This window comes from Desmodus rotundus, chromosome 3, assembly GCF_022682495.2.
Source record: "Desmodus rotundus isolate HL8 chromosome 3, HLdesRot8A.1, whole genome shotgun sequence".
In the NCBI taxonomy this organism is placed as follows: Eukaryota; Metazoa; Chordata; class Mammalia; order Chiroptera; family Phyllostomidae; genus Desmodus; species Desmodus rotundus.
Genome location: NC_071389.1, coordinates 81,106,721 through 81,178,809, shown reverse-complemented (window position 1 = coordinate 81,178,809; position 72,089 = coordinate 81,106,721). Strand labels below are relative to the sequence as shown.

At 37.4% G+C, this 72,089-nt stretch overlaps 1 protein-coding gene and 1 pseudogene across 1 annotated transcript; both read left to right on the top strand.

Annotated features, from left to right (window-relative positions):
* Nucleotides 1–17,375: 17,375 nt before the first annotated feature.
* On the top strand, nt 17,376–19,127 carry LOC112309238 (UBX domain-containing protein 6 pseudogene; annotated as a pseudogene).
* A 10,034-nt stretch (nt 19,128–29,161) lies between these two features.
* On the top strand, nt 29,162–66,066 carry TMEM170B (transmembrane protein 170B). The gene is made up of 3 exons (XM_024565424.4): nt 29,162–30,001; nt 50,216–50,386; nt 61,158–66,066. The coding sequence occupies exons 1-3, from the start codon at nt 29,683–29,685 to the stop codon at nt 61,286–61,288; spliced, it is 621 nt and encodes a 206-aa protein (XP_024421192.2). The 5' UTR covers nt 29,162–29,682; the 3' UTR covers nt 61,289–66,066.
* Nucleotides 66,067–72,089: the final 6,023 nt, after the last annotated feature.

Genomic DNA, 72,089 nt, shown 5'->3' with positions numbered 1-72,089 from the left:
CATAAAATACTTGGAAATAAGTTAAACAAAAAATACGTGCAAGTTCTCTACATTAAAAAAATTACAAAACATTATTGAGAGAAATTAAGGAACATCAAAATAAATAGACATATATACCACGTTAGTGGAATAGAAGACACAAGTAGATTTTAAGAAGAAGAACAAAGTTGGACGGTTTATACTACCTGAATTCAAAATTTAATAAATCAACATTAATCAAGACAGTGTGATACTGGCAAAAGGACTGACAAAGATCAACGGAATGGAATGGAGAGCCCACAATTTCACTTACATGTACACAATCAACTTTCAACAAAGGCACCTTGAGAGCAAGGAAAATCTTTTTAATGAAAGGTGGTGAAACAATTAGATATTCAACTTACAAAACGTTATCTAATTGGAACCTGAATATTCTTCAGCATTGCTCTTGTCCAATACAGCAATCTGAGTTATTTTATTTATTTATTTTTAAATATATTTTATTGATTATGCTATTACAGTTGTCCCATTTTCCCCCCTTTATTCCCCTCTGCACTGCACAACCCCTCCCACCTGCATTCCCCTCCTTTAGTTCATGTCCATGGGTCATATGTATAAGTTCTTTGGCTTCTACATTTCCTATACTATTCTTAAGCTCCCCCTGTCTATTTTCTATCTACCATTTATGCTACTTATTTTTAAGTTTATATATTAGTAATATAGTATCAGCTAATCAAAGCATTGTTTCCACTATTATGGTAATATTTGTATTGTAGGGGTATTCTTTTTCTTTTTATAAAAATATCTTTTTTAAATTACAAAACCAATAATCTTCATGAGTGATACTTTCAATATTAAAGTATAAAGTAAACAAAAATTACCCATGATCATAAACCCCAACTCACCAAAATTGACATTTTGGGGTGGTCTTTTTATTATCTGTATTTGATGGCATAAAATTTGCATAATTTGTTTTTTAAACTAGTATTATTTTGCATGTGACTTTTTTTGTTCAAGATTCCTTGAGACTTTTTTTGTTTGCATGTAATATGACAATATTACCTTTCATTTAAAGAAAAAACCCACAGTCTCCAGAAAGCCAAAGTTACATAGATAATCTGTTCCATAGCCACAGTTGATTGTTAAAGTCCTGGCAATCTGAACGAAATAGGCCAAGTAGGCTCTCACCCAAGAATTTCAAAATGAAGTTTAAGAGTTAAGTGCGCCTCTTCACGTGACTTGTAATTTTAGCCCAGTTTGTGGACTGAAGATCAAAGAAAGATAGTCTTCAGAGAGAAAAAAGACAGATGGAAATGAGGAAAGGAGAAGCAGTTATGGCCTAAGAGTGTTTCCTGGATTCTGCCAGCTGTTATTGTTGGTTTCACTTCCTTGGGAATACCATTTGGATTCCTGCCTTTGAATTCTGTGAAACCTCTCAGTCACTCTAATGCCCAATTCTTAATTTACTTCGTCAGATCAAGTTTCTGTTAAAGAGGCCCAAATAATACAAAAATACATATGGCTTGTGGGAGGTTTTCTTCCAGAAACAACCAACGCTATTCATGATCAGTATATCCTTTGGCTTTGCCTATGAAAAGGACCCCTTCTCTGGTCTCGCTCTGCAATCTAAGGATCCATGTTAGCTGTAAACAAGACAGTGTTCCATGGTCACTCACTCAGGTGTTGAATATAGAGTTACTCAGATCATCTCTGCTCTTTTGAGGCTTTAAAGTCAAACTTTTACTGTATATTTTTTTTGACTTGAGAGAGTATGAATAAGATTTGCATACTTGTCAAAAAATGCATAAGATTTGATATTTGGTGACCTCTTCAAATTAGTTTTTAATTTTAACCCCTTAGTGTTGCATTTGGAAAGGAAATTAAGTTTTATTTGCCTTACTATTATTTGCAATGAAGTCAATAATTTTAATACTGTGAGAATAAAGCACATGAGAAATTTTTTGGCTTTTGAATGTCAATGACTTCTGTTTTCAGAAATTTGCCTTAGGTTAAACATAAATTTACATGACATATTTTTAGTGACTAAGGCAAAAAGAATAACATACATACACATTGCTACATAAAAACTGACCAGTATTAGCAATATAATTTTTATTGATTTGTGTAGTTCTAAGAATGTCTAGTAAAACAGAAGATAGATATTTAGCACAACCCTAAAATATCTTGATAATTAAGTTTCCACACATTACTGAGAAAATTCTCTTTACAATTTATATCAAAGAAGAGTCTTTTACCTGAGATAAAATATTTTTAGCTTAGAAAACCAGTTTGGCCCTAGCCAGTACTGCTCAGTTGTCTGGGCATCGTCCTAGAAACTGAAAGGTTGAGGGTTTGATGCCAGGTCAGGGCACATGCCTGGGTTGAGCATTTGGTCCCAAGTCAGGACACGCAAGAGGCAACCAATCAATGTTTCTCCCTCACATTGATGTTTCTCTCCCTCTGTTTCTCCCTCTCTTCCTCTCTGTCTAGAATCAGTAAAAACAAAGAAAGAAAGAAAGAAAGAAAGAAAACCAGTGTGTATAAAATATGAGGATTTGGAAACTCGGTTTCTCTACACTTCTGTAAGAAACACACTCAAATTATTGTGACTCTATTAAATTAAATCAATTGAGCAAATATTATTCAATAAATATTAGATATTCTAGGGGGAAAATGAGCTTGGAATTTTCTGCCCTTTGCCTTGTAAAATAGTTGGGAAGAGATATAAAGCAACAGTAATAAAACAGGACAGTGTGTAGAGTAATGTGTGAAAAGAAAGGGAAGAGACTAGAAGGAAAGGCAAGGGAAAGAACATGTATGAATGACCCACAGACATGGACAACAGTGTGGTGATTGACTGTGGGAGCAGGGGTGGGATGGGTGGAGGAGAAGAAAGGGAGAAAAAGTGGGGAAACTATAATAGAATAATAATAAAATGATTTTTAAAATAAATGAATACACACACAAAATAAAAGTTCTGAGACTGAGGAGAAAAGTGAAAAAAAGATAAACACAGAAGTTAAGAACAAAGGATACAGAGGCAGAGTACATCTTGCATTCCTGACAACTTCTCTGCCCTTCCCTTTTTGGGACTCCACTGGAAAGAACTGGAGTTGAAATGGTGAGAGAGCACTTTTTAGAGAGGTAGGATTTGATTTGGGGCCTGACAGAAGAGACAGGATTTGAAACATCATGTAGCTAAGTGAACAACGTAAGCCAAAGTATGGGGATGAGAATACACTGGTTTCTGCAGAGAAGCAATTAGTCTTACCAGGGTAGAAGTGCAGGTTGAAAGCCATGGTAACTAATAGTGGGTGAGCGTGGCGAATGAAATGAAATCAGAGGCTTTTAAACATGACAAATATAGGGAATCACTGATCAGAGGAATAATGGAATTAAAAATTGAGTTTAGGGAGATTAGTTGGGCAAGGTTATGAAAGAGACATTGGAAAGGTAAGAGACTGGGGCCTGGCAAACTCACTAGGGCATTGCTATAGTAATCTTTCCATGAGAAAATGAGGACTTGAACTGGGGCTGTGTCATTGCAAATAGGCAGGATGGAGAAGAGCTTTTCATGGAAGAAACATATCTGATCTTGAACAAGCTGATTTACAGATGATGGCAAAAGGAGTTGGGAGGTATGAGCCTGGAACTTAGGGAGGAGGACAGGATGGAGAAGTAGACTGACATAGATTTGATATCTAGTGGCACAGAAGCTACAATTGAATCCAGGAGAATGAGGGAGATTAAAAAAAACAAAGAAATGTGAGTTGGGAACCACTTACATTTAGGGCATAAGACAAGTAAGATGAACCAATGCAAAAGGGAGCATGTGGCCTTTGATATAAGTGAGACTCGGGTAGTGTTGCCAATGAATTAAGGGAGCAGAGTGGGTAAAAAAGAAGGATGTCATCACTAGTGATGGAAGAAGTTAAATGACCAAGAAGACGAGGACCTTTGTGCAACGAGTTTCAGTAGTGATCTGGGACTGGAAACAACATCACATTGATAAGGGAGTGAAGGTGTGGTGAGGTGATGGGGCAGTGGACATAGGCAGAATAATGAAGCTGTTAGGACAGGCTCTGATGGACCCTGTACCTTAATCCTGGCTCCACCCAGACTAGGCAACTTAACATGCAGAAGTTCACCAAAGTCTCCACGCACTTGGTTGAATAGTGTCCTTCCAAATTCATGTCCTTCCCCAAACCTCAGAATTTGACTGTTTTTAGAAATAAGGTCATTGCAAATGTAACTAGTAAAGATAAGGTGATACTGCAGTAGGGTGGACTCTTAAACCATTATGACTGATGTTCTTATAAGAAGAGGAAAGGACACGCAGAGAGACATACATAGAGAGGCAGAGACTGGAGTTCTGCAGCTGCAAGCCGGAAAACCAAGGATCACAGGCAACTCCAGAAGCTAAGAGAAAGCCGCAGAACAGATTCTTCCCCAGAACCTTGAGCGAAGATGACCCTTCTGACATCTTGATTTTGAACGTCTAGTCCCCAGGACTGTGAGGAAATACATTTCTGTTACACCACCCAGTTTAAAGTACTTCATTACTGGCAGCTCTAGCAAACTAATATACTCAGTTACCTCATCCTTAAAGCGAGGAAACTCAACACTTTCCTCATAGAGAGGGTTAGCAATATGTCCTGAAAAATACTTAGAATAATGTCTGCCCCATAGGAAAAGCTGAGTTATGTGATACCACATGTTGTTATTCTTCAGACTCTTTGGTGTGGAAAAAAAGAAAAAGTAATCCCAGATAAACCATGTATATGATGAAGTAAATGTTGTGTGTCTATGTGTGTGTGTTTCCCTTTCTAAATAGGAATTAATGTGTTCATATTTACTTATTTATTTATTTTTTGGTTTCTGAATTTAATTTTTTAATTGTACTTTTCCAGTACCATTTATCCCCCTATACTGTCTGCCACCTCCACCCTCCCCCACAATCACCACACTGTTGTCTGTGTTCATGATTTTTTTTCTTTTTTTGTTCAGTCCCTCCACTGCCCCCAAACCTTCCATGTGTACATATTTAAACACAGAAAAAAAATAAAATCTCCAGGAAGAAGGTTAACTAAACATTTTGGAAATGATATATATTTTCATCAAAGATCAAATCCTGTGCAAATGAAAGATTTCAAGAGATGTCACTATAAAGTAATAGACTACATATTTTTTTTTTAAATTTATTTATTGTTATTTAATTACAATTGTATGCCTTTTCCCCCATCCCTTCACCCCACCCCAGGTGAACCCACTTCCCTCCCCCCTCTCCACCCTCCCCCTTGGATTTGTTCATGTGTCCTTTATAGTAGTTCCTGTAATCCCCTCTACCCACTGTCCCCGCCCCCACCCCCCACCCCCGCCCTTGCTATTGTTACATTGTTCTTAACTTCAATGTCTCTGGTTATATTTTGTTTGCTTTTTCCTTCTATTGCTTATGTTCCAGTTAAAGGTGAGATCATATGGTATTTGTCCCTCACTTCCTGGCTTATTTCACTTAGCATAATGCTCTCCAGTTTCATCCATGCTGTTGCAAAGGGTATAAGCTCCTTCTTTCTCTCTGCTGCGTAGAATTCCATTGTGTAAATATACCATAGTTTTTGGATCCACTCGTTTGCTGATGGGCACTTCGGTTGCTTCCAGTATTTGGCTATTGTAAATTGTGCTGCTATGAACATTGGGGTGCACAGATTCTTTTGGATTGGTGTTTCAGTGTTCTTAGGGTATAATCCCAGCAGCGGAATTACTGGGTCAAAGGGCAGTTCCATTTTTAGTTTTCTGAGGAAATTCCATATTGTTTTCCACAGTGGCCGCACCAGTCTGCATTCCCACCAACAGTGCACGAGGGTTCCCTTTTCTCCACATCCTCTCCAACATTTGTTTGTGGATTTGTTTATGTTGGCCATTCTGACTGGTGTGAGATGATACCTCATTGTGGTTTTAATTTGCATCTCTCTGATGGCTAGTGATGCTGAGCATCTTTTCATATGACTCTGGGCCTTCTGTATGTCTTCCTTGGAGAAGTGTCTGTTCAAGTCCTTTGCCCATTTTTTAATTGGGTTGTTTGTCTTCCTGGAGTGGAGTCGTGTGAGTTCTTTATATATTTTGGAGATCAGGCCCTTGTCTGAGGTATCGTTGGCAAATATGCTTTCCCATATTGTTGGTTCTCTTTGGAATTTGGTGCTGTTTTCTTTAGCCATGCAGAAGCTTTTTATTTTGATGAGGTCCCATTTGTTTATTCTTTCCTTTATGTCCCTTGCTTTAGGGGATGTGTCTGTGAGGATGTTGCTGCGTGGAATGTCTGAGATTTTCCTGCCAATGTTTTCCTCAAGGACTTTTATGGTGTTACGGCTTATATTTAAGTCTTTTATCCATCTTGAGTTTATTTTCGTGTATGGCGTAAGTTGGTGATCGAGTTTCATTTTTTTGCACGTAGCTGTCCAGATCTCCCAACACCATCTGTTGAAGAGACTGTTTTTGCTCCATTTTATGCTCCTGCCTCCTTTGTCAAATATTAATTGATCGTATAGATTTGAGTTTATTTCTGGGCTCTCTATTCTGTTCCATTGGTCTATGAGCCTGTTTTTATGCCAGTACCAGGCTGTTTTGATTACCGTGGCCTTGTAATACAGTTTGATATCAGGTATTGTGATACCTCCTGCTTTGTCCTTCTTTCTCAAAATTGCTGCTGCTATTCGAGGTCGTTTATGGTTCCATATGAATTTCTGCAATGTTTGTTCTATATCTGTGAAATATGTCATGGGTACTCTAATAGGGATTGCATTGAATCTATAAATTGCTTTGGGTAGTATGGCCATTTTGATGATGTTAATTCTTCCAATCCATGAACATGGTACATGCTTCCATTTGTTTGTATCTTCCTTAATTTCTTTCTTCAGTGTTGTGTAGTTTTCTGAGTACAGGTCTTTTACCTCCTTGGTTAGGTTTATTCCTAGGTACTTTATTTTTCTTGTTGCTATATCGAATGGGATTTTTTTCCTGATTTGTGTTTCTGCAGTTTCGTTGTTGGTGTACAGGAATGCCTTTGATTTCTGGGTATTGACTCTGTATCCAGCTATTTTGCCAAATTCATTTATTAGGTCGAGTAGTTTTTGAGTGGAGTCTATAGGGTTTTCCATGTACACTATCATGTCGTCTGCAAACAGTGACAGTTTCATTTCCTCCTTTCCAATTTGGATGCCTTTTATTGCTTTTTCTTGTCTGATTGCTGTGGCTAGGACTTCCAATACTATGTTGAATAGGAGTGGTGAGAGAGGGCATCCTTGTCTTGTTCCTGATCTTAGTGGGAAAGCTCTAAGTTTTTGTCCATTGAATGTGATGTTGGCTGTAGGTCTCTCATATATGGCCTTAATTATGTTGAGGACTGCTCCCTTTATTCCCACTTTGCTGAGTGTTTTTATCAGAAATGGGTGCTGTATCTTATCAAATGCTTTTTCCGCATCTATTGATATGATCATGTGATTTTTGTCTTTGCTGTTGTTGATGTGATGTATTATGTTTATTGATTTGCGAATATTGTACCATCCTTGCATCCCTGGGATGAATCCCACTTGGTCATGGTGGATGATCTTTTTAATATATTGCTGGATGCGGTTTGCTAATATTTTGTTGAGAATTTTAGCGTCTATGTTCATCAGCGATATTGGCCTGAAGTTTTCTTTCTTCGTTGTGTCTTTATCTGGTTTTGGGATTAGGATGACGTTGGCTTCATAAAAAGAGTTTGGGAGTCTTCCATCAGTTTGGATTTTTTCGAATAGTCTGTGAAGGATAGGGGTTAGTTCTTCCTTAAATGCTTTGTAGAAATCTCCTGTGAAACCATCTGGTCCAGGGCTTTTGTGTGATGGGAGTTTCTTGATGACTGCTTCAATTTCCTTTGCTGATATTGGTCTGTTCAGGTTTTCTGCTTCTTCTTCAGTCAGTTTTGGAAGATTATATTTTTCTAGAAATGTGTCCATTTCATCTAGGTTTTCAAATTTCTTAGCATATAGGTCTTCATAGTAATTTCTTACGATCCTTTGTATTTCTGTGGTATCAGTTGTAATCTCTCCACTTTCATTTCTAATTCTGTTTATTTGGATCCTCTCTCTTTTCTTCTTGATAAGCCTACTTAAAGGCTTGTCGATTTTGTTTATCTTTTCAAAGAACCAGCTTCTGGATTCATTGATCCTTACAATTGTGCTTTTAGTCTCTATGTCATTTAGTTCTGCTCTGATCTTGGTTATTTCCTTCCTTCTGCTTGCTCTGGGCTGTCTTTGTTGTTGTTCCTCCAGTTCTTGTAGGCGTAGGGTTAGGTTGTTTGTGTGAACTGTTTCTAACTTCTTAAGGTAGGCCTGTATTGCTATGAACTTCCCTCTCAGGACTGCCTTTGCTGTGTCCCATAGGTTTTGGGTTGTTGTGAGTTCGTTTTCATTTGTTTCCAGGAAGTTTTTGATTTCTTCCCTAATCTCGTTCTTGACCCATTCATTGTTTAATAGCATGCTATTCAGTCTCCATGATTTTGAGTGTTTTGGGTTTTTACCCTTGGCATTGGTTTCTAGTTTCAGACCCTTGTGGTCAGAGAAGATGCTTGATATGATTTCAATTTTCTTGAATTTGTTGAGGGTTGCTTTGTGTCCTATCATGTGGTCTATCTTTGAAAAAGTTCCATGGACACTTGAAAAGAATGTGTATTTTGCTTCTTTGGGATGAAAAGCTCTGTATATATCAGTTAAGTCCATTTCCTCTAGGGTATTGTTAAGTGACACAATATCTTTGTTAATCTTTTGTTTGGAAGACCTGTCCATTTTTGATAGTGGGGTGTTAAAATCCCCTACTATAATTGTGTTGCTGTCAATATCTTTCTTGAACTCCTCCAAGATTTTCTTTATGTATTTGGGTGCTCCTATGTTGGGTGCATATATATTTATAATGTTTATGTCTTCTTGGTGGATTCTTCCTTTGAGTATTATGAAGTGACCTTCTGGGTCTCTCTTTATGGCCCTTCTTTGGAAGTCTATTTTGTCTGATATGAGTATTGCTACCCCTGCTTTTTTTTCCTGTCCGTTTGCTTGGAAAATTTGTTTCCAGCCCTTCACTTTCAGTCTGTGTAAGTCTTTTGTCCTGAGATGGGTTTCTTGTAGGCAGCATATGTGTGGGTCATGTTTTCTTATCCATTCAGCTGTTCTATGTCTTTTGATTGGAGCATTTAATCCATTTACATTTAAGGTTATTATCGATAGGTAGTTATTCATTGCCATTATTTCCTACCTATGTTCCTCTGTCTTTCTCTTTTCCTTCCTTTCCTTAAAGCAGTCCCTTTAGCATCTCTTGCAGAGCTGGTTTGGTGGAGCTGTATTCTTTTAGACTTCTTTTGTCTGGGAAGCTCTTTATTTGGTCTTCTATCTTGATTGAGAGCCTTGCTGGGTAAAGTAGTCTTGGTTGGAGGCCTCTGGTTCTCATTACTTGGAATATTTTTTGCCATTCTCTTCTGGCTTGGAGCGTTTTCATTGAGAAGTCAGTTGCTAACCTTATTGGGGCTCCCTTGTATGTTACTTCCTTTTTCTCCCTTGCTGCCTTTAAGATCCTCTCTTTGTGTTGGAAATTTGCCATTTTAATTATGATGTGTCTTGCAGTGGGTCTCTTTGGGTTCCTCTTGTTTGGGACTCTCTGTGATTCCTGGATTTGGGTGACTTTTTCTCTCCTCAGATTAGGGAAATTTTCCATCATTACTTTTTCAAACAGGTTTTCTATCCCTTGCTCTTCTTCTTCTCCTTCTGGTATTCCTATTATACGGATATTGTTACGTTTCATGTTGTCCTGCATTTCCCTTATTGCCTCTTCATTCTTTCTGAGCCTCTTTTCCTTTTCTTGCTCCTTCTGGGTGTTTTTTTCTACTTTATCCTCCAGCTCACTGATCCGATCCTCTGCTTCATCAAGTCTGCTTTTAATTCCTTCTACTGTGTTCTTCAATTCAGAAATTGTATTCTTCATTTCCTCTTGGCTCTTGTTGATATTTTCTATTTCCTTTTTCATGTTGATATAGTTTGCAGTGAGTTCATTGTAGTTTCCTTGTAGTTTCTGGTAGTTCTCTTTGAGCTCAGAGAGCTCAGTGAGCTTCCTGATGACCATTGCTTTGAACTCAGTATCTGATAGTTGACTTGCCTCTTTTTCGGTTAGTATTCTTTCTGAGACTTCCTCCTTTCCTTTCATTTGGGAATTGTTTCTTTGTCTTCCCATTGTTTGTGAGGCTCTTCTTGTTGGCCTCTGCTTCTTAAATTGCTTTGTTCTGAATCCCTGGGTTTATGATATGAACTTCTATGGTAGAATGCCAATGGGATTCGGTGGTGCTGTCTCCTTACTCTCCTGTGCTCACTGGTCTTGAGCTGACGTTTATGTGTTTAACACGGTCTAACTCTAGTCTTTTCAGCGCTCCAGGTTTTGTTGTCGCACCTGTGGGAAAAATAGAAAGGGGGGGGCGAAAGAAAAGGAAAAAACAAACAAACAAACAAAGAAAAAAAACCCCAAAGATGGGAAGGAGGGAAAAAGGAAATAGGAAAGGAGGAAAGGAAGGAAGGAGGGAAGAAGGATTAAAGAAAGATCGGAGGCAAGATAAGAAGGAATTTTAACAAAAATTAAAACATAGAAATAGATAAAAGAAGGCAGGAAGAAGACATAAAAATGGTAAAGGATGGGAGGAAGAAGGAATGAAAGAAAAAAAAGAGAGAGAGAGGAAGAAGGAGTTCAGGGGGAAAGGAAAAGGAAAAAAAAAGGGAAAAAAAAAATCTTCTGTTGGCTTTAAACCGTTCAGGTTATTTCTGCTGTTGTCCTGTCTGTGCAACGGGAGGGGGTGGTTGGAAGGATTGGTTTCACTTTTCTTCCTTCCTGGGTCACACTCTTCACTGTTTTGTAGGTGTGGTCCCTGGCAGGCAATCAGGCCTTTGATCAGCCAATCCAGCAGCTTTGTTCTTGGGACTCTCGAGTGGCCGCTCCAGCCACTTTGGCTCCGGAGGCGTGCGCGCGCAGCAGGGGAATCCAGCCGCTTCGGGTTTGTGACGTTATTTGGGCTCTGAGCGCGCAGCCGGCTGACCAATCGAGCCGCCCAGGCTAGGGAGGCTGGCGCGCTGCAAGCTGCTGGTTCAGCCGCCTTGGTGTTACGACTCTCGCCAGCCCCTTTGTGCTTGGGAAGTGCGCATCCAGCCGGCCCTAAGCTTGGTGAGCGCGCAGCCCGCCGCCGAGCCAGAGGCTCTACGCTTGGGGGCCTGATCCAGCCGCCCCGGGCTTGAGACTCTCGGGTGGGCGGGGCCGCCCTGGGACCGAATCACGCGGTACTCGGTTCCGAGGTTTTGGGTCTGTGGGTGGAGCAGCTAGTCTCTGCTCCAAAAGATCTCGGAGGTTTCAGGTGTGGGCACCCCTCCGGGGTTTCCTGTATGGGCCCCGTTCGCTAATCTGCGCGCGCGCGACCGCGCGCAACCGGACCTCAGGTGAGCGCCGGTGCTGCTTATCCCTGCTTATCCCGCGTTCCGCGTTCGCAGTCCAGGGGCGGAGGGGGGAGGGGCGCCAGGGGCCTGGGCCACCACCGAGAGTTCTCTAACTAGCCCCTGAGTTAGACTACATATTTTAATGATTTACTATCATTTATAATTTCAAATCAGTACTACCCTTTAGGGAAATATTCTGGAAGGTTGTATTCTTATTTTAATGGCAATGCCATTACTTCAAATACTTTTTAATTTTCTTCCAAGCCAGCTAGTTTCAAATTATGAAGACAAAGGCTTCACTGGCTGTAACACATCTCATTTTTGATCAAAAGAAATATTTTCCCGGCCTAGTCACTCAACGGACATAACATCAAGAAAATTCTATTTCTAAACAAGAAATCCACCCTCAATTTACAAACATTAGTACCAGTGAGGGAAATTTTTAAAGTGTAACCAAGCAGTTATCAAAGTTAGTTTAAATACTCAAATGTGAAAGAAAACATTCTGAATTTAAATAGAATATCATTAATGATGGATAACCAAAGTTCTTAACATAACTTTTCAAAAGTATGTATTATTTATCAGTCTTTTCTCAGACACCTAAATGGTTAACCCCAAGTGGTTACCCACTGAAATAAGTAATGAAATTTTCAGTAGTGCATTTACAATTGACACCCACTCAGCAGTTAAAAATTAAGTAAATTTAATTACATAGATTTATATTTTTCTTCTTATATCTTAGTCCTTAGTATGCATGAGGAGGAAATGGTTTTATTTGTCAGAGGCTTACAAAGAATATAACAGAATAAACAATGATTTCAAAAAGCTTAATAATCTATGCCATGTTCAGAATTTCAGAAAGGAAGGAGGACAAGCAAAAGGCAAAAGGATCTTCTCTTACTTTGTCACTACTTTAAGTAACTTTCCCAGAGACTCCAGACAGATAAAAAAGGATCATTAACAAAAAGTTGCTTTGTTTAAGATGAGACCTTTTTAAATGGGCCAAGACTTTTTCACTGCCTAATCTTTGCCCTGGAGTAAATTCAATTCTTTATTTATCCTCTTTCTGTACTTGGTATATCATATTATACAGTAAAATACTAAACTGTACTTTATTTGAGTTTGGAAATCCTGGACAAATATAAGGAGGTTGGAGAAAAAGAGGAGCCTCCCTTGGAGGCTGAACTGAGAAGCAGAGAGTAAGTTGCATTTTGTTGTGCAATTTCTTGGTTACACAGAACCTTTGGCCTAATTTTAAGAAATAACACCAATTTAACCATTGCCCAACTTGGTATCTTACTCAATCAGTATCTGCTGATTTGATTTTAAAACACTGTTTCCATTCCTTTGGTCATCAGTAAAGATGAAGAAACTAAGAGAGGAAGCCAAGAGCCCTAGTTGATACAACCATTTCTCCAACTTTGAAGTGGGTCACTTGACCTTGGCTACGAGGATGGCTCTGACTCATTCTACCCCATTCTTATTCTTTCGGCATCAATGGAATATATATGTAGCTGAGAATACCCATTATGTATATGTAATATATTTATTGAGTACACACATATATGAGGCCTGTCCAAAATGTATCCAGCCATGTAATATGAAAAATAGAGAAATTTATTGAAGAAGATACAAAATATAAGAAACACTGTACATAGGACAATGATGCTTCAGTCACCTTCAAAGTAGGCATCTTGGGACCTCACATGGTTCTCCCAATCTCCATCAGCTGCCCTGTCATATTTTCCTGAATCTCATCAACAGGCTGAAATCTCTTTCCTTTCAAAGATGACTTTTGATTTCAGAAAAGCCAGAAGTCACAGGGTGTGAAATCTGGACTGTAAGAGGGCTGAGTCACTTGGGTGATTTGATGTTTTGCCAAAAAACTCTGCATGACATGTAATACATAAGAGGGTGCATTGTTCTGATGAAGCTGCCAATCACCAGTTACCCATAGCTGCAGCCTTCTGAATCATCCAAATAATTTCCATGGATGATTGTTCAAGCTTAATGTAAAATTTGATGGAGATTCTTTGCTCTACTTGCTCAGTCAGTTTGAATATGATGACCACACAGTACATATGCTCACTCAATAGCATCTACCACTCCCACTGACTAGTACAGTGAAGTCGTCATTGTTCACACGCACATTCCAGTCCACTCTCCCTGGCTGCCCGGTTACATGGATGTTGTGCAAACCATTCTCATTATATTAACAATGGTTGGACTTTTTCTGGATGAGTGAAGGCAATATTATGCAATATAAATAAAATATATAGTATATACTTGTATATACTTTATATATATTTTATAATATGATTCACACATAATAATGTTTATACATTATCTATACATCTAATAGTACATAAGATATACATATAGGATATATGTACATGTAATATTCCTCATACATATAAAATGTTAATATGTACCCAGTCACATACTAATGTAACTCAGTTATCTGTTTTCTTATTGTTTCTAATGTATGTTTCATTCTCCCTCACAGCCACGCTAAGATTGGTTTTGTATTTCTTAATACATATAATTAGTGTAATGAAAGACAAATAAAGAAAATTATAAGCTTGGCTTCAATATCATCCTTTTACAATGGGCCAACATGTGGCTTTCAAGGACACTTGGGTATCACCATCTCACTTTTCATCAGTAAAGTGAAAGAGTATGAAGGAACAGTTGTGGGAGATTTGTATACATCAGGCTTGGAAGTGGCACACACCACATGTGGGAGCATTCCATGGCCATACCTAACTACAAGGAGGCTGGGAAACGAATCTGGTTGGGTGCCCAGGCAGAAGGGAAGAAGAGATTTTGGTGAACAGCTGAAGTGTCTCTCACAAAAGTCATTTGACAAGGAGTTCTCCTATAGCTGTTTTATATTTTGAGTCTCCAAAGTCTTACTAAAAAAAGAGGGCAGTTTGGAGGAGGAGCAGTTAGTTTGGGGTATCGGGAGTCAGATGGAATTAGGCTAGGTGTCATTGGCAGCGTTTGTCCCCCCTTTTGAGACTACAGCTTTTTCAACCAGAGGAGCAATTCTCTCAGCGTTTCCGTCTCCTGCAGTTCCCTATGAACTGTCACTGCAGCTGTCTCAGCCAAGCACGGCAGGGGCTGGGACTGAGCACACACACACAGAGTAGCGCTTTCTCCCCACTCTCTCTGGGTGCTGGGAGACCTTTTCCCTTCTCTTCAAGCAAAAACAAGGGGGCTGACTTCTTACACAGCTCTCTTTGTTGGCACCTATGTCCATGTCCATGTTATTATTATTATTATTATTACTACTACTTTATTGTTGTTCAATTACAGTTGTCTGCATTTTCCCCCACCACTCCCCCCAACCCCAGCCAAACCCACCTCCCTCCCTTGCTCTACCCTCCCCCTTGGTTTTCTCCATGTGTCCTTTATAGTATTTCCTGAAAACCCTTCTCGTGCTGTCCTGAGCCCAGCCCAGGGAACACAGAGGAAAAGACACAGAAAGCTAATGGCCTGTTTGATGTCACTTCAAATTCTCATCCTCTTCCCCAATCTACCTGCTCCTCTTTACTTTCCAAATTCCTCCCTGCATGCTAAGTTTCAGTAGCTACATTTCGTAGGAGACGATGGATGAAGAATGTTTACTCCATCTTACCCCGAAAGAGATTCTGACATTAATTTTACACTTGCTTAAGTTTTGATTCAAGTATAAAACAAAAGCAACAACAAAGAACTTCAAGAACATACTGTAGCTTCCATAAGTATTCTTAATGTTAAGATGAAGTAATATTGTGTAACCGACAGCAATTCGGAGGGAACGGGGAGGAAGTTTAAATATGCTGGTTTCCTCATTTTCCACAGCTTTGGTTAAAAAATATTTGAAGTAGCTAAAATTCAGGAAGAATTGACAGAAAAGCTAATAATGATGGCTACCTGAGGAGCACTAACTGGCCGGGAAACAGGGGTGAAGGGTGACTTTTCACACTCCAGCCATGTGAATATATTATGTTAAAACCAAAACGGGGAAAATAGAGGTAGATGCTTGCCCATCAAGAGAATCCTTCACAAGTCCTTTTTGCTTGTTCTTTAGGAGAAACAGTCTTTAAAAATTGGCATTCCCATATACTTTTAAAAATTGATTAATATTTAAATAAAACAATAATAAAAGCTAGCATTTATTATTTATAGTTCCAGACTCCACAATAAATATATAATATATAATTGAATAATATATATGAATATATATTTCCCATTATACAGATGAGGTAACTGTAAATCAGCAAGGTTAAATAATTTTCCTAATATTCATATCTGGTAAAGCAGCCAGACTAGGATTAGACCCAGGTAGTTGAGCAGTGGAGGTAATGATTAGAAAAATATATAACCTGCTATAATCTGATTGGGAAGAGGAGGAAGAACAAGTGTGAAGACAGAGGCATATAGTTCTGAATTACTTAGAGCGAGTCAATAACTACACTGTCTCGAGGAGATGGAAGTGATAGAGATCACTATAAAAAAAAAAAGCAAAATCAACCCTTTCAAATTATTATCCTGGGTAATTACCATTTTACTCCCTAAAAACAGAGAATACACCTTTTTTGTGTACTCACTTACCAAAATTAACCATATGCTGGGCCACAAGGAAAACATCAGTAAATTCCAAAAAATAGATATAGTATAGATAAGATTCTTTGACTACATTATAATTAAAGTATGAACTGTTAACAAATATAGAACCTCCTCCTCCAAAGCTTAAAAATTAAAAACAAATCTCTTTTAAATAACTTCAAAGTAGAAATAAAATCTAAACTGACAGAATTTCTATATAATAACAATAGAAAATATTCATAGAACACTATGTATTAAAAGCTATGGTGTACAACTAAAACAGTGCTCAGGGCAAATACAAGCTTAAATAGCAATGCAGACGTCCCGGACTTATGATGGTTTGACTTACGATATTTCAACTTCAGGATGGTGTGAAAGCCTTACACATTAGGTAGAAACCATACTTTGAATTTTGAATTCTGATCTTTTTCCGGGTTAATGATATGCTTGAATATAATACTTTCTCATGATGCTGGGCAGCTGCAGCCAGCAGAAGCTCTAAGTCAGCCCTGTGATTATGAGGATAAACTACTGACACTCTGCTCAATGTACTCAGCATTTTAGATAATTTTGCCCGACTGTAGGCTAATGTAAGTGTTCTGAACATGTATAAGATAGGCTAGACTTAGTGGTGATATTCGGGTTAGGTGTATTAAATACATTTTTAAATTATGACATTTTCAACTAATGTTGGGTTTATCAGAAGGTAATACCATTGTAAATCAAGGAGCATCTGCATAAGAAACAAGAAAAATTAAAAATAAATGAATCAAGCAACTAACATAAAATTTACAGAAAATAACTAATACAAAGGAAACAGAAGAAACTGATAATAATAAAAGGAACAAAGAGGGAATTAATATACAGAGATATGAAGAATTGGTAAATATACATAAGACCTAGTTAATTTGGAAAATATAAAATGATTAGCATATGTAATCAAGCTAAAATTATAAAAAGTATAAATTCACAAAATAAGTGATGTTTTGGAAAAGTTAAAAAATCACAAGATGCATTGATTAGCACTACAGATTATTTTTTTAAATTGTATATGTATAAAAATAAGTTAATTTAAAAAATTTTAAAAAGGAACCAAGAAGAGAAAAAAATATCTAAATGGACCAATTGCCATAGGAAAAAATAGTAACTAGAAAACATTGACAAAAAGCTGCTGCCCCAAAATGTCAACGACATTGGTTGTTTACATTCCACCAAACATTTAAAGAAAAGAGAAATCCAAATAGAGAGTTTCTAAGAATTCTGTATAAAGCAAACATGATGTAAATTAGGGAAAGAATACCTAAACTAAACATGACTCGAAAGAGAAAAGTACAGATCAGTCTTACAGCACTGATGACACAATTCTAGTAAGAGGTTAAGGTGTGGAATTCAGGAGCATAATAAAAGAACCAGAGATCATGACCAGACGGCATTAATTCCAGGAATTCAAATAAAATTTATCAGGAAGTATACTAATATAATTCCCAAGTGTACAGAACCAAAGGAAGAATCACATGGCCATTTTCATAGATGCTAAAAATACATTCAATAATGTATCAAAATCAAAATCAAAATCCTTAATAAAATAAGAGATTAAAACTTCATTTCTATAGATATATTTATAAATTTAGCATGATTCCAATGAAAATACATCTGTAATATTTTTAAAATTAGAAAGCTCATTTTAGGGTTCCTCTGGAATCATACATGTTGAAGATTAGTCAGACAAAAATTGAGCCGGTTGTTGGCTTCTACTGACCCTTCCCTGACTGGGCCCTGAGTCACCATCCCCTCCACCCCGCCTCCGCCCCACCGCTGCCCGGTCGGGCCTCAGGCCACCAGGAAGAAATTCTTCCAAGAGATCAAGGCTGACATCAGGCTTAAGAGCGAGGTGCCCGGATAGAAGCTCACAGAGTCAGTGAGGGAAAAGGCCCCCAAAGAGAAGACCAGCCAGTCGGGGCTCCAGCAGCCCTGCCGGGGACCGACCGATTAGGCACGGATGGCAGCCACAGCGCCCTGGCCGGGCTCCATCAGAAGCCGGACTTCCCCTGAGTCCGAAGAGGAAGGCTCGACTCATCCGACAGAGCCTGGAGTGCATTCACCTGCCCGCTCACACAGGCCATCCTGAGGAGGTACCGCGGGACACCCGAATCAAAGAAGCCGTTGTCTCACACTTCTCCACGGACCCGGTATCTGCCTTCATCATGAAGATGCACATGTTCAGTAAAGATCGGAACAGGGTGCAGCCGCTCACGGACACCATCGCAAAATATCTGGACAAAATCCCCCTGCACCCTGAGCAGGAGAAGTGCAGGAAGATCAAGCGGCAGAACACGACGTTCCAGGAGCACATTAACTGCCTGGAAGGGACCTACGAGTTTTTTGAGGCCACTGACTTCCAGGAGGCATTGTTGCCAGTTCCAGGTCAGGAGGGTCTGCAAGAGTTCTGCCTGCATGCCGAGTGAGGCCACCCTGGCCCAGCCCCACAGCCTGGACAGGCGCAAGGAGCAGTGGCTGTGTGCCGGCCTGGTCTGCGTGGCCACACTGGTCTCGCCCGCTAGCTGCGGGTCTTCCGACCCTCGCCCTGGCCTGTCCAGAGTTCGACCTGCCCTCTGACTTTTTTAACCTCATGCCCAAGGAGGTCAGATGAGAGCAGAGGCTCAGGTCCGAGGTGGTGGAGTGGCGGAGCATGCTGTGACCCACGGCCGTGCAGGAGGAAGAGGAGCAGAGAAAGATGTGCCAGTACACTTAGACACCGCCACGTTCCTCTCCTGGATGGCTGCAGGGGACCTTCTACGCAGGGCAGCAGGTGGCAGCACTCTATAGCTTTGTCCTGAAGGCCTTGCAGAGCGACTGACTGCCCTTTGAGCTGCTGGCCTCTGATGGGTGGAAGTGGTCAGAGGATGAGAAATTGGCCTTCAATGAGTGTGGCCTGGGGCCCTCAGTCCTCCTGACCTTCTTGTGGGGCACGCAGTGCTAGAGGACATCAAAGCCGCAGGGGAGGAGCCAGGCTCATGGATCCTGAAACTCCAGCTCCTGTTGGCCATCAAGAAGCTCTCTTGAAATAAAAGCAGGGTTGGCTTTAACCCCCATGGGTCTCTCTCATGCTCTTTTCCTCCCTCCACCACAGCTCATGTCCCCATTCCTCCTCCACTCCAAGGCCTCCCAGCCTCCTCTGGGTCTGTTTGCCCAGCCCACTGGTAGGGAAGACTCACTGGTTGGCCTGTGACCGCCACCCAGAGGGCTTTCAGGGGACAGTTGCTGTGTTGTCCTTGGTAGCATGAGATCAAAGCCTTGTCCAGGGGCTATTAACCTGATTAGACCCAAGGTCACCCTGGGCAGGACTGTGGGCCTGAAGCACAGGCCCAGGCCCCACATGCTGTGGCCCAGGCAACGTGGCTGGCCCCGGGGGTTGTGCTGTGGGGTTGTTGGCATACTGGCATAGGATGGAGATGCTGGGCCTGTCAAGACACAATTCTGTAACTCTAAATTCTGAACCCAAATAAACAGGCCCTTTGACTAGTCAAAAAAATTGAAAAGAAAAAATATAAAAGGGAGAACTATCTTAGCAGATACTAAAGCATGTTTTATAGCTTAAGATAATAAAAAAGTATGGTACTGACACATGAACAAACAAATGGGTGGAATAATAATGAAATATCAGAAATAAGTCCAAGTATATTTACACATTTTGTACATAACAAAGTTGGACTTTTAGGTCAGTGGGAAAATGATGGATTATGTAATGAATGTTTTTGGACAACTTGAGTAGCCATCTGGGAAAAAAATGGATACCTTCCAAACTTCTTACATTAAAAAAATTCCCAGTGTACCAAAGGTATAAACCAAAACTCATATAATTTCTAGAAAAGATCAGAGAACTTGTGGTACATTTACACAATGGAATACTATACAGGAGAAAGAAAGAAGGAGCTCTTATCCTACACAATAGTATGGATGGAACTAGAGGATATTATGCTAACTGAAATAAGCCAGGCAGTAAAAGACAAATACCATATGATCTTACCTATAGGTGAAAGCTAATCAACAAAACAAACAAGTGAGCGAAATAGAACCAGAGACATGGAAATAAAGAACAAACTGACAGTGACCAGAGAGGGGGAATCATGAGGGAAAGAAGGGGGAAGGGTCAAGTCAAGGAACACATATAAAGGACCCAAGGACAAGGACAATGGGGGTGGAGGATTGAATGTGAGAGGTAGGTGGGCAGGTCAGGGAAGAGCAGTGCAGCAAAGTGGAGACAACTGTAACTGAACAACAATAAAAATTTTTTTAAATCAAATCTGAGATCACATAAGTTGAAAACCATATGATTTCACTCATATGTGGGATATAAAACTGAAAGTAACAAATAAATAAAAACAAACAAAACTCATAAACACCAACAACAGTATGATGGTTACCAGAAGGAAGGGAGGTGAGGTATAGTAAAGGATAAAGGGGTTCCAAATATATGGTGATGGAGGATGATTGGAATTTGGGTCAAATATACAGATCATGTATCATAAAAATGTACACTTGAAACCTATATAATCTTATTAACCAATGTCATCCCAATAATTTAATTTAAAAATAAATAAATTAATTAAACATCAAACCTGAGAGAGAGGAAGGCTTTTTATTATTTGTATTATTCCTGTTTTATTGACTTTATTAGGGTGACATCAGTTTATAAAATTATACAGGTTTCAGGTGTGCAATTCTATAATACATCATCTATATATTGTATTGCATGTTCACCACCCAAGTCAAGTCTCTTTCCATCACCATTTATCCCCCCATACCCTCTATTACCTCCCCCTTCCCTTGTAAACACCATACTATTGTCTGGGTCTATGAGGTTTTTTTGGTTGTTGTTTAATCCCTTCACCTTTTTCACCCAGCCCTGTAACCCTTCACCCCTCTGACAGGTGCCAATCTGTTCTCTGTATCTGTGAGTCTGTTCTATTTTGTTTGTTAGTTTGTTTTGTTCATTAGATTCCACATATGAGTGAACGTATATGGTACTTGTCTTTCCCTGGCTAGCTGGCTTATTTCACTTAGCATAATGCTGTCCAGGTCCATCCATCAAGGGTAAGAGTTCCTTTTGTTTTTACAGCTGGTGTACCACAGCTTTTTATTCCATCATCCACTGATGAACACTTGGGCTTCTTCCAAATCTTGGCTATTGTAAATAATGATGCAATGAACATAGGGGTGCATATATTCTTTCAAATTAGTGTTTGGGTTTCTTCTGATAAATTCTTAGAAGAGAAATTTCTGGGTCATAAAGCAAAATTTTTAATTTTTTTGAGATAACTCTATACTGCTTTCCACAGCGGCTACACCAGTCTGCATTCCCACCAACAGTGAGCAAGGGTTCCCTTTTCTCCACATCCTTACCAACACTAGTTGTTTGTTGATTTATTGGTGATAGCAATTCTGATGGGTGTGAGGCGATATCTCACTGTGGCTTTAATTTGTATTTCTCTGATGATTAGTGATGTTGAGTATCTTTTCATATATCCATTCACCATCTGTAGGTCCTCTTTGGAGAACTGTCTATTTAGGTCATTTGCCAGTTTTTTAATTGTTTTCTTTTTTTTTTTGGTGTTGAGTTTTATAAGTTCTTTATAAATTTTGGATATTAACTCATTATGAGATGTATCATTGGTAAATATATTCTTCCATTCAGTGGGTTGTCTTTTCATTTTGTCAATGGTTTCCTTTGCTGTGCAAAACCTTTTTAGTTTGATGTCATCCCATTTGTTTATTTTTTTTTCTTTTGTTTTTCTTGCCCAAGGTGATATACCAGAAAAAATATTGCTATGAGAAATGCCTGAGATTTTACTGCCTATGTTTTCTTCTATGATTTTAATGGTTTTGAGTCTAACATTTAAATCTTTAATCCATTTTGAATTTATTCTTGTGTAAGAAGGTGGCTTAGCTTCATTTGTATATATCTGTCCAATTTTCTAAACACTGTTTATGGAATAGACTATCTTTACCCCATTGTGTGTTTTTGCCTCATTTGTCAAATATTAATTGGCTATAAGGTGTAAGTTTATTTTTGGGCTCTCTATTCTGGTCCGTTGATCTATATGTCTGTTTTTATGTCAGTACCCTGATGTTTTGATTAGTATGGATTTGTAGTATAGTTTGAGATAAGGTAGCATGATTCCTCCATCTTTGTTCTTCTTTCTCAAGATTTCTGTAGTTTTTGAGGTCTTTTGTGGTTTCATATAAATATTTTGAATAATTTGTTTTAGTTTTGTGAAGTACACCATTGGTATCTTGATAAGAATTGCGTTGGATCTACAGATTGCTTTGGGTAGTAGGAACATTTTGATGATGCTAATTCTTCCTATCAACAAACACAGTATATTCTTCCACTTATTTGTATCTTCTTCCATTTCTTTCTTCAATGTCTTATAATTTTCTGAACACATTTCTTTTACATCCTTTGTTAAATTTATACCTAGATACTTCATTTTTTTAAGCAATTGCGAATGACATTGTTTTCTTAGTTTCCCTATTTGATAGTTCATTATTGATGTATAAAAAGTGCAACTGATTTCTGAATATTTTTACTGTCTCCTGCTATTTTACTGAATTCATTGATCAGTTCTAATAGTTTTTTAGGTGGAATCTTTAAGGTTCTCTATGTAGAGTAGTATGTCATATGCAAATGGTGATAGTTTTACTTATTCCTTTCCAATTCGATGTCTTTTGTTTCTTCTTCTAATCTGATTGCTGTGGCTAGGACTTCCAGTACTATGCTGAATAAGAGTGGTAAAAGCAGACATACTTATCTTGTTCCCAATCTTAAGGGAAACATTTGTAGTTTTTGCCCATTAAGTATGATGTTGATTGTGGGTTTGTCATATATGGCCTTTATTATGTTGAGGTATGTTCCCACCATTTCCCCTTTGCTAAAAGTTTTTATCATAGATGGGGGTTGGATTTTATCAAATTCTTTTTCTGCATCTATTGATATAATTATGTTGTTTTTATCCTTCATTTTGTTTATGTGGTGTATTATATTTATTGGTTTACAGTTACTGTATTCACCTTGCATTTCCCCAAATAAATCTCACTTGATCATAGTGTGTGATCTTTTTAATGTATTATTAGATCTGGTTTGCTAATATTTTGTTGAGGATTTTAGCACCTATATTCATCAGGGATACTGGCCTATAGTATTTTTTTCTCTGTAGTATCCTTATCTGGTTTTGGAATTAGGATTGTGCTGGCCTCATAAAATGAGCTTGGGAATCTGCCCCCTTCTTGAATTTTTCGGGAACAGTTTGAGAAAGATAGGTGTTAGTTCTTTGAATGTTTTATAAAATTCACCCGTGAAGGCATATGGTCCAGGACTTTGGTTTGTTGGAAGTTTTTTGATTACTGCTTCAATTTCACTGGGTGAAATCTATCTATTGCGATTCTCTGATTCTGTCTGATTCAGTCTTGGAAAGTTGTGCATATGTTTCTAGGAATTTATTGATTTCATCTAGATTGCCCAATTTGTTGGCATATAGTTGTTTATAATATTTTCTTACAATCCTTTGTATTTTTTTTTGGTGTCAGCTGTTAGTTCTCCTTTTTCATTTCTGATTTTATTTATTTGAGCCCTCTCTCTTTTTTTCTTAATGAATCTGGTTAAAGGTTTGTCAATCATGTTTATCTTTTCAAAGAACCAGCTCTTGGTTTCATTGATATTTTGTATTTTTTAAGAGTATTTCATTTATTTTTGTTTTGATCTTTATTAATTCCTTCCTTCTACTCTCTTTGGGCTTTGTTTTTTGTTCTTTTTCAAGTTCCTGTAAGTGTAAAGTTAGATTATTTATTTGAATTTTTTCTTGTTTCTTGAGATGGGACTATAATACTAAGAATTTCCCTCTTAGGACTGTTTGGCTGTGCCCCATAAATTTTGGGTTGTTGTATTCTCATTTTCATTTGTCTCAAGGCATCTTTCGATTTCTTCCTTGACCTCATTGTTGCCCCATTCATAGTTTAGTAACATGTTATGTAGCCTCCATGTCTTTGTGTGTTTTTCAGTTTTTTTTTCTTGTGATTGGTTTCTAGTTTCATACCATTATGGTCAGAGGAGATGCTTGATATGGTTTCAATATTATTAAATTTACTGAGACTTGTTTTGTGTCCTGACATGTGTTCTATCCTAGAAAATGTTCCATGTTCACTTGAAAAGAATGTATATTCTGCAGCTTTGGGATGAAATGCTCTGAAGATACCAATTAAATCCATCCAATCTAGTGTGTCATTTAAGGCCACTGTTCCCTTAATGATTTTCTGTCTCAAAGATCCATCCATCGATGTCAATGAGGTGTTAAAATCCCTTACTATGACTGTATTGCTGTCAGTCTCTCCCTTTATGTCCAGCAAAATTTGCTTTACATATTTAGGCGCTTCAATGTTGGGCCCATTAATATTTACAAGGGTTATATCTTCTTGTTTCCTTTATTGTTATATAATATCCTTCTTTGTCTTTCACTATATGGCCTTTGTTTTAATGTCTACTTAATGTCTATATTTTGTCAGGTATAAGTATCGCTAGTGGGGAAAACTTTTTAAAGCATGGTAAAAGGCAGGTACCATTAAAAGGAAATACTGACAATAGAAACTTCTGCATGACAAAGAAATTTTTTGTTAAAGTTAAAAGTAAATCGACAAACTGGAAAACACATCAACAATGCCTAAGTTATTAAATATATGTAAACTCCTGTATACAATTTTCTCAAAGATGAAGTATACAAAAGAAAAAAGTGTGCAAAAGTCTCTAGAAAAAGTAGTCCAAATATTCATAAACACATGAATAAAAATGTGTAGCCTCAGTTAAAGTCAGAAAAATGCTAATTAAAATACAGTGAAATACCATTTTCATCATTTTGTTCTTGGCATGCCTCTGCATGTTCTTGGCATGTTTTCTTATGTTTAGCTCAACAATTAAATACTTTAAGAACTGAATCTTGTGTGGGTTGTGTATCATAAATTCACGGGCACTATTTTATGTTTTATGTTTGGAATTCCATCCATAATATGATTGGATTGGATATAGGGTAAATTTTAGACACCAGTTTTTAGGGGCAAACTGAGTCTTGTATGTAGCCAAGTACAGTGTTTTGTGTGAGCGTTTGTATGTGAGTATGATTTTAGCAGAGTACTTTTCTTCTTATGCTCATATTCAGGCATCAAAGTATAAATTATTAGAGTTCAAATGTCATTATGTATTCTCTTTTTAAGATTTGAGATAACAAACAAGGAGGGTGGCGATAGCTGGGAGAATTCGGAAGGTAGGTGGTTTGAAAGCATAGGTGGAGGGAGCGCCTAAGAATGAAGTGGAAAATGGAGCTAGAAGCACTAGTAGTTATCTGCCTGTCCTTCCTTCTCAAAATGCCCCTGATGCTCAATGACCGAGGATAGAGATTATACCCCACTACCATTACAGAGCAGCTCTGTCTCCTTTCTGGGCAGAGCTTGATCCCTCAGCAGCCCCATAGCAGAAGCCTGGTATCCTAGGTGTACCATATGTTACTGAGGAGACAAAACAGGAGATATCTTTATATTTTCTAGTCCCAGAAATTTCAGCTTTTTAAACTGTTAATGTGGGCAATTTGGAATGCTTTTAATTTTGGTAGGTAGACTAACTACATTTAGAATGTGGATTTCCAATGTCATTTTGCAACATTATTTATAGAATTAGAGCTTTCACAGAACGAAAATCCTCTTTACCTTGTTTCTCTGATTTACTGTCATGGAAATATTTCTTGGCGTTAATAGGTGTTCTGAGAAACTTTTCAACATGTAAATTTCAGCGCAGTGCATATTTTAGAATAGTACGCATGGCTCTTTCTTCCTTTTACTTCTATCATTTCTTCCAATTGAATTTTATTTTCTCCTTCCAAAAACAACTAACACTGCTCTTATCTCTCCCTTTCTCTGTGTGTGTACAAGCAAGATTCCAGCAAAAATATGGTTGCACATATATTTGAAAAAAAAGTTGAAGTGTTGTAAAATTTCAACCTATCCTTGTAAAAATTAAATGAGCTAATATATAGTATTATACTTGGCACAACGCCTGGCATGAGGAATAAGTTTTGTGTTGATTATTACTATCTGGAGAGATACTATTATTTCTCCCACTTTAGAGCTAGTAAGTGTTGGAGCCAGTGCTTAAACCATATTTTCCATATAGTGGATCTATTGAACTTACCCAACCATCCAGGATTTAGAACTGCTGAAATGTGTAACAAGATGAAATTAGGTTGTCTATGCGATGTGACTTTATTACATAGTACTGTTCAGCAAGAAAGAAAGATAATAGAGAAAAATGTCCTTGATAATGTTTTTCTCAAAGGATCAATATCATTGTATAACCTAATTGATTGTAAAAGCTTTATTCTGGGCCCTATTGGGACATTTAACAGGATGGCTAAGACATATGGGTGTTTCCTCACTTGTGTGTAAGAAATAAACCAGGAACTGTTTGTGAATTGTTTATTTTATACTCAAGGGCACAGGATAGAAAAAGGCCTTTAGCATTCATTTAGGGTGTTTCCTGATTTCTGGCAGGAATGTGACTAACCTATTCCCTGGTTGGTGTATTAACTCAACATCTGAAATCTGCAAGGGAAGACATTACACAACTTTCATTACCATTAACTCACTTTTGTGTTTCCTAACTCTGGCTCTTGGAAATGTTCAATTCCCTTAAGAATATAGGCTTCCAACACAGCAGGTATCATTAGCCCTATCAAGGCAAATGGAAGTGAAATGCAATAATTTAGCCTGGAGAATAGACACCTTATTAATCTTCAAATCCTATAGGATAATGCCTAGCATAGAACATTATAAATAGTAGATGCCAAATCTATATTTATTAAATTGAATAGAACTGAAAAGCAGGGGGAAGGTTGTTGGGTTATCAAAGCACATTATGGACCAGAGCAGGGATTTTCAAGTGGTGTGCCGCAAGAATTTTTAAAACATGCAATGCCTGACTATTTAGCCAGGGGCACTGACCTTTTTTCTCTTAAATTGTCAGGTAAAAAAATGACAACAGTCAACACAGTAATAGCTGTTTGATGTGAATGAATCAAAAATTATACCTAATTTTTTATCAGGTCAGCAAAAATTTATTTTTTGATGTGCCACAGAATTTTAGTGATTAGTTTATGAAGTTAATGGTGCCATGAGATGAGAAAGGTTGAAAATCGCTGGAATAGAGGCTTCATTGCTGTCTTACTTTCTCATTTCCTGAAATCAACACTTAGATTATGTTTTAAAAAATTTTATGTGAAACAAGAAAACTGCTAACTTTTTATGAAGTTCATTCAAGTACTCATTCGGCAAATATTTACTGAACACCATGTGCTAGGCACTGTCCCAGGTTCTGAATATTTTAGATGAATACTATGCTTTAAATAATAGTGTGTAATACTAAGAACTTCAAATAATTCAAAACTAACAGTCCCTGATGTGAGAGTTCAATGAGATCTTGCTCAGTTTACTATGAACACTTAACTAAATGTGGTTATGTCTTTTTCAAAATACCCATAATCACATAATGTCAACTCTCTTAATAACACCATTAATGAGCCTATGCCTCCCCATCCAGAACTGTAAAGTTAGAGTAATAGTGAGTTAAGAAACACAGTATGGTTGCTAGAAAGAATAGTCTAGGAATTCAGAAACTAGCCTTTGAAATGTTGTCACTTCTGTCAAGTCACTGAATTCTGCAGAATTAGATTCCCTAACTATAAAATAAAAACTTAGAAAAATGCTAAAGCCTCTTTTAAGTCTGATATGCTATAATCGTTAATTAATTAAAATCTAATTAATTCTAAATGCTAGGAGGAAGATGAGCTCTACGTTATCATTTTGGGCTCAATTCCTATCAGTGATGCAAAGATTTCCCTTTTCTGTGTTGTGACATCAAAATATCGACTATATACATATATACAAATATATATATATAATTATCATTTTTAAGGTGGTCACCAAAAGTACAGTCTTACAAGAGATTCATCCCTTCTGGTTTTTGCCAGGTATACTTGATTTAGCTATAGCATGAACTTCACTTCCTTTAGTACATTTTTTTTACAAACGTACAGATAGCAGAGTGGTTGAATAAGGATGGAGTTGGGGGTGGGGGTGGCTAGTGCATATTTATATTATGGTCAAAACTTAATTTTTAAAGTTAAAAAGCTTCAAATTTCAAGGAGGAGTTTAGTTTGTTATAGTTGGGTTTTAGATAGCTCCTCCAGCTAACCTTGGACATGAAGAAAGGGAGAAAACAATGGGAAGAAAGTTTAAGTCCTGAGGGAAGAAATAACGGAGACATTTTTTTCTTTCTCTTTTCCTTCTTTCTTTCTTTCTTTCCTTCCCTTCCTTCCTCCCCTTTCTCTTTTCTTTTTCTCTTTCTTCTTTATTGCTTTTTTCTTTCTTTTTTTCTTTTTTCTTTTAAATTTAGACAAAAACAATACTGCAATGAAAAAAAAAAAAAAAAGCTAGATTAGGCAATGGAACAGGACACCGGCGAGCCCTAGCTACGTCAATGGGTTTTTCGGAACACGGAACCACAGGACCCCCAAGTTCTTATTGCAGGAAGAACTGGCTGAATGAAAAAAGGTTTTTATTTCTGCTTCAGTAGCTTTAAAATACTTTCTGCAGGTAGTCCCTTAAGTTACCTGACTCCGGAAAAAATCTCCTCACATTAGTAAATCTAAAATGTTGAGATACGCCTTTCAAATAAAGATGAAAACATCTGTATCAAGTATTTCATTCAAAGCCAAAGATCTGAACTAACAGAGAATCCATCTCACGAAGTTTAGTACCCCTTGCTCCCCCCATAGTAGGTCAGGGTAGCCACCACGGAGGACTGCGCTTCAGCTCCACTGCGGACTCAGCGCGCTCAGGGCGGCCGGGGCGGCGGGCTCACGCTCACCCCGGGCGCGCGCCCGCGGTCTGGGGGCGGGGAGGGCGTGGAGGTGGTTCCCTTGGAGCACCCAATCAGCTGCGAGGTCCGGCGGTGGCGCTAGTGACGTACGCTGCGCTTCCCTCCGCCCTACTGCGGGCGGACTCACAGCGCTGTCTGGCTCGCGATCTCAAAGCGCTGGGAGGAAGAGTAGGAGGATTTCGGGACCCAGGGGGTGTCGGAGGGCAGCGGGTCGCGGGAAGGGGGAGAGAGAGCATGCGCAGCGGTCCCGCTGATGGGAAGGAGGAGGGGGCCGGTGCGCGCGCGCAAGAGCGGCCCGCCGCCGGCCTAGGGTGGAGGGGGCGGTTCCTCGAGTGTCGGCGGCCGGAGGGTGGGCAGGCTGGCGGCAGGTGCCGCGGAGGCCACTGCCGCAGCCTCCTCCGGGTTCTGGGTCTCCTAGTCCTCCGGCGGTGATGAGCTGGACTCCATCGGGGGCTGCACCTGCCGACTGCCCATCACTCCGAGCCTCTTGGCGTGACCTCGGCCTCCTACAGTGCCCGATCTGCGCGTCGCGGTGCTGCCCCTGAGAGGGAGCGGCAGCGGCCTCCTCCGCCCGGAGTCGTCGCTTGGGGGCCGTGCGGGAAGAGCGCCCGGCTCCCTCCCCTCCCCCGTCCGCTGTCCTCAATGTCTCCCCGGCGGGGAGGGGGCTGCCTGGGAGACCTGCTGAGCGGCACCCCCCGGAGGCCCATCGGCCGCAGCAGCAGCAGCGGCCAGCCCGTCGCCCCGCAGCCTCGTCCCGCGGCGGCGGCGGCCTGGAGGAGCAGCGCACCCGCCGCCGCTCCCGGAGCCTCGCAGCCGCCGCCACCCGGCACCCGAGGAGAGGGCGGCGGGCGTCCCCCGGGGAAGATGAAGGCGGAGGCGGGTGACCACTCCATGATCAACCTGTCGGTGCAGCAGGTCCTGAGCCTCTGGGCTCACGGGACGGTGCTGAGGAACCTCACGGGTAATTGATGCTCCCAGGGTGGGGACGGGGACGCGGTGCCACCTTTTGCCTCCTTTCTCCCTCTAGAGCAGAGGAAGCGCTCCTTGCCGCCCCAGCCCCGTGTGCGCCCCTTTGGGAGTTCGCAGTCCTAAGTCCTGGCAAGGAAGGTGTTAATGGGATCTGCTCCGCGTGGGTTCCGGGGGCGCAGACGCCCACCATCCGTTCCCTGACACTCAGAGGCTTCCGAATCCCGTGTGGGTGGGGGAAGGAGTATCCACGACCCCCGCCATCTCCCTTGCTGGCGGAGGGCCCCGTGGCCCTGCCTTCTGTAGTAAGCGCGGAACAGCATTGGTGCTGAGACTTAAGCACAGTTAGCTTTTATTTATCCCCGCCTTCCCCCACGCGCGCACAGTCATACACACACACATCGCTTTTTGCTGTTTAGATCTTTTGTCTGTTTAGATCTTTTTCTTTCTGGCAAATATCAGATGAACGCAGAACTTAAGTTTCCTGCTCACGATCAATTTGTTTCAACTGTTTTATTTTGGGGGAACATATAGATGACAAGTTGATTATTGTGGGTCAGGGGCTGAGCCAAGGTCTAGTGCATTCTAAGCATTTTAGTTTTAACCATATATATCTTCTTCTGCTCCTATTTCCTTTTGGCTGTCTGTCTCTCTCCCTCTGGCCTCAAGCTGCTGCCTCTGTGACATGTGATAATTTTGTGTATTTCCTTTCATTTGACAAGGCTGTCATGAGGGAATTGGACTTAACTGCATTAGAGTAATTAACAGGAACTTCTAGGTGTAAAAGTGAGCAATAAGTCATATTTTAATTGAATTTCTAGGTTTCCTTTGTGAAGAAACGTGTGGTTTTGTTAATGTTGGAAATGCTTATATTGTTATAATCTGAGTTCTGAACTTAAAAAATACCCTATAAAGATTAGTGTTTACAAGAAAGAGGTTCGTTTGCAATTTGGTGGCTCCTCAGTTCCTGATCCTCGGAGAAAAAACTTAAAAACATACTCAGGATTTGATTCTTGAAAATGTATAAGGCAGCTGATTTTGGTAGAGTATTGGTATTTCAAAATGCATTATGTCAAACTGGTTAAGATGAGGGAGGGTATACTACAGATACAACCTGTCTTGACAGGACACGTATGTATGTCTGTAAGGATGACTTAGAGACACTCGTTTCCTTGAATGTAGAAACTAAAATTAACATAGATTCTTGATTGATTCATGGTGTGTCCTCACTTTTAAGACACGGTTATTTAACTTGGAGCAAACTGACCTTACATGATGGTTTAAGGTTGGGAACATGTTCTGAGTTTTGAAAAACTACATTGACATAAAGACCATTTCATGGTTCAACTGAATTTAGGGATAGACTGCTTTATCTTATGATTTTGCTAATATTTGTTCACTATTAATATTTCAAATGTATCAATTATGTATTTGAATGATATATTCATTCAAATGATGTATTTGAATTATGTATTTGAATGAAATGAGAATAAGGACTTAAGAATACATATATAGTTGTATATGTTAATGACTGGCTTAGCTCATTGATGAGCATTTAGAAAAAAGTTAGCTTTGGGAGACGGAGAAAATGTAAATGTAACTTATATCTTGGCTGGATTTTACAATATTTTAAAATATTTACTTTATGATTCTAATCATTATCTAGTGGCTTCTAGTTCCATAACTCAGCCATTAGATTAGTAATAGTAGTTTCAGCCCAGAGTTAGCTCTTATTATCTCCTAATACAATCTTAAGAATTGTCAGTTGCTCATTGGACTTTGCCATTTCATAGAGGATATGCGAAACATCCCAAACTAGGACTGAGGAGCAAATGAAACTTCTTCTAGGAAATAAATAGAATGTTAGTATGCAAAATTTTATTTTTCAGAGAAAAAATGGGGAAGGAAATAGATTAGAAATATGTTTCACTAGCAGCTGAGGGTACCACATGCAAGGAACTACATCACTTCTTAAAAAATGGACTTTGGAAGTGGTAACATTCTGATGTGGTTCATTATGGCCTCCATACTGGTGACATATATAGGTTAATCGTAGTCAAAATATGCACGCTACCATGCCATTTAGAACTTGATCTATTAAAAAAACAACTAAAACATAGTTCCTGTTATGTATCAGTTACTTTATATATATTATTTCTAATCTTCAGAGTAACTCTCCAAAGTAGATTTACAAAGAAGCCCAGACATGTAAATTAAGTTGCCCCAAATCATGTAGCTAGTAAATGGCTGAGCGAGGCTTTCAAAACAGTCTTTGCCTGCAGAACTACTTTTTTCCCTTTTCCAGCATGCTCTTGCTACTTCCTCTTTACCCTCTTCAGGCAATGAATTGCTTGCTTCATCCTGCTATTTCTGCTCCTTGTATATGTTTTTTAACTACATTTTTCAATTACATTATAATTTTTATTTATCTCTTCTAAACTGTGAGATTTTTAGGGGTGGAGTCAATGTCTTAATCACTGAATTCTGGAACCCTAGCATTATAGTTCCTGACACATTGTAAATGCTCAATATATCTTAATGAATTTTTAAAATAATACTTAACAGTTGCATGATTTAAACATTCTAGTTGCATTATTTTTCAGCTACATCTTTTGGAGGAAATATGCTGTTAACTAGGGAATGAGATGTTTCAGTAACTTTTGTAAATAATTGTCATCCCTTTAAAACACACAAATGCTTTTTGAATGTGCCTTTTTGTGCTAGTTAACCATACTTTCATGTATTTTATTTAATCTTTTCAACAATCTTGAGAGAGAATATTTATCTTTATTGTACACATTTGGACTTTGAAGTGAAGAGTAACTTGCTTACATCTGATAGCTAATAAGTTAAAAATTATTATCATTTTGCAAATTATGATAATATATTATTAGGTCAGAAGCTATTTTTTGTCTTCATAATAAACTTGTAAGAGAAACAGGTATTAGAATGGAGCATAGTAGAGAACCAGATTGATTTGGATTCAAGAAATGACCGATGAATTTATAGAAATCTGGTTAATAGGAATTCTGGTTAATTAAAAAGGAACGTAATTTCATCTTTATTTTCTTTATACAAACTGATGGATGTGATTTTTTCCTTCTCTTTGTATCTGATCCCATAGGAGAAGTGGGAAAATTTTTATATTGACCTTTTTATCTTAGAAACCGACCTTTAGAAGGAGTCTTGAATATTAATTTGATAGAAATAAATGTTTAAAAAGTGATGATAAGAACTCGCTGAACATTTTAGAACTAGAAGTTCTGTAGTTCAGCTACTTCATTTTAGAAATATCAAATGTCACATTCAGGTGACATGGCAGGGATCTAACAGTCACTTAATGATAGAGGCAGGACTGCAACTAACCTTCCCTGACCCTTACGCCTGTGCCTTTTCCTTTTGTTCCACATAGCTTTTTTTTTTCCCCTCAGGAAGGTCTGTTGGATGATTAATCTTAATGTACTTAAGAATAGCCAGGTAAGTATTGCAGTATTTGTCCCAGTGAGCCCAAGTATGTGACTGGAACTATTGGGTTGGTCAAAAAGTCCATTTCGTTTTTTCCATAAAATAAAAGACATATTTTTCATTTTTATCAGTAACTTTATTGATTTAAATATTTTGAGTATGTTGGTTCTTTCCCCTGTGATAGAACATTGATTGTTCTCAATGTCCCGATTTGATTGCTGTGAACTTCAACTGGTCTACCCGACTGTGGAGCATTGTCCAGTGAGAAATCTCCAGCCACTTTTCAAACCACTTTTGACATGATCATCATAGCACCTTCTCCCTACACTGCACAAATCTTTTTTTGCATTTCAGTTGTGTTTTTACCTTTCTTGAAATAATAAAGCATAGTATGCCAAAAATGTTGCATATTTTCTTCCACCTTCACTATTTAAATGGCTACACAAAAATTCTCCAATTTTGATAAGTTTTCTTTAAATGTATGTGGCTCTGACAGCTGTCACAATACAATCTTAACAAAATTGTTTCAAACGAAGTTAAAAGACACCTAAGTGCTACTAGAGCCACCTTACAGAAAAAACCCAAATGAATTTTGGGCCAACCCAATAATTTCTGTCCAGCTTAATAAAAGATACTAGAAAATGCAAGAATTGTTGAATAATAATGCTTTCTAAATTTTTAAGTTGCTTTTGCCTATGTAAAAGTTAGTGATCCATATTATATATCCAGTTTTAGAAATTGTACGAAGTTCAGGTTGCTATTTATTTTCTCTTCCTCATGGAGGACACTAGGATGGGGACTCTGTATAGAGCAGATTAATATCCAGGGACCCCACCTCTGTCACCATCGCCAAAGTCCTCTTCTGCATTCATCACTTCTCAAAGTGTGTGCTTCATGGGATTCATAAATTGTTAACTGGATATAGGTCAGGTGTGTCTTCAACTTACTAGAGACATAAATGGCTTTCTTTCTCAAATAGTTTTTCTTTCTCTGAATTATTCTAAATACCCTGCCCCCTCAATCTAAAATTCGAGTCAATATGTATATACTCTTTCAGTTTCATGGGTTACTTGATTTAAAAAAAATGATCTACAGTAAAATGTATTCTTTTCCTTTTCCTTTGTTTTGTTCTATCTTTATTTTCCCAACTTTGTGTTCTGACCAAAACTTGGTTTACAGGAGAATTTTTTTACTTAGAAATAGGCAGGATCCTTAAACCCCTGGATAAACACAGGTCCAGGTTGGTGTTGGGAAAGGGATAATTGGTCCCTGAGAAAAAAAAGACAAAGGCTGACTTTCAGCTCCTCTCCTCTCTCAGTGGCAGCAGCAAAGGTCAGGGTAGGTGCTCCCCTCTTTTTATCAGTAATAAGCATTGGGAGGCTGGGAATTATAATTGGAAGGAATCATTTCAGTGAATGTATATGTGTTTGTTTATGTTTATAATATGCATACATATACAGTATTATAATTCCCTTTTAGATTTAGTTACTAAGCCACTTTAGTGTTAATATTGTCAACAAAAAAAAGAGAAAGAAGAAAAATAGTATCTACTATACGTACTTGGAATTATTCACACATGCTAGTAAAGCCAGTGCCTGCCTTTCGTGGTGCTCCCGAGCAGGTTTGCTTCTGTCCGCGTTACTTTATCCTTATTCACAGTTATGTTAAATTCCTCTTCCTGAATGCTTTATTATTGGAGGTGAGTTTATGTAGATAAAATTATTTCAAATGGCTGCTTATAGGTATTTATGTTTTGTAAATGTAGCCTTAAAGACAAGTACTACTTTTCAGTATTGTACTAGACCCCAAATTTACAGTTTCTGAAATACATGTGAAAAGTCCTGTATTCTTTTGTGGTACAGAGCCAGTTAATAAGTACTGGTATGCTTTGTACTGTATAGAAGTTTGCTTTCTGGAAGGCTGTGTGTCCTATTGAGAGTGAAACTACTGTAATTTTTCAAAAATTAGAATTTTCGTCTTCAGATTTTTGAAGTTCTCATTTTGTTATCTTTGAATCATATGTCCATATCCCCGGTGACATGTTTTAAATCTGAAGCAATTTCTGGATAAGTCGTAGGACTGTCTAAGCTATGATTTTGACATTTTAATAATTAATAGTTAACTACCAGAAAATAAATTTATCTTTGCTTTGTTGAGGTGTGGTAGGCTAATTATTTTTAATGACTGACTATTTTAACAATAGAAATCATAGAGTGGACAGAGGTGGCAGCGACACTGTTGAGAGTTCTCATTAGACTCTCAAATTCCAGTGACCTTAGCGAAGTTAGATGAAGCTTGAAATAGAGATTTTTCACCAAATTGCATGCAAGTAGGAAGAACCAGTCTTTTACCTGGATCCAATTGCTTTTGTTCTTATAATATAAATCTTGGAGGATAACCTCGGAGCATGTTATGTGCTTATTGTAGTAAGACTGAGAAGAATGAAAATAGTTTCCTGAGGGATATAGTTGGCTGGATCAATTAATGACCTTGTAACATACCCAGTATCAGCTTTCATTTGATATGCAGTCTCAATGTTTGAAGGTAAATCAGTTTTCTAAGTTTATTTTATAATCCTGACATAGCTTTGTAAATAATTCTTACATTAAAAAACTCATTTTCAGGATTCCAGTACTGAGGAAAGGGAGTGACACATTTACTTTTTTAGAAATTTTTACTTTTAGTAGTTAATATTTAACACTTTCTAGTGTGGTAGGCACTGTTATGGGACTGTTGCATGTGTTACCTTATTTGATCCTCGTAATAATACTGTGAGTAAGGACCCTTATTGAATCCATTTTGTAAAGTAAAGAAACTGTCATAGACAATATCTTGCCCCTGCTTACAGAGTGTATCATCCAGGACTTGAAAAAATTATCAGTCAATCCAATTCAGCAAACATTTGAGTAACTACAGTGGACATGGTGCTGTCAGAGATACGATAAATAATATATCAGGACTTTTCTAGGAGACTCATCATCTAGTGAATATGAATTTACAAGTCTTTGTATTAGTTATTTACTGTTGAGTAACAATTTGCCCCAGAATTTAGAAGCTTAAAACAAGACATTCGTTTTCTCACAGTTTTTGATGCTCAGGAATCTGGGAATGGTTTTGCTGGTTCTGGCTCAGCATCTTAAGGTGTTAACAGTCAAGCTGTCAGTCTAGACTGCAGTTTCTGCACACTTGACTGGTGCTGCAGGGTCAGCTGGCCTCCAGGCACATTCCTGTGCTGCTGGTAAGGGGCGTGAGTCCTCATCATGTGGGCTTCTCCACAGAGCTGCTCATAACATAGCTTTTGCCGTAGCAAGTGGTCAGAGAGAGAGAAACCAGAACAGAAGTCACAGGGTCTCTCATAATCTAATCTTGGGAGTATCTCTTGGGAGTGATATACCATCACTTCTGTACTCTCTTGGTCACCCAGACCAGCTCTGGTGTGGTGTCCAGGGCACGGTACCAGGATGTGAACACTGGATGAAGGTCACTGGGGCCTCCTAGAACCTGGCTACCACAGCCTTAAAGGTAGATGCAGGGAGAAGGGAATGAGGCCCTGGAAGGGAAGACTGGAGGTAACATAGTGGGTGAGGGGATGAAGCATCTGTAAGAGAAACAGGTACCTAGAAAAAACAAAAACTATCTTGATACATTGAAGAATTATACCAAAAAAGCAGTGTTCTAGCATTTTCAAGGGTTAATCTTGTTGGCTGTTTCTTGATCTTGAGTCATGTGTCAGTCTCTGGTAAATACTGATAAGCAAAGATGAAAATATCAATTAGGTCTAGAGTCACTGACTACCCATCACGTTAAGTAATACTTTTGTGGGTTGTTGAGTTCAGGGAGGACCAGGTAGTGGGATTTTCAAGGCAACAGAAGAGGTAGAGAGTAAAGAACCTGTTTATGGGATGATGGAGAGAAAGGGGAGGTGAACTGCTTTAGGATGGTTTAAACGTATTATTTGAAAAATTATGTCCAGCTAAGATGTTTTCATCAGTAATCTGAAACAGTATTTTCATTATAAAGTTTTCTCCCTTTCCATCCCCTACCATGAATTACTTTAGAGCAGGGGTGTCAAACTCATACTCACTGGGGGCCACATCAGCCTCGTAGTTACCTTCAAACAGCCAAATGTAATTATAGGACTGTATAAATGTAACTACTCCTTAACTAGAGGCAAGGAGCTCTGTGCTGCCGGGTAGAAACAAGGTACCAGGCCAGATAAAACAAGGTGGAGGGCCGGATTCGGGCCTTGTGTTTGCTACCTGTGCTTTAGAGGATCCGACAGGATTTCTAAACCTTGCTACGTGTTGGAATCACCTGGGGATGGTTAAAGGTACAGATCTAGGGTCTCAGCCTGTATCTATGGAATTATGATCTTTCAGAATAGAGGCTAGAAACTATTGGGTTGGCCAAAAAGCCTGTTAGTTTTCTCCATAAAATAAAAGACACATTTTTCATTTTCACCGATAACTTTATTGATTTAAATATTTTGAGTATGTCAGCTATCTTCTGCTATTGACTTCTAGTGGGTAGAGGCCAGGAGTGCTGCTAAACCTCTTCCAATGAATAAGGCAGCCCCACAGCAAAGAATTATTTGGCCAAAATGTCAATAGTAACCAAGAAACTTCACAAACCACTTCTGGCATGTTTGATCAGTCCCAGCACCTTCTCCATACACTGCATAAATCATCTTCTTTTTTTTTTTTTTTTTTTGCATTTCAGTTGTGTTTTTAACCTTCCTTGAAATAAAAAAGCATAATATGTTGAAAATGTTGCATATCTTCTTCCATGTTCAATATTAAAATGGCTGCAGGAAAGTCAACAATTTTGATAATTTTTTAAATGTATGCTCATATGACAGCTGTCACAATACAATCTAACAAAGTTGTTTCAAATGAAGTTAAAGACAACTAAGCACTACTAGAGCCATCATAAGGAAAAAACTAAACAAACTTTTCGGCCAATGCAATACCTTTTTAATTAGCTCTTCAGGTGACTTTGTTATTGAGGGTTCAAGGCTTGGGAACACCTGATATTTAAAAATTAAGCCTTTTGTGGCTTAAAAAATTGGTAGCTACGTAGGATATATAATGCATGTTAACGTGGAGTATTTAGTATAGTTAAAAAATTTATTAAAATTTCAATATAAATGATTCATATATTTCCAAGTCAGTGCTGTAACCAGTTTTTTTTTAAGTGACCGTCTTTTAACATTAGGGTTATATCTTTTAAACATTTTTATTCATATGAACTATTAGCTATAGATAATAATTCTTATTAAATAATAGTATCTAAAAAATTCTAGACAGCCCTGGCTGGTGTAGCTCAGTGGATTGAGCGCAGGCTGTGAACCAAAAGGTCACCAGTTCAATTCCCAGTCAGGGAACATGCCTGGGTTGTGGGCCAGGTCCCTAATGGGGGCCACGTGAGAGGCAACCACACATTGATGTTTCTCTCCCTCTCTTTCTCCCTCCCTTCCCCCTCTCTAAAAATAAATAAATAAATAAATAAAATCTTTTTAAAAATGCTAGACAGCTTATATTAAGTCTGAAGTTTATGGGAGAATTATAACACTATTTATGTAAACATTTACATAATGAGCAGCTATTGGAATATCCCTCCTAGTGTAATGTGGGTTCTGCTACATTTCTGTATGCAAATAAAGAGTCTAAATAAGCATTAGGATCCTTGAGTTTATAAGTCAAGAACCTGGGTTTTATCTTTGAATGCTCCTAATTAGCTTTTGTACTTCAGACAAACCACCTGTTTCCAAAGCCTGGGTTTTCTTGTCCATAATACAACCTAATTCCAGCAAGTTTCATGTTGAAAGCTGATTTGGACACTTTAAAGAATTGAGAAAAAGTTAAAGATTTTACTGTGAGTTAAGAAAAACATTTATATTTGCATATAAACTTGTTTCTTTAATCTTTAAAAATAAACATTTCTAATGGGGACTTATTCATGTCTTTAATATGCTAATTCATAGGTTGAGGTTGAGGACCTAGAAAACCTTTGTTTTCCAATACCATGTAATATCTTTCAGAATTAGGCCTTCTTAAGATTTGGTTTAGGAAACTGGATTCAGTATCTGAAGATCCCTTCCAGTTCTGAGGCTATGTTATTTTTCAATCCCAGTGTGGGGTTAAAAAATAAAACTGCTCACTCAGGATTACTGACAATAATACTTAAGAGGTGACTATACTTGACGGTGCTTGTCTATTGCTTAGTTTTTCTGCTTGTGCTTTTATTTTCAGATCTGCTGTTCATTTTGTCTCTTAGGTAGATTTAATTTTAGGAATTTGTTATATTGGGAGTTTCATTATAAGTTCTAGACATTGGTGTAAAAGTTCATTTTTCAGTATTTAGTGTAAGTATCTTTTAGAAATATTGTGTCATGAGATTGTAAAACATCACTCGCTGAGTTTTTTTTAGGTCAGTGACTAAATCAAAAGTATTGTTACTCACTGGTATAATTTAAGATGCTTAAGTGCATACAAGTAATAACAATCGAAACTATGATATAATTTTATAATAGATTCATATTCTGACTTAAAAACCTTATACTTTTGTAACTGAGTAACTAATCAATTATGAAGAAGAACAACCCGAATGACATCTTTTAGGAAGGTAGTTGCTATGGCTTAAATATAGAGCAACTTGTGAACTATTTTAAATAGCTTAACCTTATTTCCATAAAGAAATTGATATTTAGATAGTTTTAAATTAAAAACTTGTTTTTCTAAGAATCTTACTATTCGATGATGAGTATTGCAATTTACAGCTTGAGATTACATAATTAGCTTTAAGAGAGACAATATATTAAAACAACTCTTGAAGAGGTTGATTAAATTTAAAACGTAGTATTTTTATACTTTTTTAAAGACGCACAAGAAGACCACTATTACATATTGAAAACAGCTTAACTTTTTATTAAATGAAGTTTCAAGTGCAAAGACAGCAACTTATTTTTAAATCTGATTAAAATGTTAGAGTGATTAAAAATAAAACATGTTTTTATGTTTACCTTCTTTGTTACTCATTTTTTGTTACTTCTTTGTTACTCAGTTAGGATTCCGTGTGGTATTATATTTCTTCTGTTTGGACAACTTCATTTAACATGTTTTGTGGCACAGGCTTGTTGGCAGTTAATTCTCCCAACTTTTCTCTTTCTGGATAAAAAGTCTTTATTTCACTTTCAGTTTGAAAAGTATTTCTCTTGAATATAGATTTCTGGCTCTATCGTTTTTTTTTTCCCTTTCAGTCTTTTTTAAAAATGCCACTCTGTTGTTTTCTGGTTTAATAGTGTCTGATGAGAAGTTTGCTGTACTTTTTATATTTGTCCCTCTGTGTCTAATATGTCTATTTTCCTCTAGCTTTCAATGTTTTTTCTTTATCTTTGGTTTTCAGTTATTTTGTTGTGATATATCTAGGTGTGTGTGTGTGTGGTTTATTTTTGTTTCATTGTTTTTGGTTCTTTGGGAGGCCTTTACCTTGCTTGGATTCCTTCAAAGTCTCAGATTTCTGGTTTGTTATCTTTTGTTAGTTTTAGAAAATTTTCAGCCACTCTCTTCAAATATTTTTCTTCTCCATTCTTTCTTTTCCTTCTGGGACTCCAGTTATATGTTAAACCATGTGAAATTGTTCCATAGCTCTTGGATGGTTCCTCCTCTTCCTTCTCCGGTTGTATTTCAGTTTGAAAAATTTCTATTGGTGCATCTTTAAGTTCACCAATTCTTTGCTTAGCTATGTCAAGTCTACTGGATAGCTCACTAAAGGAATACTTCATCTCTGAGATAATATTTTTGTTGTATTTTTTTTTAATTTCTAGAATTTCTATTTGATTTTTTCTTGGAATTTCCATATCTCTGCTGGAATTTCTCATCTGTTCATATGAGTTGTCCATGTAATTATAGTTATTTAAAAGTCTTTGGTTGTTCTAAAATCTGGGTCATCTCTGAGTCTGGTTTTGTTGATCACTTTACTTCTTAACAGTGTATTGTTTTTTCCCGTTTTTGAGTGTGTTTCATACTTTTTTATTAAATGTGGGACTTTGTATGCAAACAGTAGAGACTGAGGTATGTAGTATTTATGCCAGCAAATGGGCTGCTGCTTTTGTTAGACCAGAAGTGTGAAGTGTTGATTTAATCTATTCAGGAGTAAGCTGAGTTTGAAGTTTTGTTGTTGTTATGGTTACCTTCAGTGTACCACATGCTTTAAATTCTCTAGAAATTGTTGTTGCCTTGTCTTTAGGGTAGGAACTAGGAACTACAAGGTAATTCTCAGTGCTAATGCTTCATGTCAGGTTTTAGCCATCTCTGCATGCCTATCTCTGCACGGAAGGGTCGTCTGTCCATGCACTTCCCTTCCCCCACTGGCAGATTTCTGTTGCTTGTTACTTAGTGTTAGGCCCATGGTGGGGGCAGGAAGATTTCGCTGCTGTCCTGGACTAATTTTAGTCTATGGCAAGCTCAGTGTATTAGGGTCTTGAAAATTGGACTATCAGTATTTTTACCTTTCAGAACCATGGTAGCCACACTGCTATATCTGAAGCCTTGCCTGCTTCTTGCCACCTTCTCTTATTCAAAACAAAAGACTTAAGCTATCAGGTGAGGGCAGCCTCAGGATGGCCAGAGCTTTTACAGTTTCATATTCTCCGTTGCATGTAATTCCATGATTTGGTCACTATGTCTTAGAGCAGTTATCTCTCATTCTTGGCTGTGCGTAAGAGTCACCTGGTGAACTTAAAAAACTTCTGATGCCCAATTACATCAGAATTTCTGGGGGGTGGTATTTTATTTAGCTCTGCCAAGTCATTCCAACACACAGCCAAGGCCAAGAACTATTAGCTTAGAGCACCCACTCCCCATTTCTCACCCTCATTCCATCTCCAATATGTTTATCATTTGGTTAATCTTGTTTATTTTTTAAATTCAGGTGTAGCAATGTATTCTCTTGCAATCATTCCTTGATATTCCTCCTCCTGGCTCAGGACTCCCACAGTATCCCACAGTATCAGCTGCATACTGTGGTCTGAAGAACCTGAGGTATTAGAATATATACCATTGAGGTATCATTAATTAAACACCCAAAGTGTCAGCTCTTGATAATATATGAAAGTTTCGTGATAGTAATTTTTAATAGGGTGTGAGACAGCTCAGCCCCCTGGGACATATATCAAAATCATCTAGACCAGGAATCAGCAACTTTTTCTGTAAAGGGATAGTATTCAACATATTCAACATATAGTAATCTCAGTGAATATTTTTGGTTGTGTTGGCCATATGGTCTCTGCCAAAAATACTCGACTTTGCCATTGTAGCATTAAAAAAGCCATAGACAATGTGAATTAACATGTGCTTTGAACTATTGTTTTTTAATTTTTTCAACCATTTTAAAATGTGAAAAACATTTTTAGCTTACAGACTGTACAGAAACAGATTGTGGGCCAGGTATGGCTCATGGGCCATATCTGAGGCCAACCCCTGATCTGGGGACTTTTTCAGACATAAAGGCATTATCTTCCTAAGAATCTAATAAGCCAACTCCGTGAGATATAGCCCCAAATTGAGAAGTCAAACTGCTGTTTGAAATGAAGGAGAGCAAATTGCACACCTTAAGATTTGCTAGAATGAAAAAAAAAGTTTGAGATATTGATATAACCTAATTTGAACATGGATTATTTAATTATATAATGTGGACCATTTCTGTAAAGAAGGTAGAAAATTATGAACAGCCCCCAAATTGTCTTACTGGTATGGTATTTTCAGCTTGAGGCTTAGAGTATGTTGAATACGTAGTAAGTTTTTAGTATCTACTTTAGTATCTACTTGCTAATGATATTAAAGGGTTAGATACTCTATAGTGGATTAAAAATATATTTAGTGTTTGTTTAATGAGATGTGTTTCCTTGTTTTTTTAAATTATATTTTATTGACTATGCTATTATAGTTGTCCTGATTTTTCACCCTTTTCCCCCCTTCGCTCAGCATCCCTCACTCCCTTAGGCAGTCCCCCCACCAATGTTCATGTCCGTGGGTCGTGCATGTAAGTTCTTTGGCTACTGTATTTCCTATCAAACTTTACATCCCCATGGCTATTCTGTAACTACCTATTTATACTTCTTAATCCCCTTACCTCTCCCCCTATTCCTCCACACCCTCCTCCCATATGGCAACCAACAAAACACTCTTTGTACCCGTGATTCTGTCTCTGTTCTTCTTGTTTGCTTAGTTTGTTTTTTTAGATTCAATTGTTGATAGATATGTATTTATTACAATTTTATTGTACATAGTTTTGATCTTTTTTTTTAAGCAAGTCCCTTTAACATTTCATATAGTAATGGCTTGGTGATGCTGAACTCCTTTAGCTTTTTCTTGTCTGGGAAGCTCTTTTTCTGCCCTTCTATTTTAAATGATATCTATGCCGGTTAGAGCAATCTTGGCTGTAGGTCCCTGCTTTTCATGACTTTGAATATTACAAATCTCATCTAGCCTGCAAAGTTTCTTTTGAGAAATCAGCTGACAGTCTTTATGGGAACTTTCCTGTATGTAACTAACTCTTTTTTCTTGCTGCTTTTAAGATCCTCTCTTTATGTGTATTCTTTGGCTTTTAATTATGATGTGTCTTGGAGTGGGATCCATCTTCTTTGGGACTCTCTGTGCTTCCTGGACTTGCATGTCTATTTCCTTCACCAAATTAGGGAAGTTTTCTTTCATTATTTTTCAAATAGTTTTCCAATTTCTTGCTCTTCTTTTCTCCTTCTGGCGCCCCTATGATGCAAATATTGGACCTCTTGAAGTTGTCCCAGAGGCTGCTTATTCTATCCCCATTTTTTTGGATTCATTATTCTTCTTGTTGTTCTGATTGGTTGTTTTTTGCTTCCTTATGTTTCGTATCATTGATTTGAATCTCAGCTTCATCCACTTTATTGTTATTTCCCTGTAAATTGTTTTTTATTTCACAAAGTGTATCTTTCATTTCTGACTGAATCTTTTTTATGCTGTTGAGGTCCTCACTAAGTTCCTTGAGCATCCTTATAACCAAAGTTTTGAACTCTACATCTGATAAATTGCTTATCTTCATTTCATTTAGCTCTTTTTCTAGAGTTTTGATCTGCTCTTCATTTGGGCCATGTTTCTTTGTCTCCTCACTTTAGCAGCCTCCCTTTGTTTGTTTCTATGTATTAGGTAGAGGTGCTTTGACTCTGTGTCTTGGTAGTGTGACCTAATGTAGTAGGTGTTCTGTAGGGTCCTGTGGCACATCCTTCTCTATTACCGAAGCTAGGTACTTTGTGTGGGCTGAGTAGTCCCTCCTCTTGTAGTTGAGCCTTGGTTGCTATTGACAGATCAATGGGAGGGATTTACCCAGGCCAGTCAGCTGCAAGGATTGGCTGTTACCACTTACCACCAACCTTTGCCCTCTGTGGAGGATCATCTGTGCGGGGCAGGGTAGTGGTGCTCCCAGGTGGTCTGTAGCTGTCCACTGGGTGTGTTGGCCCCGGATTTTCCCAGGTGATGCAGGCCAAGGTCAGCCCCTACCTGTGTTTTGCCTGGGCCACCCTTCGTGAGCTATAAAGCAATCTGAGGTGGCTGCTACTTATGCTGGGCTTGTAGATTCCCAGGCAAGCCAAGCTGTGAATCAGTGCAGTGCCTGGGGCGCACGGAGGCTAGCTGTTGCTTGCTTGAAGGGATTTAGGAAGTTGAGAAGCTTCGGCCAAGACCAGCCATTCACATGGAAAACCAGCTTGGGTGGGGTGGGTGGGGTGGATCCCTGGGAATCTCTGAGGCAGGTCAAACAGTGTTAGCCAGGGTGATGGAGTCTCAGCCGGCTCAGTCTCAATGGATGTGGTTTCTTTAATTCTGTAGTTGTCAGAATCCCATTCAACTTAATTTCTGATGGTTCTGAATGGTGTTTGTTCTATATTTTAGTTGTAATTTTGATGTGGTTGTGTGAAGTGGGGAGTCAGGTGTGCCTATGCCGTCATCTTGACCAGAAGTTCTGTTTCCTTGTTTTTATGACTTTTGGATTCTTAAAAAATAAATACCTCTATGAACCTTTAGCATAGAGTAGTGATTTCTGTCTCTGTTGCATGTCATGATTATTTAGTAGAGTTGATTAAAAACATGGTAGTTTAGGTCCTACCTCCAGATAGTTTTAGTTGCTTTATGGTAATTTACATGAGCTGTCTGGGTTGAATAACCTTTGGCTTTGATGAATTATAATATGAAAAACTATTTTTTAAAGACAGTATATTTGCAGTAAAAAGTATTTAAGGCAGGTTGGTAAAAATGAACAAATAATAAGGAATATAGCTCCGGCTGGTGTGGCTCAGTGGATTGAGCACCGGTCTATGAACCAAAGGGTCACAGGTTCAATTCCCAGATCAGAGCACATGCCTGGGTTGCTGGCCAGGTCCCCTGTAGGGGGTATGTGAGAGGCAACCACACATTAATGTTTCCCTCTCTCTTTTTCCCTCCCTTCCCTGTCTAAAAATAAATAAAATCTTTTTAAAAAGAGCATATACAATATTATTCATCTCTAATCTTATCTTTAAAAGATAACCATTGTCAGGTCTTTTGTTTATTTATACATTTTATGTACACATATAAACATAGTTTTTTAAACAAATAGGATCTAACAATATGTACCATTCTTTGACTTGTTTTTACTTAGTTAATATATTCAAGACATCTAGAGAAGTTCATTTGTCATAAATAACTTTTCCAAGGATTAAAATCAAAAGCACAGAATATAATTTCTGAGTGGTTTGGCAACCAGGGCTGATGACAGATGCAGATTTCGAGCAGGACTATTTCTAGTATTGTTTGGAGGCTGGAACAAATCACATCTCCTACCTCTTAACCCTGTAAAAAGTAAACAAACACACTGCAAAAATCCAGACAAAACTAGTTTAAGATGAAGATTATGGGCGGCCTTGAATAGGGAAAAATAACCAGAGCATCATAAGATATGCTCAGGAAGAAAGGATATTTCTTCCATGTAATTAAAGTAATTGTATGGATGGCATGCTTCAGGATTTCCATTCTTTGCATTGTATTTTTAAAATTTTGCTTTGTATTTGTTTAGCACCAGCAAAGGCTCCCTCTAGCTTCCTCCTGTCATTGTTGCTTTATTGCTAGAAGCTTGGGTTAGGAGTGGTATAGATGGAAAAAAAAAACCCTACGGGTCTCTCTCTGCGTGTTCAAGTTAGCTGTAGGATCTAGATAGTAAAGAAAAGGTTGTAATATTCAACTCCTATCCTCGTAGTACTTGTTCTTCCTCTAGGGTTTTTGGGCATCTCTTTTGGCTCTACTCTTAGGATCCTGCATTAACCCAGTAGGTTTCCTGGGTTTGCCAATAGTGAGTAGAATTTCAACCAACTTGTTTATCCAGAGTAGATCAAGATAGTCAGAGGCCCTGTTCATTGACCAGGTTGTGTTAAAATATCAGGTAATTGTAAATAATAGTAATAATATGAAACCTAAATTCATTGCAGGTATTTTCAGTGGAGTTTAATTTTTTCTTGATAAATAGCATGATTTTTTTTAAAAAAGAGAAAGAAACATAAAAGTAAATTTGAGTTTAGGTACTTGGTACTTAGTTTAAGAGATAATCCTGGACTGGTCATTAGAGGATCATTTAAGATTCCATTTTAGTTGTATAATTCTTTGATATCTTAGGGTTTTATAAAACATTAATTTTAAAATTTACTTTTCCTAATTATTATGATAGGTAAATTTATTGTTGAGGTCAATAAATTTGTCAGTAGAAAAAGAGTATTACTTGATAGTGTCAAATAATCTCACAGTGTGAGATTATAGTGTGAAATATAAGTCAAGAAATTTATATTCTACTAGTATTACAAAGACAACAAAGAAAAGTGCTTCGGGGGGTTAGCTCTGATAAGCTGTTAGAAGTGGTCTTAGGATACAAGGCAAAGTGTTGACTTACTAAGATTACATTTTCTGTTGGGGAGCCTTTCCTTGCCTTAGAGCACCACCTCCCCCCACTGCAAATCATCACTCCTTTATATTCATACTTTATTAGGTTCGCTTTGGAAAATTATCTTTTTAATACAAATTTTATCTTCTGAGCAAGGTAAGCCTTTTTGTCTTTAATGCATTTATTATAAGTTGAAGCCATTTGATTGAGAGTAATAGCATGAAAGCACTATTTCCCTGAAAACTAGAAGAGAGAAAACCTTTCAAAAGGCAAGCTTTGTCTGTTTTTCCTTAATCACCGGCATCTATCTCTTACGCCATTGGTGCTTCATCATACATGGGAAGATGTATCAGATGTCTCCCATGGACTGATTTTGAATGATGCAAGTCCATTTTAAGGCTCAGTTCTTAGGAGTTTGGTATCTTCCTTCCTTTTCTTAAAAAAAGTTCATTTTTTTGGAGATAATTATAGATTTACATGCAATTGTAAGAAATAACAGAGAGCACCTATGTACTCTTCACCCACTTGGAACATCTTGGAAAAGCACAGTATAATATCAAAACTGGGATATTAACATTGATGCAATCCAAACTTTTTCAGATTTCACCAATATTGTACACTTGTACTCATTTATGTGTGTGTATTTAGTAGTATACAGTTTATCACCTTTATATGTATCCACCATGACAGTCAAAATACAGAAAAGTTATATTGCCACAGAAATCCCTAGTGTTACCCGTTTATAACCACACCTCCTTCCTTTCTCAAGAGAGATTTTTGTTTGTTTTGTTTTTAAATGCCTAGTCACTTTTAGTCTTGACTTAAAACAATTTTTTAAAAAAATTTCTATACATATATTTTAAAATTTTACTTATTTAATTTTTTAAGTGTGGTAAAAATATCCAATATAAAATTTGTCATTTCATCCATTTTTAAGAGTGCAGTTCAGTAGTGTCACTTCCATTCATACTGCTGTTCAGTGGCTCTCCACATCTTTTTCATCGTGTGAAACTAAAACGACACCTCCCCTTTTCCATCTTGCCCAGTCCCCTGGCAGCCACCATTCTACATTCTGTTTCTGTGAATTTGACTACTTTAAATACTTCATATAAGTGGAGTCAAACAGTATTTGTCCTTGTGGTTGGCTTATTTCATTTAGCATAAAGTCCTCAAGGTTCACCCATGTTGTAGCATGTGACAGGATTGCTTCCTTGTTAAAGCTAAATAATATTCCATTGTATGTGTATACCAAATTTTGTTTATTGATTCATTGTCTATGGATACTTGGGTTACTTCCGCCTCTTGGCTGCTGTGAATAATACTGGTATGAACATGCATGTACAAACTATCTCTTCACAATCCTGCTATCAAAATATTTGGATACATACCTGGAAGTGGAATTGCTGGATCATACGGTAGTTCTATTTTTATTCTTTTGAGGAAACAGCACACAATTTTCAATAGTGTCTGTGTTATTTTACATTCTTATCAGCAGTGTATCACTGTACTCTAATAATGTTTGAATAAGATTTAATTCATCAATTTTTGTTTATTTTCTGACTTTTATTAACTTTGCTTTTACACTCGGTAGAGTGAGTACTAGCACAAATAGCAGATGAAGTATTCTGCATTAGAGAATGTTTGTATACCAAGGATGAGTCTCAAGGTGACATCTAAACACTTGAGAGTCAGCTCTTTTAATTATAGATAACAGCAACCTTACCTGAACTAGTTTAAACAAAAAGAGGGATTTTATACAAGGAAACTGGGACTGAATCTAAGGATAGTAATGTGGCAGGGCCTCAGAAATTACTAAAATGGGACTTACTTGTCTCTTATCTTTGATGGATCTATTTTTCTTTCATTGTGTATCACATGGTGATGAAATGACAAATCCTGAACCCTTCAGCTTTGGCCTTCCAAAGACTGAGGTGCTTGCTCCGTTGGTCCCAGTACAGAACTCCTAGGGGAACGGAATGATTAGCGGGGCTGGGGTCAACTGCCTGCTCTGATACACCTGACCACAAACATGGCCAGGAGAAAGGAGCCAAAGCAAGGACCCAGCAATATCTATGGAGCTAGATGGATTGACTGGGAGGCCGCCAGTTGTCAGAGAGAAAGGGAATGAGTGCGAGAGAGACCAATGAAAGCTGTGCTCATGAACTCTTTATAAACTAAACTTCAATGAATAGTAATTGAGGATATATTGAAGAATAATGGAGCTTGAAAAGTTTTGGGTAAGGACTATTAAAATGACCTGAGGCAAAGACTTCTTAATAAAATTTAAAAATTCTGACTGTTCAGTAGTGTATAAAAAGTTGAGAGCCAAGAGAGGAATTGCCTGAAATTCTTAAAATTGTAAGTGATAAATTCATTGACTAATGTCTGGAATGATGTGAATTAAGGGATCGATTTTTAAATGTCTTAACACTGTTATTTACTGTAGAAAATAGAAGATTATATATCAAACAGCAGTAAATTACATAATTTGGGAGATTTATAAGTATATTATGGGTACGAGACAAATTGATGTATTATGGCTACATGAGGGAGACATTTAGAGGAAATTAATGTGTAGCCTTAATCTCTGAAGTCATGGAGGAAATTACTTTCCCATCAAACATTAGCAATGATGATAATTGTTAAAATTTATGTAGTACTAGCATGTGTCAGGCACAGTGCTAGGCATTTTTATATCTATTATTTCATTTAACCTTCTCCAAACCATGGGTGCTCACAGTTTGTTAAATTGAATTTTCTAAGATGTTTTTCAGGAGAATCATTAACACTGTGCTTTTCCTTTCAGAGATGTGGTATTGGATCTTTCTCTGGGCTCTCTTCTCCTCTCTGTTTGTCCATGGTGCTGCAGGAGTGTTGATGTTTGTGATGCTGCAGAGGCATAGGCAGGGGAGAGTAATCTCTGTCATTGCAGTCAGCATCGGATTTCTGGCTTCTGTAACTGGAGCAATGATCACTAGTAAGTTGATTTTGTTTTGTTTAAGGACAGAATTTTATATGCACTTACGATTTTGGTAACGTTATTCTTACTGTAATTGTAACATGTCATCTTTTCAGCACTAATCGCACTTCACCTAGAAGGTAATGGTCAGCTTATTTATTCATTGAAATAGTTTTTGTACTTCTATGCGAAGACTCATCATGTTTTGTGGGAAATGCAGAAACTTGTAAGAGTTGACGGGGGCAAAGCAATTCATGGGAAAAAGTATCTTATAATGGGTGTGGTTTCTGCTTTAAAGGAGCTCACTATCTCATAAGAGAGAAGGATAGGCATGCAAATATGATGGTGATAACTGTCCTTAAAAAGAGTGAAAATACAGCCCCTGGGTCAGTGATGTCATCTGCCTATAACTACAAAATGAAATTGCACTTCCTTCTTATATACCAATTTATGATACAAATCTCCCCAGGCCTACTAGAAATTAGTCACTTTGGATGTCCTCTAGCTATTTGCAAGGTTTCTCCTTTGCTGCCTCATGTGCATTTCATGCCAGCCTTCAGGTTCATTCCCTCTGGCCCTTTCCTCTTAACACTGTAGGCTCCAACTCTAGCATTAGGTTCAAAGAATAGTTCTGGTTTCTGCTGTGCCAGTGGAGCCAGAACTTCTCGATGCACCTTGAGATGGAGGGTGCCACAGCTGCTTCCTTACTGTGGTCCTGCTGGAAACTGGCTACTTGTCCGTGCTGCTGCTGATTCTGTCAGTGCCACTGAGTAACAGAGGCTTATGTTGCCCTTTGCTCCTGGCCTGCTTCCAAATGTCTGGGGCAGCCCACTGCCACCACTGGGTCTGTTTTCAGACTCTCCAAAAAAGGACTTTTTACTTTCTAGTTGGCTCCTAGCCCCAGAGATGAGAGGAGGTCCTTTTCTTCTATAGCTCTAAGGCCTCTCCTTCTGTGACCCTTAGTCACCATTTCCCAGAGTGGTTGGCATGCCTTGTCTCGAGAGGAAAACCCTGTTCCCATGTCTCTGGGTATGTCTGTGGCACTAAGACAATCATAAAATGGTTGTGGGAAGTAGCCTGTTGTTTCCCTCCTTCATTTGCTATTTAGTTTGTGTGTGTGTTATCTGGTGTTAGGTTTTTGTCGTTGTTGCTGCATTCAACCTGTAGCTTCATCATAGGGTTCCTCATCCATTTTGCCATACATAGGTTCAAAACAACTTCCCAGGTTAACTGAAGCATAGCAAATGCATAGTGAAATAGTAGGAGATTCAGCTGGAAAGACAGAATGGAGCCAAATCCTAGAGGATCTTGGAAAGCCAGCCGGAAAGTGCTGCAGGCTGTGGAAAACAAATATATATTTTTGAATAGGGTTGGCAAGGGGCAAAGCAGTTCAATGGGAAAATGTGTTTTAGAGCTGAATATAGAATATATGTGAGGAACCAAGGGAAAACTCTGGAAGAGCAGGGACCTTATCTATTTTCATCACTGCTGCAACCCCAAAATAAAACACTATTTGGAATATAAGACATACTCAAAAAATACTGGTTAGGTGGACGGATGTAGTGGGGGAGGAAGAGCAGAGGAAAGGAAGAAAGAAAGGATAGAGAAGAGGGGAAGAAAAAAGGGAGGAAGAGGAATTAAGAGGCAATAACTGTAATTTAACCTCGAGGCTGGGATTTGAACTAGAGTGGCGGCAGTGGATTGGAAAAGGACTTAATGTTAAGACTATGACCCAGGGGAAAAAACCCAAATTGGTGATTACTTACTTACTTTGGTGGGATGCAGAGAGACATGAAAGGGACTGCCAGTGGTTTTGATGGGGGCCGCTGTGGTGATCGTGGGACAGTGAACAGGGGGGGGGAAGAAGAAGGAACAGCTTGTTCCAGAGTCATAAGTAGTATGTGTGTTTATTGGTACAATTTAAAAAAAATTTTAAAGAAATGTCATTCTACTTCCATTTATTTCAGTGATACATGTGCATATACTACCTACTTCTCAACTCAGGCAAGAATAAAATAAGCCAATGATTTTAGAAACTGCAATGTTATATTTTAAAATCCTTGAAAATATAAGTCTGACACAATTTCAAGTAAATAGTATGTATCCAGGTTAGCAATAAAACAGTTAAATTTATTCTGGCTAATTTCTGACCTGCAACCACTTGAATTAAGAAAACTAACTAATGTAAATATTTCACTAAATTTTCTTCATGTAATTTGTGAGCATCAGAGCACTTATAGCTGTCCATTCAGTGCAGCAAATGATTCTCATATATCTTTGTTGAATGAGGTAGAATATTGATAGATAATCTGTCTGTTATACAGGGTCCAGCACAAATAATGTCCCTTTTTATTACAAAATCATAAGCATGTAATTCTGTAACATAACAGTATCACACTCAAGAATACCATATGACATTTTAGGTGAAATGTTCAAATTAAAACTATAAATTCTTACACCCATATTATTACCCAACCAACCACACTGAAGCAGGTGTCACTTCTGCTGGACTCTGCATTTTGCTATTTCTTAGATTTTACTTCCAGAATAGAGTGATTTTTCCGATTTTCGTTAGTATAGATAATACCACAATTAGGAGAAACTGGGTTTCTGTGCAATGCCATTGTGACATTTTACAGGGTGGGGCAAAAGTAGGTTTGTAGTTCGTATGGAAAATAATACAGTGATTAATAAATAATGATACAAGAATAGACTCTGTTTCACATAATCACAACTGTGAAGCTACTTTTGCCCCGCCCTGTATATCTGTCTAGTTTTGACGAGGCATAAAGTGACATCTTGTTGTTGGTTTAATTTGCATTTCTCTGATTACTGAATTAATTAGAACATCTCTTTCTATACTTATTATATATTTAGATTCCCTTTTTTGCAAATTGCTTCTTTAAATTCTGTGCCTACTTTTCTTTTGCGGTTCTGTTTCCTTATTAAATTACAGGTGTTATTAAATGTTAGAGACGTTGTTCTCTTACTGGCTTTGGAATCTGCAAAAACTTCCAGACTTTTACCAGTCACCTTTATCCATGATGTTATTTATTGGGCAGAAATCCTTAATTTCTTCACAATCAGCTAAAAGACTTTTTGCCTTTTGGTTTATAATTTAGAGTTTTATTTAATAATTTTCCCCCACAGTAAGGTCAGAAGATTTTCTGATATATTTTCTTCTGTTAATTTTATAGTTTTACCTTTTATATTAAAGTCTTTACTTCATTGAGAATAAAGTATTGGTCAGTAAGTATTCTCTTAAAGGGCCAAATAGTAGATATTTTAAACTTTGCAGGCCAGATGGTCTCTGTCATAACTATTCAGTTCTGCCATTGTAGTATGAAACTTGTCATAGACATATGTAAATGAGTAGGCATGGCTTTTCCAAGTAAAACTTTATATATAAAAACTGATGTCTGGTATTCAGGTCATAATTTTCCCCCTGGTCTAAAGTCTACCTTTGTATTTGGTATTAGATAGAATTCCAGGTGCCTTTTTCTTTCCCTCCCACAGAGGAAGTCAAGTTTTACCATACCAGCCACTAAAATACACTTTTCTTCTTCGATTGGTGGCCTCACCTTTTTGTGTATTTTGTTCTCAAGGTACATACATGTCTTTGAACTCTGTTCTTATTTGTTGATCTTTTTATGTGTTCTTGAGTAAGGCTGCATTTTTTCATCCTCATGGTTTTGTAATACAGGCAGATCTCATTTTATTACGCTTTGCTTTATTGCACTCCACAGATGTTGCATTATTTTACCAGTTGAAGGTAAACCCTCCCCCAGCAAAAAGATCATGACTTGCTTTATTGTGATATTTGCTCTATTGCAGTAGGCTGGAACCAAATCCACAATATCTCTGAGGTATGCCTGTATTTCTTTCTTTTTTAATCCTCACGCAAGGATATGTTTATTAATTTTAGAGATCGAGGAAGGAAGAGAGACAGAGAGAGAAACATTGACTGGTTGCTCCCCCCCTTCCCCCCTTTACACACCGTGACCAGGGATTGAACCTGCAGCCCAACCAGGCATGGGCTCTGACTGGGAATAGAACCTCAGCCCTTTGATGCACAGGATGATGCTCCAACTGAGCTACCTGGTGAGGGCATGCCTGTATTTTTTAGTATCTGATAGGGCTAGGTCCCTCTCATTTCTGTTTTTTCTCAAAGGTAACGTAGCTGTTCATGGATGTCAGTTCTGTCAGGTAAATTTTTAAAAATGTCTATTGAGCTTCTCAAAAAGTACATCTGATTTTTATTGAGATTTAATTGAATTTAGAGATTAATATGAGAAGAATGGCATCTTAAATTAGCCCACCTAAGAACATGTAATATATCTCTCTTCAGATCAAATTCTGTGTCTTTTGTTGGAGTTTAAAATGTTTTTCTCCAAAGGAGTGTTGCATATTTTGATGAAGTTATTTCCTAAACTCATTGTGTTGTGGTTGCTGTGCATGGGCGGTATCTCTTTGCATTACATTGTTTAGTTTTATCGGTATAGAGAGATGCTGTTAAGTTTTCTATGTTGAGTTTATGAAAGATTACAAAGCAGAAACACTGATTCTTAACTTATTAAACAATTAAAATGTGGAGGACTCCTTTTCTAAAAAGAACTCCAGGGCCAAATGGGTTTACAGATGATACCTACCAAATTTCCAAGAAAGTTAGTTCCTGTTTTATCCAAATTATTGCAGAAAATGGGAAGAGTAAGAGCTGGGGGCACAGCTTATTTACCAAGGCCACAGTTACCTTGTTGCTGAACAAGTAAAGACCACACAAGAGCAGAAAAGTGCAGGCCCATTTACCTCATGCATGTTGTTTTAGGTGTGCAAAAAAACTCAGTATCAGAAATGGGATTGGCTGTGTGCCAATAAAACACTATTTATGGGTGCTAAAAATTGAATTTTATATAATTTTCCTTTATAATGAAATAGTATTCTTCTTTTGATTTTCCCCAGCTCTTTAAAAATGTAAAAATCATCTGTAGCTTACCTGCTGTACCAAAACAGGTGGTGGGCCAGATTTGACTTACGGATTAGTTTGCCAAACCCCTGATCTCACTGCACAAACTGGTAGCAATCAACACACTACTAAAACTAAACCTGCCTTCACCTTCATATATTTTTTCTCTCAAGAAATATGAAGGGCAAATCGAATCACTTTTCATTGGTGTACCCCCTGCAGGCACTTTCTGTCACTGAATATTGACGTCCACTGGCGACTTTTTTCCTAGTTTCCCTTGTCCTTACAGGTTTGTCTTTTTACTCACCTTCGGATCAACTCAGCAGTGTTGCTTTCTCCCCTGTATCTTCACTGCACCAGTCTTCTCTAGCCCTGAATACTTTTGGGATCTTTCCTTATTCCTAATTATCAGAAGTTCCTAACATGTACCATTTATCTCAAGCACTCTACCCTGCTTCTGTCTTCCTCATTCCCACCCATTTAGCCTCACGTTTCACCAAGAAAATGATGACCATAATGTTTGTAATTTTTCAGCTGACTATTGTGCCTCAAAATATACTTTAAAGTGAGTAAAAAATAAAACACAAAATATTAATACATATAAATGTAAAAGATTAATATCCAAAATTATTTTTTAAACCCTATGGATTAAATAAGAAAAAGACAATCCAATTGAAAAATGGACAAAAGATTTGACAAGCATTTCATAGAAATAGAAACCTTAATGAAATGCAAATTAATCACAGAAATAACACCTCTCACCTTCCAGATTGACAAAAATTTTAGAAAACAAAAGATAAGGATATGGATTAGTGACTGGAATATAAATTGGTAGAACTACTTTGGAAAACAGTTTGGCATTTTCTAGGAAAGTTGAAGATGCCTCTAACATAGGACTGGGCACTCTGTGTTTACCCACAGGACACAGAGAAACTTGACTGCGTATGTGTGCAGGTGTCATGTACAAGGACGCTTACAGAAGCAGTGTTTGTCATTGTCGAGGGCTAGAAACAAGTGTCATTGGCAGTGGACTGCATAAATGAGCTGCAGTATATCCATACTTGGAACTCTATTCAACAGTAAAAATGCATGTATTTTAGCTACATACAACAACATGGGTACCTTCAGACATTAATGTTGAGCCAAAAATTCTAGGATAGATCATCAATGTATACAAAATGTACTTACTAAAAAACTAAATAATATATATTTTATTAATATAAACAGGTGGTAAACTGAAGAAAAGCAAATGAATGATAAAAAGCAAGTTCAAAAAGGGAATGGGATACGGCTGGATCTTCAAAGGAAATAGTAATGTTCTTTTCTTCAATTGAGTGATGGATATTTGGGAGGTTTTTTTAAAAATAATCTATGTAGATTTTTGTAAATGCTCTTTCATATCTGCTCAATGTTTAATGGCTTTACTCTCAAAATCATTTTATAGGCACACAAAATTATTATTTTTAGATTAAGAATTTCATTGGAACAGTGTTTTCTGACTAGTGCTTCTCAGTTCTGAAATGATGCGATGCCATGGGAACTTTTTAAACCTACTTCTTTTGGAGGGAAGTTGTAACTGGAAATTTGGTTTCTAACTGATTATCCACTGGGAGGTAAATGGCGATTGGTTTTATCTTCTGTGTAACACTATTAAATGTTTTCCTTGATTGTGAAAATTCTGCAGGTTTACAGTGGTTTTTCTTCCGTTTTAGATTCTTTTTTCTTCCCTCATCCTTATAGGCTCTATATTTTTGTCCTCTGTTCCTTGAAAGAAAAGTGGGATGTTTAGTAGTTGTGTTTGTTTGTTTTTCCTCAAACATCAGGGCCTTCCAAAGTGAAATCCATTTTCTCCTCACCGAAATAGCTACATACTAAATAAAGGAGTCAGCTTGTTTGGAAAAGAAGATGACACTGAGGTAGAAATGTTTTCTGTACTCACTCTTCTACTTGAGGCCCTTCTCTTATTCCCTTCTCACATTGCCCAGGGTGCTTTTCCATGGCTCCTGACCTCCAGTTAAATTCCATGCCTATGGAAGATGTCCCACAACTGATTTCGTGGGTCCTCCATTTAAGCCAAAAGTATTTAAGCCCCAATCCTGAAACTTCAAAGGAATAAAAATAATAAATATAAACATCTTCTAATCACATAAAAAACATTTTGACTTTTAACACAATTTTTCTTTTTCCACAAACATTTGCTGATTACAGTGTACTTATTTCCTGCTATTTTAAATCAAAAGTTTAGTGAACTTTGTCACTGTATACAAGTATTTTTGTTTGGAAAATAGGATTGAAAGGTATTCTGGCCTTTTAAAATGATAGTTTCTTGTAATTGTAGGAAAATTTAGGCAAGTTGATGTGGAAATTAAGTTAGAGTTTTAAAATTAATTTTAATTACATAAGTAATACATTGGTTCACTCCTTATTCATGGATCATATGTTCCAAAACCCCCAGTGGATGCCTAAAACTGAGGATAGTACCAAACCTAAAATATACTATGTTTTTTTCTATACATACACACCTTTCACTTAAAGAAAGCACATTATATCTTCTCTTTGCCATTTTCAAATTGCAACATCACTACTCTTGTGTTTTGGGGCCATTATTAAGTAATACAAGGGTTATTACTCAGACACAAGCATCATGATACCACATGAGTGGGTCTGATCATCGAGAAGGCTACTCAGGGACTAGCGTACGAAGAGCGCCTGGTTCCCATCCCAGGCAGGATGGCGTGAGATCTTATCAGAAGGGCATGCAGTTGAAAACCTATGAATTGTTTGTTTCTGGAATTTTCAACTTAATATTTTCACACCACCATTGGCCACGGGTAACTGGAATCACAGAAACTGAAGCTGTAGATGAAGGATTTATCTATATATTGCATATAACTTTTCTTTATATTAAATTTAAAACATGGATAAGGCAGGGGTCTCTTTTGACTAGCACTCCTAAACCAGTGCTCTTCACAGATATAATCCTATTTCCAGTTTGGTTATGTGTCCCCAGATTTTTGTTTCTACATTACATACATACATACATACACATATGTGTACTTATATACATGTACACATGCATGTGTGTACTGGTAGAGAATATATGTTGTATCTATTGTATAATGATTTTTGGTCAGTTCATGTATATCTATATATTTTTTGATGGACATTGGGGTTTTTGCTTTTTTATTTTTCTGCTATTACAAAAAATGCTGCATTGGTTTTTGTGTGTGTGTGCATATATGAGTGAGTGTATTCTGGATACCGATCATCAGTTTGTTACACATATAGCAAGTATTTTTTTAGTCTATCTCTTATATTCAAATCTGGTTATGGTTTATGCTGTTTTTTTTTATGTGCAGTCTTAAACTGACCTCCTAGGATAATAAACATAGTCTCTTATGTTTTAAAGTTTACATTTGTAGTTTTGTTTTTAACATTTAGTTCTTTAATCCATCTGAAACTCATTTTGGGGAAGGGTATGAAGTAGAGACCTAAATTTACTTCTTCCCAGTTGTTCTAACACCGCTTATTGAATGGTGAATCACTGATAGGAAAAATCTTTATCATTTACTACCACGATGACTGCTAATCAAAATTGGAGTACATACTAGGACCAGACATTATTCTACATACTTTCGGAGAACTATCTCTTAATCTTCACACCCACCTATTTCACAGTTGAGGAAGCGATGCACAAAGAGATTAATTAAGTGACTGCCTAGTATAACTCAGCTGCTGGGTAGTGGAACTTGGATGTTAATCCGCGACTCTACCTCCAGAACCCGTGCTCGTAACCATACATAAGTCTGTGACTTTGAAGTGACAGATTTGTTTGCTGTTTCCCAGGCAGCCTGGGCTAATAATTGGGTAGATTTTTTACTTCTAGGATCATTTTTTTAAACTTAGGCCTGGAAATACGGAGACCAAATTGTGGTTTTAAAAATTGAAGACAGTCATGGAAATTTAGGGTAAATCCCTATAAAAACAGTATTTTCTTGGGTTTATTTTAGCACAATATCTGAAAACACAGAAGGCATGGGATCTTTAAAATTTTTTTTGAATGGCATCCAACTCTAAAATTCTAGGATATGACCAATTATACAAATGAAGCTTCTTACTTGATTGAGTAAAATTTTGGTGCCATTAGGAGTTTTATTTAATATTGAGATGATTATCAGTTACTTTATTAATTTTAGAATTCTTTGTATTCTTTTTCACTTAGTGTAAATATGCAATGATAGAATAATTAGGGGATTTGTGGCTAGATTAACCTGGACTGGAATTCCAGATCTTGTATGTACTATACATAATTCCTTGGGCTAGCAATTGAACCTCTCTCAACTTCTTTTTATCATCTTCAAATTAGCTAATAATACTTAGGGGTGGTATGATACTTAAATAATGTAATATTGTAAAGTCCCTATCAAGATACATAGTATGCAGTAAATTCTCTGTACATTTAGTTTCCTTCTTAAAACATGCATATGAAAGCCGTTGGTTTAGATTAATAATTTGCTTTTCCCATATACAGGGACTGGCACAAATAATGCTCCTTTGTTATTACAAAATCTTTTATTACAATATCATAAGCATGTAATTCTGTAACATAATATCACATACCCTATGACATTTTAGGTGAAATGTTCAAATTAAAACTATAAATTATTACACCCATATTATTACCCTACCAACCACACTCAAGCAAGCCTTACTTCAGCCGGACCCTGTATATCTCTAATATAGGAATACAATAATTTTTATTTGGGGTATTTTAAATGAACTAAAGAATTTCTTAGCTAAATGTTATAAATAGATTTATCTGTCAAATAACTAAATCCAGTGTCTTCAAATAATTTATCTCTGTTCTTATTTCTACATTTGACCATTCTAGGAGATGCAGACAGTTTTTTCTAGAAAAAGAGTTCTAAGGCCCTCTCAGTCTGTGAGATGGCATACTACAACTTAAATGTTTCTTTTTTTATGATTTCTGAAGGCGCTTTTAAAATCAGCCACTTAGATGCCACATCATTACATGCGCTATATTAACAAGGTGAAGTGTTGAGTCAGGTGGGCTCTGACTCCTTGTAACTGGTCTCCTCAGTTTTGAAAGTACACGTTATCTAAACACTTTCCTAAAACGTGTCAAGTTCATGTTCCATTTTCATTAGATGTCACCATAGTGGTCTCCAAACAACCTCACAGCCGCATGCTTTATTAAAGAGCTTAACAAAAAACTTTATACGATAGATTGTGAAGTGAATTTGTCAAATATTCTGTTATTTTATATGACATTTAATAATTCACTTAAAGAAATAAAGTAATATTAAAATTTTCTCTAATCATTTAGAAGTTACATTATTAGATTGTGTAGTTTTTGTATCATCATTTATAATTACCAATATATTGTGTTATATACATGTATTTATAAAGTGCTGATGAATTATGGCTAATTCAATGCCCGGGAGAGAGATTATATACAGTAATGAGTTATTTACTTTTAATGAACATATTTGGTGTCAAGCAAGCAACATGTAGAATAAATATGTATTTTGTAGTTGAATAGAAAAGCATGTTTTTCACTTGATCTTAGCCAAAAGGCTGAGAAGCAGAAAAACATGTTTCTCAATCACCTAAGTGTAGTATGGTTAAGTGTAACTTTTACCAACCACGAGGAAACTCTGTCAGAGAAAATTTATAAGATGAGAATGATCAGTGACTCACTCTGTTTTCATAAAATGCAAAGAGATCTTAAGTTAAAACCCTGCAGTGCGCTGTGAAACGAGTGAATGTGTTTTGTTTTGTTTCTCTGCCGCCTTTCTCGCGCAGGTGCAGCTGTAGCAGGCATTTACAGAGTGGCAGGGAAGAACATGGCCCCCTTGGAAGCGCTGGTGTGGGGCGTTGGACAGACGGTACTGACGTTGATCATCTCCTTTTCAAGGATCCTCGCCACCCTTTGAGGTTTCCGTGGACATGACTTACTTCGCATAAAGAAACAGATGTACAGATTCTCTGCAAATGGCACTGTTAGCAAGTGGAAATGAAGTTCCGCAAGAATCTTGGAAGGAGCAGGTCGGAAAGTAAGGCCTTGAGCTGTGTGGAAAGATTGCCCTCTGGTGTTCAAGCGATTGCACTACCGCACTGCACCTTACGTGCCTCCCTCCCAGGCAAGGCGAATTACACTATGAGAAGCTACAAGCAAAAGCACCTTGTTTAGCTGCCAATCAGGTTAACATTGGTGTTGAATCATCATTTTTAACAGTGTTGTGTTTAAGTTACAGGGACATTTTGAAGAATTGATATATGTGCCAAACTCTTTTTTTATACATTGATCATGTGACACTTTGCAAGTGTAGATGTAGATGAGTGCTGTGACCATGTTTGACAGGAATTCGGGTAATGTAGTGAGGTTTTTGTTTTGTAACGCTAAGTCCTGTATGAGTGCTGAATACTGAGTCATTTACTATGAGGTAAATTATTTGATTTCCATTGTTGAACGTTTCTGGGATTTAGGGCTGTAATATGTTTAGGCATTGTTATTTATAATTTGTGTGGAAAATAATACTTAATGGAAAACTAGCTGAACTCTTTTAAGGACTCAAAGTAGATCTATAGGGTGCATCCTTTTCACTGACTTAAATAACAGTCTTTTGATAGTTTCCCTCATATATAAATGTTCTGTTGGTACAAACTCAAAACCTTTATGGGTAACACACATTGACTGTGTTTGTGTGTCATAAAAATATAATTTGAAAATCTTCTTAGAAATTTTGTTAGAAGTCTGAAATGCATGTTCTTTGACCCTTTTAAAGAAAGTTTTTGCCTTGTATCTTGTGGAGAAAACATCTTTATAATTAGTATCTCAGTGGGATTATATTACTTGTTGCATATGTCTTGATTTTTGACAAAATGTAAACAATCTTTCATTCTGGAGTACTAACTATATTTAAGAGTGGCCTAAATTAGGCTGTGAAAACAAAAAGCCTCATTTGTAGATAAGTAACAGTAAGTTATATAGGGAGATTAATAAACTATCTTACTTTGGATATGTGGTAACATGCTTTCACTAAGAATTGGAGAATTTAGTAAATAATTTTAAAATTTGGCAGTTATTCTCAATGTATCAAAACAGTACTGAACTATATTTGAATGTTTCATTTTAGTTGTTCAGTTTTTGATTTATGCTGTTATTTAAGCTTATTAGAATGTGATGACATTTATTAAAATGAAAAAGCCCTCAGTATAAAATATTTTAAGATAAGGTTATGGCAACCTATACTTATTTTTAAGAGTGCAGGAAGTAAGGGAAAGAGAACCTGGTTTAACTTCTATGACACTTTTTTAGTACCAAGTACAATTAAAATGTGCTAATTTAAAGGAGTAGCCATTGCAGAGAATATGAGTTAAGGACAATCCAAAAAAATAATCTGCACACTCTAGCCTTGCTGGTTTATAACCTGATATGGTAAAAAGTAGGTTTCTATTGGGTCCCATTCAAATTTAAGACCTTTGTTACCCACACCACTTTTCCTTTACCAAACAAAACAAACAAACCCCAAGAAAACAAAAATACCCCATAAAAACAAAGAACAGTGAAGAATTGGTGGGGGCAGGGGGGTGGTTGGTACTTTCATCAGTACTTTCTAATGCTGTGACTTAGAAATTTGATTAAAAAAACCAATTAGCAGCTATGCATTCCTAGAGATCGTTGATTTTAAAATTGATTTTAAATTACGTATAACCCTGAAATTACTTTGATGTATTCTTTATATTTTTGATGTTTTCCAAATTAAATTTAGGCATACATTTTCCAAATCAGTTTGATTTCTCCTTTTCTGTTAGACTTGAATTCAGTGTTCTTTCTTTACTTTGGCTATTCTGTCAATAATTTAAAGTGTTTGCATTCTTTGATAGTAATTACCAATAACACATTGAAGATGCACAAGATGGATATTTTAATTATGGTTATGTTATGATTTAAGAAAGTTATCATGGTTAGGTAATATGGAGCATGTGGTTCAGAATCCAAAATCAAGGAGAAAATAACTTGGGTACATAAATGTATGAATGTGTGGACCAAAGACATTTAAACTCCTGTTTTCACTCTAAAATGGGAATATAATTGGATGGTTCATAATTAATTTGTAGAGTGTCCTAATCTCATTATCAAGTTGCTTTACATTATGAATTGTATGTATGTGTACTTTTAACATATGGGGGAATTTTTTGGTTTCTTTGCTGTTTTCAGCTATTTCCATTGGGATTTTGTGCAACTGTCACTCTTTTGATGTTTTGAAATACAGTTGAACAGTGTGAATTGAAGATATTATCTTAATAGCTATTTCTATGCTGAGATTTTTTTTAAGTTAGTGGTTCTCTTATGGAGACAAGTTTAATGATATATATTTACACACACATATATATCATTATATACGTATATATAAAGCTGCTATGCGAATACAGTTGAATTGGAAAGCTTTTGTTCAGTGAACATGTTCATGTTCTTATGCAGAATTTGTTCAGTTGAATGATCTTTTAAATAGATGAGGATGTTTGAGATTTTTTAATTTGGGGAGTTTTGGGGGAGGTTAATAGTGCTGGAGATGCTCATTTTTGATATGACAAAAGCCCTTATTGATGTATTTGTGTTACACCTTCTTAAAATGTGTCTGTGATTTTTTTTGTGTGATAAATGCAGGAAGGACAGGGAAAATCCTCTGTAGTTTACACTTCTTTATTTAAAAAAAATGTTTAGTAAAATATTGGTGACAGTGAAATCAATTCCCCAAAGAAGAGACTCCTATATGCCCAAACTAATTATTTTTTAACATACTGGTTAGAAATATCTATAGATCAGAGTTTAGTCAAGGGGCCTTATCTAACCACAAATAATGCTTAAAACCTCTAAATGGAGACGATGCAAGTAATCACTCCGTGGGATGATTCCACTGGTTGTCTAGAATAAGGAAAGTCCTAAATGATGGCTATATTCAGTGCTTGCAGCTCAATTATTCTTATTTTAGATCTTAATGTTCACCAAACAGTGTTACAGTTTGTTACCCAATGTCCTGTCTTAGTACTTGTGGCATTTAGTATATCCACTGCCCTAAAGAGTGTAAGGATTTTATTTGTACTTTAAGTGAGAAATAAAGAAATTAGCTGCCTTGTATATCATGTATCTGTGATGTACTGCACAGGGGTAATTTAAACTCAAAGAACATACTGGAAGAGTTCTCTAGAGTACTTGCATTAAGATGAAGAGTGTGGAGTTGCCATGTTAATATGCCCAAGCTGACACTTACAGACCATCGAATTCAACTTTGAAAGTACTTTCGATCTGCTAAGTACAAAGTGTGATACTGAGCTTTTTCTATAGGAAGTACAAGGATGACTGAGAAAGGATGCCGGCCCTGAGTTCACCAAGAGCCAGCAAGATGGTTTCAAATCCTAAAAAGATTGGGACAACATTTTGCTTCCTAATTCTATTTAAGAGTTCAAGTCCTTTCCCCTGCACCCCGCCCCCAGATTCTGATATTTCCAGTTCACCCACCAACTACTGGAGTTTCAGTAGCTGAGAGAGCATTGCTGCGGCAGTGTGAGGAGGATACTAGAATCTAAACCAAAGACGTGAATTTGAATCCAGGCCGTTACTTGTTGACTTTTGTTTATGAATGGCAAAACAGTAAATGTTTGACAATAAATGATTGATAGTCAGTAGAATTTTTTAAAATTACATTTTGCAATAGTAATTATGTTTTGAAAAATTCATGTATTTTCTTTCATTTCTACATTTTCCCTATATATATTTTAAGAAGGAAACATTAAAATTATTTCTCTTACAATCTTGCTTCCTTTACCTCCTCTTTATTTTTCAAATCAACAAGATACTTATCTAAGAGCATTTTTAGGAGTTGGTGGTGGTGGAAATGGCCAGCGCAATCAGGATTAAATGATAGGTTGTGTTTACCACAGGTTAAAATAGGAAAAGGGTAGAGGCAGCCAGCATTTACTCCTTTACCTTACCCTGCTTCTTCCTTTGGATTCATTCAGCGAACACTCACTGAATCTCTACTACTTGCCTTGTTTAAGGGATGGAGTGTCTCCTCTGTTGTCCACCCCTCTTCCACACCCTGGGTGTTGGCTTCACGGTGTAGTGTACATTCTGTAGGGAAAGAGAACTGGGCTTCATTGGCTACCTAGTCCTTCACTCTATGGTCCAAGGTGCGTAACTAAGGTCTAGTTGTTTGTTTCCTTGTATTTTTTTAACTTAAAAAATACTGTTATTTTTAATTTATGTCCATTTTGTAATTCAACAAGTAACTATTACAATTTTTCCTCTCAGAAAATTTTAATGGGAATCTCTTCAAGGAGTTGTTTGTTTTTAAGGTGTAAAGAGTGTGGAAAGTCACTGAAGGAACTCTAGTAGGCCCAGATTGCAGAGAAGTTTGGCAACACTTGAGTAACTGGGTAAATTGCTCTTTCTTTTAATAATCAGGGTGAGAATCTCAGTGGTTAAAATTGACTAGTAATCAAACAGTCTTCTAATTTCCCTCAACTCAGGTGGCAAACACAAGGTCTGAGGGCCAAATCCGGCCCTCCACCTTGTTTTATCCTGCCCGGCACCTTGTTTCTACCCAGTGGCAGCGCCGAGCTCCTTGCCCCTAGTTAAGGAGTAGTGACATTCATGCAGTGCTCAAATTACATTCGGCCCTTTGAAGACAACCGCCAGGCTGATGTGGCCCCCGGTGAAAATGAGTTTGATACCCCTGCTAACTGTCGGTCCTTTTTATAACATCTGAGGGGGAAACTCTCCAGGATAAAAAGGACATTATTTGATTAAAAATTTTCAAACATGGTAGCATTTTGTAGCAGAGGGAAGCTTAAAGAGGGGTTGCACGTTGGAGGGGTAACACACAACACAGGGGTACCCGATGAAGTACCCTGCAGTATGTGGACAGTTTGACCCCTTGCATTAAGAATATAAACTACATTGTGTGAGTATGTGTACTGTGTGTGCAAAATGCTGTTTCTTTCTCTGTGAGCCAACTTTCTACAAAGCATTTTGAAATCATTATTTCTTTTCTGTGTGTGGTGGTGGTAGGTTTGCCCTTCTAAGTTAAGGATCTCTGTTCAGTGTAGGCAATACAATGTTTTTGAGCAGGGTGCTGAATCAATTATCTAAAAATGTATCTGTGAATTTGTTTGGAGGAAGTAGTGCTTAACATATACAGTATTTTCAGTAAATGTGGAAATGTATCAGTTAATACTTTATTAAATTAGTGGACACACCCAGATTTCTGAGTGAACTGAACTGTGAACTGTAACGATCACTTTCCTGCGTTTAGAAGACTCATTTGCACATTCTTTACATTCGTTGCACATATATTGAAGTCACTTAGAACAACCCTTTCTTGATTTTAATGACTACTTTAGCCATTTCTTAAAAATCGCCCTCCCCTTTCCATACAGATGTCATATGTTATGGTTTAAACATATGTACAGCTTACCAATAGAATCAGAATTGCTGGTTTTGAAGAGAATGTGCTTAACACCTTATGGTTATGCAACTATAATCTTACTGAAAAATAGATACTACAGGCAAGTCAAGAGAGCATGGACCTCTCACATATTTTTTAGATCCCGTACTGCACCCATCCATAGGTATCCCCCCTCACTGGAAACACGACTGCCTCCCCGTGGGGGATGCATTGAGATATGTAACTGAAACTGGAAAGTGGTGTCATGTGAACCTGTAGAAAGAGGAACTATAATGCATAATTACCATAACAGTAACCCTTTTCTCCTAGATATCTTACGTGTTGGCAATTTCTAAAAGCATCACTTTTTTAGAGCCCTGTGTAAATGAATGTTAACTCGATGGTATTACAGACAAGAAAGGTTTCCTTTGTTTTTAAGTTAGTGTGTTTGCACATCATCGCTAAGTGTCTCTGGGAAGGAACATTTTAAAAGTTTTCTCCACAGAAAGCAAAATAGAGGCACCTGTTTGAATAGTAATAAAAATGGTTTACTTTCAAAAGTGGATGAGTCGATATTCTAATTATTGATACTTTCTTAGTATTTGTGATATTGGATACATTTATGGTGGAGGAATTTTTTAAAAATCTGGCGTGTTGCAAACACATGAGCTCTGCATGTTTCAATGAACGTACGAAATCCACAGTATTTTTTTATTTTAGTTGCATAACTTGGTAAAATTCATATGATTCTGCCATAAAGTATTAACTCCTGACTCCAGTCATTCTGGGATGAAGGAATCAATTTTATTTTGAAGTTTACCAACTAAAATGTATTTATTTAAATAGCAAAAATATACTTTACCTGATCAAAATTAAAAGACTTTCAAATTTTGTTAACTCTCAGACCACTGATAAATCATTTAGTAACCCGTTTTTGAAAGCTTAATGATGTCTTAGTACCTTGGAAGTTAAGATATTTTTCCAATGTGAACCTGGTAAGATTCAGGATTGGCCTGTTCATGAGGGTTCAGAGTTAAGGAACGGTGCAAGTGAAATGACTCCTTGTGGTTTAATAAAGATCAGTTCCTTTGCTGTTGGCACCGGCAGATGACAACTGCTTTCATTGCACTTTCAGGTTGTATTTGTCTCCTTTTCTCTGTGTTTTTTTAAGTAAGTTTGAAATGGAGAAAAATATAGTCAAAACAGTTAAAAGTGGGATTTTAAAATTTAATTTTGTTGTGAACTAGAGATGCTAGTAAAAACAGCGCTAGTTTTATATCGTAGTACAAGGGCAGACACTTTACGTAACCTTTAGAAATACGTTTACCATCAGGGATTTATTTTTGCTATCAAACTACTTAATGTACTGTGAAGCTTAACGACGGGAGGAGGAAGTGTGGGAGGGGCAGCGCACAGACGCGGGGGTGGGTCTGACGATGGCCCCCGTTAGGTGAGCACGGGTTCCCTTCTGTTAAGACTATAAACTACACTGTATAAGAATATGTACTGCATGTTTACATAATACAGTTTAATTTTGAAGGATTATTTTTTAAAAACTATGTTTATGTATAATACCTAACAAACTGTAAATATTGTATACTATTGATTTTTAATTTTATATAAGCAATTTTTTAATTTCCCAATTCATGTACAAATCTCATTGTGTACATAACATAGTTTCCTGGATAACTCAAATTTTGCAGTGAATTTTAATTATTTTAACTGTGGTAAGCATCAGGTTAGCCTTAGAGATGTGGATCTTTGTTTTAAATCATGTTTACCACTCATCTCTTCAAAGGGCAGCAATAAACATATGCAAGTTATTTTTGATTATAGAAAGTTGGTCTGCAAAGACAAGCTCTAGGTTCCAATTCATTGCTTAAAAAAAGATGCACAATTAATATCATCCACTGTCTAATCACAGGACCATTTCTGAGGTCCGTAGGTGGTGGTCTTCTTTGTAACATACAGGGTGATTCTACTGATACACACAGAACAACTGTTAAAAGTGAATCCAGCACTTAAATGTCATAACGCAGACTTTATTGGATTAAAATTTGTAATATACAGTATTTTAATAAAGTTTCTGTATTCAATTTCATGCACTTATATATAAATAAACCTGTCTTTAAAAGTTTTATGGGGTATTTGATTCTTGATGACATATCTTCTCAATTCTTTCTGTGTAAACTCAAATCTTTTCTCCTAGCCTTTCATCAGTTTCTCGGGCAGTTTTACATGCAGGTTCGGAAGGCAGTGCTGAAAGGTTAATTATGAAATCTGAAAGACAAACTTGGTCTGGTTTGTAGTTTTACTTTGGACCAGTCCTAGGCAACATATGCATCTACTTCTAAGAGTTATTGTTTTGAAAAGCAGACGATTGCTTTTAATAATAAATAACTACTGTTAGACACTTCGTATGTGTTCTCTAATACTTACGGTAATACGTTGAGTTAAATATTTTATCCTACTTTACAGAGAAGAATTTTAGAGTCACAGAAGGCGAGAAACTTCCCAAGGTCACATAGCTAATAATTCTAAATTAGGGTTTTCTTACTCTTACTTGTGCTCCCCCAACCCCCACTATGCCATGCTGGTTTCTACAGACCGTTCTGGGAGATCTTACCTGTAATGGGATAAGACCTCATTATTGAAGATCAAAAGAAATTATTGGGATTTGAAAAATGATCACCTCTGGATTTGTATTTTCAAATTTATGCATATTTTAAATATTTGTTAAGGATTTCTAAGGAATGTCTAGGTACCCAACTAGGCTTAACTATTCTGTCTGAGAAAAAGTTGGGGCTGACAGAACGAGCCACTCAAAGTGTTACAGGCCTGCTGGGATAAAGACTAGCTTAACTTTAAAACTCGCGCAAACAAAATGGAAGTACATGTTTTTTCACATACAGCGGCTGGCACAAGTAACACCCCTTTTTAATTACAAAATCTTTTATTACAAAATCATAAGCATGTAATTCTGTAACATAACAATATTACACTCAAGCACACCATATGACATTTTAGGTGAAATGTTCAAATTAAAGCTATAAATTATTACACCCACATTATTACCCTACCAACCACACTCAAGCAGGCCTTCCTTCTGCCAGGCCCTGTGTATTGACATTTCATGTAATTACTAAATTGAAATGTGTTTCCTTCTTTCTAGGTAACTTTCAATCATAGAATTATAAAATTATTAAACATTTTCTTCTTGACCATGAGTCTGAAAAAGTTCCTGAACAAAATATAAATCTTCAGATTATAAAGAAAATTTCTGTTATGATTCTATTACCTTTGACTCTTGAAGTAATGTTTTTGTAATGTTTTTGTAACAGGTAATCTCTCTGGGTATTATATTTACTGAGCACTGAAGTAAACATTGGATTCCTGATTTATTGCCATCTGTGTAAGAGGGAAAAGCAATCTAGAAGAAAGAGGCTCAGGTCCTACACTGAACTTTATGATGGAGAATGAGTTTTAGTCACACTTACTGAATAGGTACTTACGTTATCTCTGTTTTAGGGTTGAACTGTTAATTCATAAAAGGGTACCTAAAATTTTAGGACATACAGAAAAGTAAATAGGACCTATGGCAGATCTGTGAGGAGTAAAATTTGGATTCACCTCCAGCTTCTGATGGAACCTCAACTGAAGAATCTATCCCGTTCCACTGTTCCTGTTCACCTGCCCTTAATTTTCTATTGCTCATTGTCATCAGACACTTTTCTTTTGGCCAATTTCTATGACCATTCTTCAAGCTCACACTGGTTTACAAAATAAAATTGCATCAGGTGGTTTTATTGCAAAGCAACAGTTTCACCACTAGATGGTGCAGTGGTTCTGTTTTACTTCTCTGTGGTCTTGGCCATTCTTACCTAAGAACCTTAGTTAACTCAGTTTGTACTTCATTTCCATAGGATACATCTAATGTTACCTTTTTTTTCTGATAAAAATACACACTAGGAAATTAAAGTCAAGAGTTTGTTCATGTTATCACTAACAAATTTAACCCTCCAAAGGATGTTAAAATACAGTGTTCAAGGTTTGTTTACAAATCAGAAAATGACATTAATTGTATGATTTTGATAAGTCATTCATTAATCTGGACCTTGATTTATGTGTTTTCCTTACATCTGTCATTCTGACTCAATACGTAGTGGCTTTTATCTAATGCAGTGGTTTATACTTTAGTGATGTTTAGTTATATTCTTGGTCTACTTGGGATAAAAAGGAAAACCAACGTGACACAATCAACCTCGCTGAGTTATGAGACGGTTTTAAATTCCTGCTCTGCAATCTCGTACTTGAACTTGGCCAGGTTATTTCACTCCCGGGATTCCCACTTTTCCTCATCAGTCAATGGGGATAGTATTTCATGTGGTAGGTAGCGGGTGCGTGCAGCAAATCCTCTACTCTGCCCCATGGGCTCCTCTTGTTCATTGTGCGCACATGGGAGGATGATGTAGTTCTAGGTTTTGCCCCAAGTTTTGGTGGAAGTTTAGATTCCTTTACTTCAAAGTCAGCTAGATTCCATTTCTGTACAGTGCACAGTGTGTTTTCAGAGGGTTTGTTTCCGGTTTAAACTGTCCCATTGAACTGTGTGCTGCTTTGGCAGCCAAGCCTGCTGAGGAAATTTTTCAAAACCATACCTCAGTGGAAAAGAGCCTGGTTAGAAAACAGAAGGAATTAACTTGCTCAGCTAGCAAATTCCTTGCATTCTCTAAACCCAATATGTACAGAATGAGGAAGCCAAAGCAGCCAAGACTATACCCCCCGAAGATGGTCGTGACTCACCTGTCAGCTGTGCACTGTCTTCAGCCAGCTCAGATCCTGTTGCAAGTGGGCTTCTCAACTTTGTTTATTGTTCTGCAGAGACAGCCTTTAGTTCAAACTCAGAGAAGTGTTGCTCTTTTTTAGCTCCAGAGCCTCTGATCTTCAAAGCGCAGGTCTCATTACACAGCCGTGGAGACAAACATGCCCAAGAACTCAAGGTCTTAAAGAAATCAGGACTGGACTTAAGAGATCAGAGAAGAGGAACAGACATTCATAGAACAGCACTTCTCCCGTGCCTTTTACTTACTTTTTTGTGGGAATAGGTGTTGGTGGGCCACTCTAAGATGTGATACAAGAAGACACTTGAGTTACCTTTGATGTGGAAAGTAGGAGAGGGTACAGGGGTGGGTGGGAGACGTTGCAGGGCTGAAGGAACAGTTATGAGAGACTGCAGATGTGTGAAAGCCCTGTGCTTGCTCACTGAGCGGGGAACGGGCCAGACCTG

What these genes read in the sequence shown, in the direction of transcription:
- TMEM170B (XM_024565424.4), top strand. Translation starts at nt 29,683, where the DNA reads ATGTCTCCCCGGCGGGGAGGGGGCTGCCTGGGAGACCTGCTGAGCGGC. An exon ending in GGTGCTGAGGAACCTCACGG is followed by an intron (nt 30,002 to 50,215) that starts GTAATTGATGCT and finishes TTTTCCTTTCAG; the next exon opens with AGATGTGGTATTGGATCTTT. An exon ending in AACTGGAGCAATGATCACTA is followed by an intron (nt 50,387 to 61,157) that starts GTAAGTTGATTT and finishes TTTCTCGCGCAG; the next exon opens with GTGCAGCTGTAGCAGGCATT.